Genomic DNA, 70,359 nt, shown 5'->3' with positions numbered 1-70,359 from the left:
GTCATTGGTCTTACAAAATTCTGTCTTTTGATCTCCAGCATTGTTTCTATCACCAAGGCCATATTTTCCAACTACAGATCCTTCTTCTCTGTTTCCAACTTTCACATTCCAGTCACCAGTAATTATCAATGCATCTTGATTGCATGTTTAATCAATTTCAAACTGCATAAGTTGGTAAAAATCTTCAATTTCTTCATCTTTGACCTTAGTGGTTGTTGCGTAAACTTGCATAGTAGTTGTATTAACTGGTCTTCCTTGTAGGTGTATGGATATTACACCATCACTAACAGCGTTGTACTTCAGGATAGATAGTGAAAATGTTCTTTTTGACGATGAATGAAATATCATTCCTCTTCAATTTGTCATCCTGGCATAGTAGACCATATGATTGTCTGAGTCAAAATGGCCAATACCAGTCCATTTCAGCTCACTAATGCCTAAGACATTGATGTTTACACATTCTATTTCATTGTGGACAGTTTCCAATTTTCCTAGATTCATACTTCGTACATCCCATAATCTGATTATTAATGGGTGCTTGCAGCTCTTTCTTCTCATTTTGAGTCGTGCCACATCAGCAAATGGAGGTTCTAAAAGTTTTACTCCATCCACGTCATTAAGGTCGACTCTACTTTGAGGAGGCAGCTCTTCCCCAGTCATCTTTTGAGTGTCTTCCAACCTGGTGGGCTCACCTTCCAGCACTGTATCAGACAATGTTCCGCTGCTATTCATAAGGTTTTCACTGGCCAAGTTTTTTTAGAAGCAGATCTCCAGGTGCTTCTTCCTAGTTTGCCTTAGTCTAGAAGTTCAGCTGAAACCTGTCCACCGTGGGTGAATGTTATGGGTTGAATTGTGTACCCCTCAAAATGTGTGTCAGTTTGGCTAGGACATGATTCCCAGTGTTGTGTGATTGTCCATCATTTTGTTATCTGATGTGATTTTCCTCTGTAAGTCCTACCTCTATAATGATAATGAGGCAAGATTAGAGGCAGTTATGTTAATGAGGCAGGACTGAATCTACAAGATTAGTTTGTATCTTGAGTTGATCTCTTTTAAGATATAAAAGAGAGAAGTAAGCAGAGAGGAGAGGGACCTCATTGCCACCAAGAAAGAAGAGCCAGGAGCAGACTGCATCCTTTGGCCCCAGGGTCCCTGTGCTGAGAAGCTCCTAGACCAGGTGTCTTAGTCATCTAGTGCTGCTATAACAGAAATACCACAAGTGGATGGCTTTAACAAAGAGTTTATTTTCTCACAGTAAAGTAGGCTAAAAGTCAAAATTCAGGGCGTCAGCTCCAGGGGAAGGCTTTCTGCCTCTATCAGCCTTCTCATCAATGTTCCCCCAGACTAGGAACTTCTTTGAGCAGGGACCCCAGGTCTAAAGGATGAGCTCTGCTCCTGGCACTGATTTCTTGGTGCTATGAAGTCCCCCTGTCTCTCTGCTTGCTCCTGTCCTTTATATCTCAAGAGATTGCCTCCAGACACAATCCAATCCTATAGGTTGAGTCCCGCGTCACTAACACAACTGTGGCCCATCCTTCCTCATTAACATCATAGAGGCAGGATTTACAACATACAGGAAATCATTACACAACACCGGGAATCATGGCCTAGCCCAACCGATACACACATTTTTGGGGACATAATTCAATCCATGACATTCCACCCTTTGGCCCCCCCCAAATCACATCTTTGTAACATGCAAAACATATTCACCCCATCATATCATAACAAAAGTCTTAACTCCAAGTCCAAAATCCAAAAATTCCTCTTCATCTGTGAAATCTAGAATACAAGTTCATGTGCTTCCAAAGTACAATGGCAGAGCAGGCACAAAGTAGACATTTCCACTACAAATGGGAGAAATTGGAGGGAAAGAAGGCATAACAGGCACCAAGCAAGTCAGCAGAACACATTACACAAGCCCTCAAGGCTTTGAAAACAACCCTCTGTTTTCTGAGACAATTTACACAATGGCCTTGCCCTCCAGACTTTAGGTATTGGCCACACTCTCCAGATTCTGAGCGGGGGGCCCCTCGGCCCTGGGCTTCACCACTGCCTTCCAGGCCCACTGGGACAGCAACTCTGCTCCCTTGGCTATAGATGCCCCATTCTCCGCCTCCATCTGAGTGGCAACTCCACCCTTAGAAACACCAGAGGCCATGGCTCTACCCTTTGAAGCCCCAGAGGTCACGGCCATACCATTTTAGACTGAGGCAGCTCGACTTCTCGAATGTCTTAGGCTCGTTTCTCTAGAGAAGCAAAATCAGTAAAGCGTATAAATATATACAGAGAAATTTATATCAAGGAAACAGCTCACGCGATTGTAGGGGTTGGAACGTCCCATGTCCTTGGATCAAGGTAGAGGCCTTTCGCAATTCATGGAGCTGCAGAAGCTGGTGAACCCAAGATGAGCAGATCAGAGAGCAGGGCTCCTGCACACAGGCTATGACAGTTGAGGAATCCCTCAGGCTGGCAGGCAGGACTGCAAGGTTTCTCCTGGGTCATGTAGCTGCAGAGGCTGGCAGGCCCAAGATAGGTAGGTTGGGGAGCAGGACTCTTGCTCGCAGGCCATGAAAATCAGCGGATCCCAAGATGGACAGGTAAGTTGCTAGCTCAAGTCCCAAGAACCAGAGGTCAGACAGGAGACAGCTGTTGGATCCAGAACAAGACAACCTTTGCAGGGCAAGCAGAAAAGGAAGTAGGCAATGGAAGGTGAAGAGATGAAGGCTGAGGGAGTGGCGAGCTGCCGTGGGCCCCACCCCTGCTGGCACAACTCAGCAGATTCCATCATGGGGGTGATCACGTATCAGATTTCGACAGGGAAGTGATCACAACGTTTTACAACTGCCAAAACACTGAGAATCATGGTCCAGCCAAGTTGACACACAATCTTAACCATCGTACCAGGGGAAGATTGATGATAAGGTCTTCCTCTAGAGCGAACAGGGAGAGAAAGCCTTCCCTTGAGCTCGCATCCTGAATTGAGACTTCTTCCCTCTCAAACTGTGAGAGAATAAATTTATCTTTGTTAAAGCCATCCACTTGTGGTATTTCTGTTATAGCAGCAGGAGATAACTAAGACAATGATCCTGCTGGTATTTGAAGTCCTGGCGGCATAGCTTCCAGCATCACAGTAATATGCAGGCCACCGCAGTAAGACAAGTATCTAGACAGTGAGAATATCTGAGAATTTCTACACACTAATTCTAGATAATTCTAGAAAAAAAATATAAGGTTAAATGTACTTATATATCTTCTAAATCTGTAGGTAATAAAGAGAGAACTGAAAATAGAATGTAAATATTTTAAGGCCAGTGAGGAAAAAAATTGAATAAAATAAGTGTTTTCTCTGAAATAAGCTGGGAAAGGTGAAAAACAAATCAGTAAAATAGAAAACAAGATTTTTCAGAAACCATAGTAAGTGTCAATGGGTTAAACACATGTGTTAGAAGACGGAGACTCTCAGGTTGAATAGAAACAGATGACAAATTCTAGCTACAATGCTGTTTACAAAAGACGTGTTTAAAACAAAATGACTCAGGAAATTGAAAATTAATGGCATGAAAAAAACTATCAAAAATATCACAAAAAGCAAGCAGTCCTAGCAGTATTTACATCATAAAAATAAAATCCAACACAAAATATTAAAAAGGTACAAAGGAGGGTGTTTCATATTGATAGTGAAACAACTCAGATAGATTATGAACATAGATTCGAGTAGCACAATTAAAGCTTGATCTAATAAAACTAGTGAAAATGCTCAACGAATAGAATATATTTTTAGCACAGCAAGAGAGTTGAAAAAAACTGTGTACTGGGTGACAAAGGAAATTTCAAAAAATTAAAAATTAGTATTCTACATGCCAAATCCAGTAATCACAATACAAAACAATTAGAAATCAAAAGCAAAAATTAAAAAAAAAAAAGTACGTAGCTGGAAATGTGCTGCTAGTTATTTTAGCAGGTGTTAAAGAGAAAGTAAAATTGCAAGTGTTATCAAGAGGAAAATGTATAGGCTTAATTAATTTATTAAAATTGAAAATTAATGAATTAAGATTTTAAATGGAAGAAGCTAGAAAAAGAACAACAATATAAGCTCAAAGAAGTACAGTGAAACCAGCGAGAGCTGGAACTTGACGTGACTACCTTGTTTTTCCGGGTCTTGAAAGTTTTCCACCTTTGACAGAGTGCAGTCAGACCACTTTTCTATCACTCGTTTTAGTGGAAAATATTTCAGTTTTGCTCCTCTGACAAGTTTCCACCTTATACAGGGCCTGGCTTTCGAAGATTTTGCTGTAAGGTATTAATCATAAGTAGATGGACTTCCACGGAGTCACAGAAAAAGGAGGGACTCAGAAGTCGTGCCCTTCCCAGCACTATCCAGGGAGAAGGAGCCTGTCTTTTTGGACCTCGAGTGCTTCTAGTCGCCCTCCAAGTGGAAGCTGTTGGGAGATGCAGGCATCAGCTCCTCTTCGCCTGATGTCATTAGCACTCAGAGCATCTCTCTCCCTCAAGATGCCTTCCATGATGTCTTCCCACGTAGGACTGCTGACAGGAGCAAATGCACATTGTGCATAGCTTCCTGGAGTCCTAGTCCTTCTGACAGTCACCTCCACGATAAATCAGTACACTGAAACCCTGGCTTATTTATCAGCCACCTGAGCCTGGTTAGATTGTGGCTGCTGGGTTTGCTCTTGGTGGAGCCGTAAATGCATATTTCTGAGCTGCAATGCTAAAGACCATGCCCCAAACTGGCATGTTCGAGACAATGAATATCACTCTGTGAGACTGCACCAGAGGCAGTCTGCTGGTCTTCTGCAAAATGTGGCTCCAAGTTCTTGTTAATCATTCTTCGCCCCCTACCTCTCCACCCAGAGATCCACCCACCCACCTACTCACACGTTCATCAACCATTCACCCCTATTGCTCCATCAGTACATTTATTCATTCATCGCCCTTCCAACCTGCCAGCCACCCTCGCATCCACCTGCCCATTTATCCATCTACCCATTCATATATCTAATCATCAATCTATCTAATTCCATCCATCCATCCATCCACCCATCCACCCACCCAACCACCCACCCATCCATCACCCATCCGCCCACCCATCCGCCCACCCATCCACCCACCCATCCGCCCGTCCACCCGTCCACCCATCCACCCAGCCATCCATCCATCCACCCGTCCATCCACCTGTCTGTCTCTCTCATTCATTAAACCATCTTCCTCTACCGATGCATTAATTCATTTATTCATCCACTTATCTGTCACTTACCCAACCACGCTCCCACCGTCTACCCAGCCAGCCTCCATCCATCAACGCTCTCACCAATCCCATTTGGCAAGCTCTTCTGGAGTGACACAGTCATTTCTCTCCCTACATATGGAGAGGAATCTGTCATGCAGGACTCAGGTAGAATACGGTGAGTGAGATGATAGATGAACAGTGTATTCCTCAGCAATATCTTGGAAGGAAAGCAATCATGACCCTTTCTTGTGCCCACCCTTGATAGGAGAAAATGGCACAAAGCATAAAGATATTTGATCTTCTGGGTTTGTATTCAGTCTCCACTCTTACCTCTAAGCAGTGACCTCCTCTGCTTTGCCTCTTCCTCCAGCTGTGAGTCCCTGCTCCCTATCAGGCCCAAGGTCACACAGGCGCCATTCACAAGGCCTTCAGGATCTCACATCCTAAGCCAGCATGCTCCTCCACCTCGCCCCCAGCAGCTCTGATGGTCCCTCTACATGCCGTGGTAGTGGTGGTGGTGATGATGTTGGTGGTGGTGATGATAATGGTGGTGATGGTGGTGATGGTGGTGATGGTGGTGGTGATGGTGGTGGTGATGGTGGTGGTGGTGGTGATGGTGGTGATTGTGGTGGTGATAGTGATGGTGGTGATGGTGGTGGTGATAGTGGTGATTGTGGTGGTGATGGTGGTGGTGGTGGTGATGGTGGTGGTGATGGTGGTGATTGTGGTGGTGATGGTGGTGGTGGTGGTAGTGATGGTGGTGATGGTGTGGTGATGGTGGTGGTGATGGTGGTGATGGTGGTGATTGTGGTGGTGATGGTGGTGGTGGTGGTAGTGATGGTGGTGATGGTGGTGGTGATGGTGGTGGTGATGGTGGTGATTGTGGTGGTGATAGTGATGGTGGTGGTGGTGGTGGTGGTGATGGTGGTGATGGTGGTGATGGTGGTGGTGATGGTGGTGATTGTGGTGGTGATGGTGGTGGTGGTGGTAGTGATGGTGGTGATGGTGGTGGTGATGGTGGTGGTGATAGTGGTGATTGTGGTGGTGATAGTGATGGTGGTGGTGATGGTGGTGGTGGTGGTGGTGGTGATGGTGGTGGTGATGGTGGTGGTGATGGTGGTGATGGTGGTGATGGTGGTGGTGATGGTGGTGGTGATGGTGGTGGTGATGGTGGTGGTGGTGGTGATGGTGGTGGTGGTGGTGGTGGTGGTGGTGGTGGTGGTGGTGACGGTGGTGGTGGTGGTGGTGGTGGTGGCGATGGTGGTGGCGGTGGTGATGGCGGTGGTGGTGGTGGTGGTGGTGATGGCGGCGGTGATGGTGGCGGTGGTGGTGGTGGTGGTGGTGGTGGTGGTGGTGATGGTGGTGGTGGTGGTGGTGGTGGTGGTGGTGGTGATGGTGGTGATGGTGATGGCGGTGGCGGTGGCGGTGGCGGTGGCGGTGGCGGTGGTGGTGGTGATGGCGGTGGTGATGGCGGTGGTGGTGGTGATGGTGGTGGTGGTGGTGGTGGTGATGGTGGTGGTGGTGATGGTGGTGGTGATGGTGGTGATAGTGATGGTGGTGGTGATGGTGGTGATTGTGGTGGTGATAGTGATGGCGGTGGTGGTGGTGGTGGTGATGGTGGTGGTGGTGGTGGTGGTGGTGATGGTGGTGGTGACGGTGGTGGTGGTGATAGTGGTGGTGGTGATGGTGGTGGTGATGGTGGTGGTGATAGTGGTGATTGTGGTGGTGATAGTGATGGCGGTGGTGGTGGTGGTGGTGATGGTGGTGGTGGTGGTGGTGGTGGTGATGGTGGTGGTGACGGTGGTGGTGGTGATAGTGGTGGTGGTGATGGTGGTGGTGATGGTGGTGGTGATAGTGGTGATTGTGGTGGTGATAGTGATGGTGGTGGTGGTGGTGGTGGTGATGGTGGTGGTGATGGTGGTGATGGTGGTGGTGATGGTGGTGGTGGTGATGGTGGTGGTGACGGTGGTGGTGGTGATGGTGGTGGTGGTGGTGATAGTGGTGATTGTGGTGGTGATAGTGATGGTGGTGGTGGTGGTGGTGGTGATGGTGGTGGTGATGGTGGTGATTGTGGTGGTGGTGGTGGTGATGGTGGTGGTGATGGTGGTGATTGTGGTGGTGGTGATGGTCGTGGTGATGGTGGTGGTGATGGTGGTGATGGTGGTGATGATAATGGTGGTGGCAATTATGGTGGGAGGGGGAGGGGTGCCTCAGGACAAGGCTCTTTTCAGAGTCTTCTCCTTATAACTCTCCTGTTTTAGAAATGCTTTCAGGTGCCCCATGACCCTTTACTAGGTCTTTGTTGAGCTTCCCCAATGCCCTGCCCCATCCAGCTATCCTGGATCCTTCTAGACCCCAGTCAAATCAACTGCTTCCTCCTTCCTACCACACCTAATCACACAGCTCTCTTGCACCTGCAATACCTGTGACTTTGATGTAGTAAGGTGTCTGTCTCCCATCCCTAGGGCTTGGGGCTCCTGGAGTAGGACCAGTGCTCAGCTCAGAGGCTGGGATGGAGCAGGTGCCCACACATGGTCCATCAAGGAAAGGAGAGAGGGGAAAAAGCCTACACCACGGTACAAACAGCCCTTCTGCTTGAGCCATACAAAATGGTAGACCTTGTGCCTATGGAGTTGGAGATATTTATGGTGAGGAAGGACCCCTGGTGGTACAGTGTTTAAGAGCTCATCTGCTAACCAAAAGGTCAGCAGTTTGAATCCACCAGCTGCTCCTTGGAAACCCTATGGGGCAGTTCTTCTTTGTTCTATAGGGTTACTATGAGTTGGGATTAATTCGATGGCAATGGTTTGGTTTGTTTTATGGTGGGGAAAGATGCTATGTGGAGTTTATGGCAAGCTCCAATAGGATATTCACAATGTAAACCTGTATGGTTCATGGACTAGGCACAATCAAGGTCAAAGTCACAGGAAGGCTATGTGAGCAGAATTCTCTTGGTCTCTACGTGGGAAAACTCACAGGAGAAAGGTTTGTGGGACAAATTATAGCCCCACCTCTGCTTAAGGACCTTAAGGACAAAGGTGAGAGGAAAACTTCCCAATGAGCAGAGCTTTGGAGGAGCTGTTCTCAAACAAGTTGGACTTACTAAATAAAGCATCTAGATCTGAGCAGCTCAAGGGGCGGGCTGTAGTGTCTGCTGTCAGGTCACAGCTGTGACACCCTCGGGATCGCCCAAGGTAATGCATCCTCCCCAAGTTGCATCCAAAGACTGGACAATGTGAGGGTATAAGGTCACTATGAGTCGGAATCAATGGCAGTGGGTTTGGGATTTTTTGGAACAAGCATCAGAAGAGAAGCTCCACTTCCTAATGATAAGAGGAAGCCAAATTCACATATCAGTGCAATCATTTTCATGTGTAGGATTGATAAAAATTTAAAAACAACAGAAAGTATTCAGTTTTGGAGAGAGGGTGCCTACGCACGCTCCTTTGCAAACGTAGATGCAAGGGCAAATTTGCACATTTAAAAAAAATTTTTTTTTTTTTTAGAGACCGTGAAATTGTCAGTTTCTGTTGCACTTTTGAACGTGCTTGCCCCATGACCCAGTGATTCCTCGTCCAAGGGTCCTCCTGCAAGGAGACCCTGTGCAAGTGCACAAACACGTGCGCACAAGGGTGGTCGCTCCACAGTGCTCGAAATAGCAGCATTGGAGTACACTAAGCACCCACCAGGAGAGGAACAGTTACATAAATCGCGGATCTTCATTGTGATGGAGTGCTGTGCAGTTATTAAGAAGAATACAATAGACCTGGGCAGGGAACAAGGTCCACAATACATCGTTGAACCAAGAGTCAGCCTGCAGAGTGTGACGCATCTTGGTAAGTGCCGTGTGTGCGTTTATGTGCTTAGCCACGGTCTGGAGAATAGACAGTAGACTGTTGGAAGTGGCTGCCCCTCGCTGGGTTGTGTTAATGGGGCGATTTGGAAAAGGGTCGCGGGAATGGGTGCCCAGCTTGAAGAGTGGAATCAATGTCACTGAACTGTACGTGTAGACATTGTTGAGATGGCGTGTATTCTATTATATTTTCACCACAATAAAATAAGAAAAATAAAAATAAAGTGGTTGCCCTGGTAGTGTGGTGGGGTGGAGTATGAGGAGGAAATATATTTCTTTGTCAATAAAACAACTAAAACTTTTTTTTTTTTTGGTGTTTGCAACAAAATGTGGATGTCGTTTTAAACCCTCTGCTGTCTCTTCTAGGGGAGACACGAGGACTTAGTCACACTGGGAGCTGGGCTCCTCCCGATTCAGTCTTAAAGGATACTAGGAAAGGCATTAATTCTATTAATTAACGCATCAGTAGAGTTCGTCTCAGCAAAGGATGCCTTAATGAGATGCCCAGGGCATTCATTATTTATCTTCTAAATATCAACTTGAGGGCCCTGCTTGTGTCAGGTGACAGAACACGCGTCCCTGATGAGGGCCCAGTGCTGGAGAAGCACATACGGCCCACAGTCTCTCTCCCTCCCCCACACCCAGGTCCTCCCCATCCCTTCCTGTCCCTCCACGGATAACCTCTGCCCTTCTCCCACAGATCCCAGCCCCCCCCTCTGTCCTCTTTCCCCACCCTTTGCACTCCAGGACCCCAGCAAGTGAACTTTTCCAGCCTGGAATGTAAACCTTGGTTCCACCCCCCTGCTGTGGCGATCTCGGACAGGTTCCTCCTGGACCTCTGTCTCCTAGACGCCTTCCTTAACTCTGATGGAGAGCTGGGGACACAGAACCAGCCTTATAAGGTTCAGACAGGTAACCATGTAAAGCATCTGGTACCGTTAATGGGAGAGGTGGGCCAGTGGCAGTATTCTCACCTTCCACGAGGGAGACCTGACTCAGTCCCAGCCAATGCGTTTCACACACACCCACCATCCACAGGTCAGTGGAGGCTTCCTGTTGCTATGACACTGAACCGGTTTCAGCAGAGCTTCCAGACTAAGACTAGGAAGAAAGGACTGGTGACCCCCTTCTGGAACTTAACTAATGAAAACCCTATGGCTCACAAAGGTCCGATCTCCAGTCCATCATGGGGATGGCACAGGACCGGGCAGCGTTTTCTCCACCTGTGCATGGGGTCGCCATGAGTCGGGCCCACTTCACCGAAGCTAACAGCAACAACCACGGGTAATCACAGAAAGCTGGTCTCCACAGGCGGATTCTGCATTCTGCCTGTCCCCTGCCGGGGCTGGCTTTCCGTTCTGCATCTCCGTAGGTGGGGTCCAACCCCACCCAGCCAACCTCTTCGCGTCTCTCGCGCCCCCCTTCCGCGGCAGCCGGGAGCTGTCCGTGGTGCTGCCCGCAGGCGCGACAGCCCTCGGGCCGGTGCGCACGCGTCCCCGGGCGGGGCGCGCGAGGACCAGGCGGCGCCCTGACTGCGCAGCCTCCGCGCGCCCCGGCCCGGCCTGCGCGGCGCCGAGACTCGGCGGTCCGGGCACCCAGGCCATAGCCTGCGCCCCGTGGCTGTGCCTCTAGCCCTGCCGTCCGGTCTCCCGGGCTCCGGCTCAGCCATGGCGCTCAACAACTTCCTCTTCGCGCAGTGCGTCTGCTACTTCTTGGCCTTCCTCTTCAGCTTCGTGGTGGTGGTGCCGCTGTCCGAGAACGGGCACGACTTCCGCGGCCGCTGCCTGCTCTTCACCGAGGGCATGTGGCTGAGCGCCAACCTGACGGTGCAGGAGCGCGAGCGCTTCACGGTGCAGGAGTGGGGCCCGCCGGCCGCCTGCCGCTTCAGCCTGCTCGCCAGCCTCCTCTCGCTGCTGCTCGCCGCCGCGCACGCCTGGCGCACGCTCTTCTTCCTCTGCAAGGGTCATGAGGAGTAAGTAGGTCGCCCTGCCGCCCGCCCCCCGGGCACGCGCCCCCTCCGTGCCAGCAGCGCCCCCAGGCCCAGTTCCCCAAGGATGAGTGTGAACCCCTCCACCTCGCCCTCGCCACCTCTTGGTAAACGGCCCTTTGTCTACACGCACAAACCAGGGGCCGTGAAAAGACCCAGTGCTTCTCCTCCCCGGGCGCACCGCATCGCCCGCTTCCGGGCACTTAGCCACCTCCAGGGGCAATGTTGCTCCGTCATCCCCAGGGGCCCTCCCTCCCTGGCTCCGCTGGCCCGCGCCGCCAGGACCTCTCAACCTAGTCTGGGGCCTGCGCTCGCTCGGGATGGGGGAGGGGACTAGGCCCTAGGCTGGGCCTGGTGACGGTAAGGCTTGCGTTGGAGAGGGGAGGAGAGGGTGGTGCCGGGGAAGAGGGATGGCAGAGAGAAGGCCGGAGGGAAGCCCCTCGCGACCCGCCTGGCTCTCAGAACTTGTCTGGGGGCTCGCAGGACAGGGAAGGTGCAAGAAGCGGGGCTGCAGGCGGAAGGGCTCTTCTCCTGTCTGGCCCGCCTCCCCTCTGCTCAGCCTCCATTGTCCGTTTCTTGCCCTGGCTCCACCGAGGGACAGTGGCATGTGATAACCCCGGGGTGGGGCAAGTCCTCAGCAGTAGACCCCACGAGCCCATGAACCCCTGCTCTGGGATTGTCTGGGAATCCGGCCACTCTTCTGGCTAAAACTACTGTACCCCAGAGCAGCCCCAGCGTCTGCAGAGGTCCTTGCAGGCCCAGTGCCCAGGGCTGCCTCACATCCATGCCCTGAAATCCTGGCCCCCAGTCCCCCACCCTAGCCCCTCAACATGTGTTGGCAGCCTTCGTGGCTTTTTACTCCTTGTGGGAGGGGGGAAATGGAGCAAGGGGCTCTGGGGGACCTAAGCTTGGCCTAATGGCCTAAGAGGCCCCGAGAGAGGAAGAGGGGTCTGCAGGGAGAAAGAAGGGGGACTGGGTCTGATAAGGGGTGAAGAGCCCCAGCCCCTCCAGTGCGTGAGTGTCCTGGGGCACCAGACAAGCACCACAGACTGGGGGGCTTAAAACAACAGAAATTCATTCTGTCACAGCTCTGGAGGCCGGAGTCCAAAATCAAGCTGTCGGCAGGCAGGGCCGACTCTGGAGGCCCTGGGGAGAATCCTTGCATGCCTCTCCCTGGCTTCTGGGGGCTCCCAGCAATCCTTCGCTCGTGGACACATCGCTCCCATCTCTGCCTCCGTTGTCACCCGGACTTCTCCTCTCTGAGTCTCTGTGTTTTCCAAAACCAGTCATTGGATTCAGGGTCTACTGTAAATCCAGTAGATCCCTGGGTGGTGTGAACAGTTAACCTGCCCGGCTGCTGACCAAAAGGTGGGAGGTTCAAGTCCACCCAGAGGTGCCCTGGAAGAAAGGCCTGGTGATTTCCTTCCGGAAAATCAGCCATTGAAAACCCTGTGGAGCACAGTTCTGCTCATGGGGGCCCCACAAGGCTGAGTCAACCCCACAGCACCTGGCGTGTGTTATATGGGTTTAAAGTGGCCCCAGTGAAGCGTATTATCCCAATGACGTTATGTGTGTATTTACTTATTTATTTATACCTCCAATGTTTACAAATATATATGGAGTCCCTGGATAGTACAAACAATTAATGCCGTCTGCTTTGAACCAAAACTTTGGAGGCTGGAGTCCAGCCGGAGGCACCTCGAAAGAAAGGCCTGGTGATCTCTACTGCTGAAAATTCAGCCGTTGAGAATCCCACGGAGCACAGCTCTGCCCTGACACACGTGGTGGTCATCCTGAGTTGGCCTCCACTCGATGGCACCTGTTTTTCTTTCGTTTTGGAGCACAGCTCTGCTCTGACACACGTGGGGGTCATCACGAGTCGGGGTCCACTCGATGGCACCTGTTTTTCTTTCGTTTTGGTTAAAGCCAGAATAATTTCATCCTGAGATCATTAACTTAATTACCTCTGCAAAGACCTTCTTTCCAAACAAGGTCACATTCACGGGAACTGGGGGCTACAACTTGGACATATCTGATAGGGACTTAATTCAACCCGCTGCACCAAGGTTCTGGATACGAGGTCTGCAGGAAGCCAGGGGTCAGCCTGGGGAGGCCTCTGGGTGCTGGGGGCTGTGATCCCAAACTCTGGGGCCCAGGCGAGCCCTGGCCATCCTGGGGTGCTGACTGCCTTTCTCCAGGCCCCTTCTCCTCCCTCCCTCAAACTACTCCGTGGCTGGTGTCCCAAGGGGACGTCATCTGCACCACGTTGCCAAGCTGAGTGGACCCCCATCAGTGCCCCTGTGCAGGTGGGGTCAGGAGGAGCATCCCTGAGGGTCTGAAGGAGGGGATGGGGGTGGGGGAGGACAGCCTACCAGGAGTGGAGGCCCCTCAGTCTGGGAAGCTGGGGGTGGAGGGGACAGGCCATGTAGGGGCTTTGGTTTGGCCATCTGTCTGTGCATATGGCTCCAGCCTCCTGGGGGCTCCTACAAGGGAAGTGGCCTTCAGGGGCTCGTGGTCTAGCTGGGGTGGACCTGAAGATAGCTCCTTACAGAGAAGCTAGCCTGCGTGGCTCAGAGTGGGAGAGATTCCAGAGGAGGACCGACCACCAGGTTCTGCAGGGGAGGATGAGGGGAGCTGAGAGCCCCCAGAGCTTGCAATAAAGGATTCCAGGACACGTGGGTGCTGCCCGTTTTGTACCAGTTGGCAGCAAACCTGGGGACTTGGCCAGTAGCTGATTCTTGGACAGAGCTGTTCCCTGGATCATCTCAGAAGCTGCCCGCCCACCCACTGAGATAGCCATTCTCAGTCCCAGTGTAAGATGGAGACCTGGGACGCAGGGGCCCTCCTCCTCCATTGTGCGGAGTGGACTGAAGTCCTGGCAGGCCCATCGCCCCTCACTGGCCCGTGGTGGGATTTGAGAGCCATTAGATGACTTGGCGTGTACGTGGTCTTGGTGGGGGGAACTTATTGTGTACCACCATGGCCTTGACCCTCCAGAAGCTGGACACGCAGTCCCTGCTCTCGTGGCTGTGGGCCTGGCTGGTGGGAGGTCTTTACCCTTTGCTTCCGGTGTAGATTTCCCCATCCTCCCTCCAATGACCTCTGTCCACTCTCTGGCCATCACAGTCAGTGCTGGGCCCAGGGACATCAGTGATATAATGTCCTTCTTGGCCATCTGGCGTTATTGGCTGACATCACGTGGTTGTGCATCCATTCTGTCTCCTCTCTGCCTGCCGCACGGTCCAGCTGGTGGTCAGTCAGCTGCAGTGATCACGTTGGAAGTGTCAGCCCTTGTCTTAGTTCTGGGCATCTTGTCCTGTTTGGAATGACGGAGGTCTGGCTGTAGGACTGGGTTGAGGTTTTCGGCATGTCCTAGGCCACAGGTGTCCATCGAGGGGACCCTAGACTGGAGGACCCCTGGGGCTGGATGGGTGAAAAAGATGCCTGGGTGCTGAGGACTAGGGAGTTGCCACGTCTGCCTCACTGTCTTGGCACCGATGTCCTATAGATTCACAATCTGGCCGGAGGTCAGCACACCAAACTGCCCAGGGAGGCAGTGTCTGCAGAGTCCAGCTCAGCTGCTGGTTAGGTGTGTGGACCAGGTGACAAGTGCCAGTGGGTGAAGAGGACCCACGTCAGCCAAGAGGCTGGGACAGGCATTTAGAGTGAGCTCCTGTGATGGCTAAGGGCTCTGGAGTCCATTGGTGGGCCCTGGACACAGCCCACCAAGGTCATTGCTGCCTGTCAGACTTTGGCATGGCCGGCAGAGCCTGTGGAGGGCGGCTGCTGTGGTTGTTGTCAGGTGCTGGCCAGTCGTCTCCAGCTCACGGTGACCCTGGGTGTGACAGAACAACACACTGCCCAGTCCTTCACCTTCTTCATGATTGTTGGCATGTTTGAGCCCATTGTTGCAGCCACTGTGTCGATCCGTCTCATGGAAGGTTTCCCTCGTCTTCACTCTCCCTCCACCAAAATGATGCTCTCCTCTAGCAACTGGCTTCTTTTGGTGATGTGTCCGAAGTAAGCGAGTTGAAGTCTTGGACAATATTCTGTGACCCACAGGGTCTCCATTGGCTGATTTTCAGAAGTTGGTCACCAGGTCCTACTTCCTAGTCTTTCTCAGTCTGGAAGCTCTGCTGAAACCTGTCCACCGTGGGTGACCCTGTTGGTATTTGAAATCCTGGTGACATAGCTCCCAGCATCATAGCAACACGCAAGCCACCACAGTACAACAAAGCGACAGACAGATGGTGGTTGGGGTTGGCACAAACTCTAATTCTCTTAAGCTGCACACTAGGCACCCTCCTCGGTACCAGGGCAGAGCCCTGCCCACTGGTCTGTTCCAGGGTGCTCTAGGCGGCGTCCCTGCTGCTGGGCCAGATGCAGTGTCTCAGGTGCCAGCCCCTCCACACAGGCCATGTCTTCTGAGGAACAGAGTCCCTGACAGCACGAGTCCAGGAGTGTAAAGGGTTAAAGGGTGAGGGGCAGGTTTTTGCAGAAGGGGTGTCACCTCGGCACCCCACTGTTAGTTGCTGAATGAATGAATGGCACGTGTGGCTTTCTATTGCTGTTTCAGGTGGGCCGTGGGCCAGGGGCTTGGGTCAGCCCCCCCACCCCAGATGTGGGCCGCAGGCTGGGCTGGGGAGCCGAGAGCAGGCCGGGTTAACACACCCCATCTGCGGCCCACGCATCCTCTCAGCCCTCTGAGGCTCCGCTTTGCAGGTCGGTCACCATGGAGACGGCAAGTCTGAGCAGTGCCCTGCCAGGCAGCCAGACAGGTTAACCCGATGTGTGCCGGTCTGAGCTGGCCGGCTCGAGGGGGCAGCTGACGCTCTGGACTCACCCATCCCCCGACATCTGCAGGACCCAGCCGGGTCCCGTGGGGACAACCAGACAGGACGGGAGGGGGAGATGGCACTGTGAAGTTGCTTCCAGTGGTTACTGCAGGTTGGCGTCCCTAACGTGGCTCAGGAAGAGGGCGGGAGCTCCAGAATTGTGTCCAGCTATTGGGGGTTTCCAGGTAATCAGATTTCCTGGCTGTAGGAGGTTGTGTTGTAAACCACCCTAGAGACAAGAGGGGGCAGGAAGTGGCAGGAAGTCGCAGGAGGAGGCAGGAGGGGGCAGGAAGGGGCAGGAGGGGGCAGGAAGGGGCAGGAGGGGGCAGGAAGGGACAGGAAGGGGCAGGAAGGGGGCAGGAAGGGGCAGGAGGGGACAGGAGGGGGCAGGAGGGGGCAGGAGGGGACAGGAGGGGGCAGGAGGGGGCAGGAGGGGGCGGCCCCAAGCACTGGGTGTCTCACGTGTTCTAGGCGCTGGGTGCTTCCCAGGTGCCGAGTGTTCTGGGGGCTGCTGGGGAGACCCTTGGCAATACCCTCGAAGGTGGAGTGGGCTGTGATAGGCTCTTATTATAACTATAACTTAAACTATAGGCCCGACCCCCTACTCAAGGCCTCCCAGAAAGATTTTGGGGTTCAGCATTGAGTCTACCAGGGTCCCAGCAGGGAACAGATGGTTCCCTCGAGGGGGGCACAGTTCAGGATGGCTGGCCGACAGATAAGTTCACAGAGGTGGGGACTGGGCTTGGGGACCTGGAAGGGGCAGATCATGTATAAGAGGCCAAACCGAGGAGCAGGGACCTTTGGTTTGGGGACACGCCAGTCCGAAGCAGCTCCCAGGAAGGGGCCTGGGAATAAACACCGGCCTTCATTCTCTTCCCCTCCCACGCCTTACTGGGGCCCCCCTTGATCAAACCTAGCCAGAAGCCAGGGGAACAGGAGCCATCACCAGGGTCCATGGGGTCACCTCCTGGCCAGCACACGGTGTGGATGGGGGAAGTGGCTCTGAAGGGCAGGTGGAGGATTCCGGTGCATGGGTGGTTTGGATTTGGGCGGGTGGCATGGAGCCTCCTGCAGGGACAGTCAGGGCTGTGGGTCGGGCAGGGAAGGTGTCACACTGAGTGGGGATGGACCCACACGGCTCACGTCTGTGCAGGTTCCGCTCTGGTGTTCTGCTGTCCATTTCGGTTTGGGAATTGTGGGTCAGGGTGTGGGCTGTGGATCGTGTTACTGACTCGTGGCCTTCATCCCTGGCAGTGATGATGGTTCAGAGGCATGGCCCCCCCAGTACAGAGCACGTGTGTGTGCATGTGTGTGTGTGAACACACACATGGTGGGCCCTGCTTTTCCCACCCTCCTGGAGTTTTTGCTGGCAGCTCATCCTTAAGCACCCTTGGGGTAACTCAGCCCCCCAGCCCTGGTGGATGGCTCCCCTATACCTGCTGTCTCGGCACTGCACCTTGGGGCAGTGTGGCTGGAGGGGGGCCTGTCTGTGGCTGCCCACCTGAGACCTGAGACACCAACTGGCCCTGACTACTTTGAGTTGGGGCCTGGGCCTTGGTTTATCCTGCTCACGGGCTGGGGGTGCCTCCTAGGGGCCAGGGTGGCACTATTTTAATCTCTCTGTTCTCAGTGTCTCACTCAGGGCCAGAGTGGATGCTGAAACAGTGCTGTTGACGCATGAGTGAATAAATGAGTGCAGAATGAATGAATGAGTGAGTGAGGGAGGGAATGGATGGATGGGTGGACAGTGAGGGAACTCTGTTTTTCCTCAATCGGTAGCTACCATCACCAGTGACAGTGGCTTTGAAGTTTTCTTGGCCAAGATTCCAGCTGAGCCCTTGTTGATTAAATGTTCACCCTGAAGCCGGTCTTGTTGGTCATTTTATTTGGATCCAATGTGGGAGAGCGTCGACGTTCGTATCAAATCACCTGGCTGTGGGTTAGGGCCGCCTGGTCTCAGGGATGGACATGGCCCTTCCTTGGCTGCCCAGCTCCTTGCTGCCTTCCCCTCTGGGGTTCTCCTGGTGGGACTGACCCCCCTGCCTTGACAGCCAGGCCCCAGCATGCATTCCAGGCTTAGCCAACTGAGCCCATGCTCAGGACTTGAGTCTCAGGGTGTGTTCACGAGTGGTGGGCGTTTGTGGCCGAGGCAGGGAACCTGGGTGGTCCTGACCGCACGCCCTGTGCTCCTTATGACTGGCCCCGGGGAGGCTTTCAGCATTCCCCGTCTGTCCTGGGTGGCCCCAGGGGACTCTCACTGTCCCCCCATCTGGTCCCAGGGGTTCCCAGTGGCTCTCAGTGAAGGTCCCTCTTTGTGTCCCTGCAGCTCTTTCTTCTATGCCTTCCTGAACCTGTTGGTCAGCGCCCTCGTGGTCTTCCTCGTCTTTATCGCCAGTACCATTGTGAGTGTGGGATTCACCATGTGGTGTGATGCCGTCACTGAGAAGGGCACTGTGCCGCACAGGTGCGCTGGGCCCCCCACCTGGAGACCGCCACTGTGTCCCCACCAGGATGCCTCTCTGCTCACGGTCCCAGCCCCAGCCTGCAGCTCTGCCTCCCATGCCTGGCCACCCCTCCCAGAGTCTCCTCCTCCAGGCTAGTGGTGGCCCTGGCCCTGTCCCAGCTCTGCACAGCAGTGAGACCATGAGCCCTGAGGGTGGGACACGGTGGGAAGGGGCCAACCAGCAGGTGTCGGAGATTTGGGGTTCCCGACATTGCAACCTGTGGATGGATGGCGGAGTTCCTGCCGGCGTCTGTGTGGCCCCAGGCATTGACCCCAGAGCCCCTGTCTGCCCCCTTGGTGACAGCCCCTCCCCGTTAGTGGGTGATGCTCCCACTGTCCTTGGGCTGCTCCTGGGCCAGCTGCTGTCCCCTCCCAGGGCTGGTGGTCACCGCCCACCTGCTGTCCCCGCCCACCTGGAGTCTTGCGTTTTAGCTGCGAAGAGCTGCAGGACGTCGACTTGGAGCTGAATGTGGACAACTCCGCCTTCTACGACCAGTTTGCCATTGCCCAGGTGGGCTGCAGACGGGGAGGGTGTGTGTACGCGTGTGTGTGCATGTGTGTGTGCGTGTGTGTGCTCGTGTGTCTGTGTGGACACATGTGTGGATGCGCGTGCACACATGTGCAGTCCTGGGGAAGGGCCAACAGTCCAGGGCACTTTCTGGAGGGAAGGGCCGGTGTTGGAGCTCCCTGGGGGCAGATAGAGCATGAAGCGGGACGCTGGCTGGTGAGAAGTTTGGGTGTGGGTCAGGGACTCCATGTGCTGGGATTTGTCAATGAGGGTCATAGGGCAGGACCTGGGGTCAGGCCTGGCCCCTGAAATCCCATTGTGCTCCAGGCCCAGAGGTCAGGAGTGAGGGGTGCCAGGCAGGGAGGCCATCCACTTCACACCCCCCAGTGGCCTCTGCACTGGCCAGTGGCCGTCCCAGACCTTTGCCACTGAGTAGCCCTCAGGCTGTGCCCGCCCCCAGGTTCCTTCTGAGCCAAAGACGCTTTCACACCAATCGGTGGGAGTCACCTCGACCCTAACTTGCTGCAATTAGATCAGGCATTGTGAGCCTGGGTACCAGCGTGCTCCAACAGGAATCTGTGTTTACCACTTCTCCAGCCTTGTTCTAATTAAAGCGTGCCTCCTTCAGATGTTTGAAAACAGCAGAGAAAGGTCAGTTGGAGGCGATGTTGTGATTCACTGCCTCTCTGGGCTGATCAAGCCCCCGGTGGGTTGAGAGTGGGCTGCCCCAGCCCCGCTCCTCCGTGGGGACCCCCGCCCCAGCCTGGGGGAGTGTGTCAGAGTCCCTGAGAGCAGGTGCGCACGGCTGGCAAGGACGGCTGTGTGGACACGGTTACACCAGTGTGGGCTCAGCCTGCTCCCTGAGGCAGCTGGGGTGGGGGGCTCCAAGCTGTCTGCCCGCCGCCCCAGTACTCACTTCCCCCTCAGTGTATCCTGGCCTTTCCACTGGCTGCCTGGACAGGTGTGCGTGCACCTGAGTGAGCCACACCTGGTGGGTGGACATGGGCCCCTCAAGTGGGGCGGCCCAGCTGGCCCTGACCTCTGTCTCTCTACCCCGTCTAGTTCGGCCTCTGGGCCTCGTGGCTGGCCTGGCTGGCCACCACCGTGCTGGCCTTCCTGAAGGTCTACCACAACTACCGCCAGGAGGACCTGCTGGACAGCCTGGTCCACGAGAAGGAGCTGCTGCTGGCCCGACCGGGCCCCCGCGCCACCTGCCAGGAGGACAAGAATGCTGTCATCTAGCCCCCACCCCACCCAGAGTCCTGCCCATCCTGGGAGCTGGGGCTCTGCCTACCCCCCAAGCCGTGCACAGCTTTGCATGCCCCCTCCCTCTTGGCCCTGTGTGGACTGCAGGTGGCCCCGCCCTTCAAGAGCCCAGTGTCTACCCGGGAAGAGGAAACCGTGACTGAGAGGGGCATGGGCCTGAAGATGGGGTGTTGGAGAAACCTGGGGTTGTGAGAAAGTCTGTCAGGTGCACCTTAGAAGAGACTCGTGTGGGCTGGGCCCTTCCAGGCGTCCTGCAGGGGCAGACACACCCATCCCAGCAGGACATACCTGTCTTGGCAGAACACACCTGTCCCAGCAGGACACACCTGTCCTGAAGGTCACACACTTGTCCTGCAGGTGTGGACACACCTGTCTGCCAGCACTGGCCTGGGTAAGCCTGGGGGGCTGAAGGGTGGGCTGTGGCCCCTTGGGTCCTCTGGGGTCCACATTCTGTGTGCCGATGTGCTGTGTGCCACTTACCCAGGTGTGAAGGTGCTTTGCATCTGGTCAGTTACCTGCACGATCCCGGGAAGCACCTGTCCCCAGAGTGGCTCCCCACCCCGCGATGGCCAGATGTCCTGGCATCGCTTGCTGCTGAATCTGGGAGCAGGGCCTCGAGTGCGGGAGAAGCTCCCAGTGCGTCCCCCGCCTCTGACCTGGGCGCCCCTCCTCCCTGCTGGGTGCTGAGTCTCCCTCAGCTCCTGCTCCAGGATCCCTCCCCTGGGAGCTGGAGCTGACCCAGGTTCAGGGATGGTGGTGTCACCTGGATCAGGTATCATGCTGGATCAGGTGGTGGCTGCCTGTACATCCTGGGGAATGGCCGTGCTGTGGGGACCTGGCTGGGGGAGACCACATGGTCTGGCTGGGGGAGGCCCCAGTGAGCTTGTTTCTCTGTGTGGGCTCTGCCTGTGCTTGGGGGTGATGAATGCGGGTGTTTGGGCGACAGGGCTCCCCCTTATCTAGTAGGGGAGTGAACATGCACACGTGGAATGAGGGGACCGGTGACACTGCAGCTGTAGGTCTGTGTGTGTGCATGCGAGTGCATGTGTGAGTGTGTGAACGTGTGTGTGCATGCGTGAGTACAAGTGTGCACATGAGTGTGAGTGTGCATGACTGTACGTGTGTGTGCAGTGTGTACCTGTGTGTGTGTGTATGTGTGAGTACAAGTGTGCATGAGTGTGCATAAGTGTACCTGTGTGTGCATAGTGTCTACCGGTATGTGTGTCCGTGTCAGTACAAATGTGCATATGAGTGTGAAAGTGTGTGCATAGTGTGTGTGTACCTGTATGTGTGTGTGCGTTTGTGAGTGTGTGTGTGTTTACCTGAGTGTTCTTGTGTGTGGGTACATGTGTGTGTGCCGGAAAGTTGTAGTGTGCGGGCTCTGTGTGGGGCAGAGGTCAGAGAGAGAATGGGGTACACTGAGCTCCTTCTCCGTGGCCCCTGTTCCCCTTGGGTGCCCACCGAGTACCTCTGCCTGAGAGGAGGGTGGTATCACCCCCACTTTGTAGAGTCTGCTGCACTGAGGCCCATGGAGAGGGGTGGCACCTCAGCTGGAGTAGCAGGCAGGCTGAGAGGCTGGGTGTGACCTGGGGACCAGGAGCTGGTTCCCCTGCCTCCGTGGGGAGCCACCAGAACTGTTGGGCTGTGCGGCCCCAAGCCGGGCACTGGCCCCCCTGACTCCCCCAGCTGTGGGCCCCCCCACCCCGGGAAGTGTGCCTGTGAGCTTGCCGTCCTTGCTCCCAAGGGTGGGGGGCCTCAGGGGTCAGAGTGCACATCTCCCCCATGGTGGAATGTACACACTTTCCTTCCCCTGTGCTACAAAGCTCTCTCTGTGCCACTGCCCCCCGGCTCACCATCTGGGGTGTTTCCCCTGTCTATCACCAATACCGGCTGGTCTATCTCCAAACAGGGAAAACCAGGAATCCCAGAGGCACCCGTGGCCCCAGGCCTGGTCTGGCTGCCAGGTGGGGTTGCTTTCTGGTAAGGAGTGAGGTTGCCTGTCAGGCCAATGCACAGGGTCCAGGGTCAGAGCCCGACGGTCAGGGCCCAGTGGGCATAGCACCTCAGAGCCCACTGGGCATGTCTAGGAGCACCTGAGTTCTAGGGGAAGGTATATGGCAGAATCCGAGGCCACAAAGCTGATCTGGGGTCCCAGGCTCCCTGCTGGCCCTACCCCAACCCACTCTATGTGCTCTAATCCCTTCTTGCGGGACCCTGTCCAGACGGAGAGCTTCTGGTCCCCCCAGGAGGCAGAGTGGCCCATCTGGCTGGTGGCCACCAGGACCACCCAGGAGGGCTGGGCAGGGCAGGAAGGCCGGGGCCAGGTCCTTCCTTGGCAGCTGCCCCTCCTGGGTCCAGGGACCTGGTCTGGGCAGCCCCGGCTTGGGGGTCAGCAGAGGCCTGCCTGTGTATTCTGCAGAGTGGGGATGTCCTGACGCACGAACCCATCTCCGCTGTGCCTGCACCCCTGCACCCAAACACCAGTGCTCTGGGTGCTTCTAGGAAGGGGACAGCCAGAGGTGTGCTGGGGCACCAGGGGGGCTGACTCGCAGCAGGCCTGGTGCTGGGGTGCAGAGAGGAGGTGGAGGACATGACTTGGGGCTCCTGAAATGAGCCCACAGCTTGGCCCTACGACCCTATGACCCTTTGCTTTCCTCCTTGCAGCGGTTTTGATAGCAGACATCCTTGTCCTCATCCCTCCTCTGGCCACGCGGGGTGTGACTATTCTTAGACCTTACTCGTATCTGTTTCTCAAAGTAAAAATAAAAACACCCGACTCTAGTGTGGGCGGCAAGGAGTCTCTCTGTTCTTTCTGTCCGTCCCTCTCATCAGCTCACCTTATCTCCGTTGTCTTAACTACTTAAGTTTTAAGATGAAAACGTTGCCCCTGTTGCTTGAGTCTCAGACATGGAAAGGAAGTGGACACTGGGCTCCCCGTGGGCATGATTTCATGTCCGTTTCTGGGTGGACTTGACTACCGAGCCCCACTGCGCCTGGCCCCTGTGGGCAAAGCTCAGCCCAGGAACACATTATTGAGCAGCATTTTTTCAGAAGCAGCAGGCCGTGTGTCTTGTGGGGCCATGCTAAGGACGGAATTGTGTCTCCTGGGGGACACCCACCTGGAAGGGGGCTGGCCTCCCAGAGGAAGCCTCCCACCCCACCTCCATGGGCTGCCATGAGGGCTGAGAGGGGCTCCCCTCCCCCCAGCTGAGTTAGGTATTGGAATCCTACCTCCTAGGCTGCTAACCAAAAGGTCAGTTCGAATCCACTAGCTGCTCCTTGGAAACCCTATGAGGCAGTTCTACTCTGTCTTTAGGGTTGCACGCTTTGAGCTGGAATCAACTCAACAGGACAGGTTTGGCTTTTTTTCTTAAATACCTGTGAACGTAATTCTGTTTGGAAATAGGGTTTTCATTGTCCTGTTAATGAGGTCACAACAGCGCAAGGTGTGTCTTACACCAATCACTTTTGAGATGTAAACAGGACAGATAAAGCACAAAGGGGAAGGTAGATGCCAGGGAACTGGGGAGCCAACTGGGGCTACAGGAGCTGAGACAAGGATCCTCCCCCAGAGCCAACATCCTGAATTCGGGCTTTTAGGCGCCTTCCTAAACAGTGAGAAAATAAATTTCTGTCCTTCAAGACCATCCACTTGTGGTATTTCTGTTACAGCAGCGCCAGGAGACAGAGACAGACCTTTCAGAGCTGGACGTCTTTCCATGGCCTTTGCCCATGAATAGCTCTCAGCCGAGAATACTCAGCAGGGGGGCGGGGAGCCCCCCTCAGCCCTCATGGCAGCTCATGGCGGGGGGGTGGGGGCTTTCTCGTGGAAGCTAGTCCTCTTCCAGGTGAGTGTCCCCCAGATGGAACCAGGGGCCCTTTGGGAGCCACGACCCAGGCTGAGCCAGGACTTAACCCCTAGGAGCCTCTCTTTCCCTAGCTGGACTATGGGTTCATAACACCTGCCTGTCGACTTCCTGGGGCTGTGGAAGCCAGGGTGTGGGAGGCGGTAACCATGGTGATGGCCATGATGCTGGGGCCCCCTCCCCAGTCCTGAGGGACATGCAGTCCAAGGAGTGGCCCCACCACAACCCCTCTGGGGCACTGATCTTGGAAGCGGCCCCTCTCCTCCGGGATCCCCCACTCGGGCTCCCCAAATTCTAAAACTGGAAGAGACCCTGGAGACCCCTGCCCAGGCCCCCTGAGGCCCAGATGGGGAAGGGGCTGTGGGGATGGTAGAACAGGTGGAAGCCCAGACAGTGTCCACTGCAGCATCCAGCAGGGGCTCGGCCAGTGTTGGGAGACTCATTCCAGACGCTTCCTGGAGACGGAGGTCATGAAGGAACTCCAAGGAGAGGACTCAGCTGAGGGGTGTAGGGAAGACCCAGGGGCACTCGGATGTCAGCTGCACCCCCGCAGCTGGGAGAGACCCACCCCACAGCCTGTCGTCCCATTTCTCCTTCTGCAGAAATTCCACGACTGGAAGAGGCCAATGTGTTTAATAGAAGTGGATTCTCCCCACAGAGGAGCTGCAGGGTACATGGTTAAAGGGTAGGTGCTAGGGGGCAGCACCTCAGCTGGGGAACTCCTGAGAGGGTCTGGAGGCCTTCCGAGGGCACCGTGGCTCACCCAGGCGGCTCCTCCTGGTGTATGCTGGGACTCCAGCTTTGGTCGGAGTCTAGACCTGCTCAGTGCCTGGCCCTGAATGCAGCCTCAGGTTTGTTACCATGTGGCCCCATCTCAGAGCCCTCAGCCCCTGCCTCCGAGCTGGGGTGCAGAGCTGGGTGCAGAACTGGGGTGCAGTGCTGGGGTGTGGAGCTGGGGTGCAGAGCTGGGGTGCAGAGCTGGGGTGCAGAGCTAGGGTACAAAGCTGGCTGGATCTGGGTCTGAAGGTGGTGGGGGTCCTGGCAGAGCGAGCTGCCTCTCACCCTCCCTGCCTCCAGGCCCCCACCACTGCTCCAAGGACTCCTTCCCAGGCTCTTGGGGCTGGGTGAGGGCTCAGACCAGGGGTCAGAGGTGGCATTTCAACGTTACACCACCCACAAGGCTAGGCTTGGGGGCCCCCTGCATGTGGCTTCGGGAGGGGCCCAGGAAGGAACTCGCATGGAGGTAGGATGCAGTGACACCCAGCTCCGGCCAATAGACCTCTCTTCTTCCCGGGGTCTCTGAGGTTTGGGCTGCGCAGTCCCTTCCCCAAGCCACCCACAGACACAAGCAAGGTGTTCCTCCAAAGTGGTGGCCAAACCCGGGGGACACGGAGCCTTTCCACTGGGGCGAGGGAGGGTCTAAAGGGCAAGGGTGGGGCCCGGAGCTCATGGGTGCTGACTTTTAGTTGTTGCTGTTAGTTGTTGTCAAGTTGGCTCTGACTCATGGCGACCCCACCTACAACAGAATGAAACACTGCCCGGTCTTACACCATCTCCGTGCCCGTTGTGTGTGTGAGTCCATTGTTGAGGCTATTTAGTATTTTGACTTTTAGTAATGAGGTCCTTTATCCAGTCTCCCAGTTGCCCTGACATGGGAGACAGGGGGTAGCGGTGGGCTGCCCCTGCCTCTGCAGCCCTGATCTCAAGGCATGGGGCGTCTTTCCCAGTTAGCTCCACTGGCCCCCTGAGTCGGGGGTTCACCAGGTCCCGTAGTAGGCCTCTCTCCTCCACGGCGGTCCCCGGCTGCCCACAGCCAGGGTTCAAGGGCTGTGTGCCATAGGCGCAAGGCGAGGACCAGGACCCTGGCCCAGAGGTCCTCAAGGGCCAGTGCGATGGGCTTGGTGCGGCCGCAGCACAGACCCAGGGCCACCACCAGCAGGATACACACGGAAAGCCGCAGGAACAGGGAGCCTCGGCCTCGACGTGAGGGCCAGCTGCGCACTGGGCAGGCAGACAGGGTCAGGGCTGAAAGGTAGGCCAGTCCCCTGCCACGCAAGGGCCCCCATCCACCTCAGCCCCATTCCCCTGAGGCTGGAGGGAAAGCGGGCTGCCTGGCTGACCCTGCCAGCTGGCCCAGGGCCACCACACACAGCTGCTTTGCCAGGCAGGGTCCACTCAGCCCAGAGGTGGGTGCTCAGGCGGGGTCCTGGGTGTGACTTGAGGGCCCGGGGACGCTGGGGAAGGTGGGGGGCAGGGGCTCAGAACTTACCCCTGATGGTGGTGGTGCTGTTCCTGCGGGCAATGTCTGTGGATAAGAGCAGAGGTTGGAATCTGGAGGGAGAGCTTTGGGGGCTGCTATCTGTCAGCCCCCACATCCTCAGGCCCTGCCCCATCCCACCGGAGGACCTGAGACAGGTGTGGCAGGCACAGCCCTACCCAGACCAGGGCTGCCCCCTATCCTGCCTGGCTGTCTGCCTGTGTCCTGTTCTAAGAGCGTGGGCCGTGAACATTTGCCAAGAGACCTGCCTGGCTGGCGGGGGGAAGGGACAGCACCACCCAGCCAGGGTCACATCGGGTCTGGGTGGGCTGGGTCCGGGAGGGTGGCTTGGTGGTCAGCTGGTCAGGAGGCAGAGGGGCCCAGGCCGCTGCTCGCTGAGGCATCAGGGACTGGCACTTCGAAGGAGGGAAGGGCAGGAACTCAGCTGCCCCAGCCCACCCCCTGGGCGACCCAAGACCCCTGTTTCTCCATCTGCACTGTCCCACCTCTGGGCTGCTGGGACCCCTGAGGAAGTGCTCTGTGGACAGCGAGGCCTGGACCCCCCAGACAGTGGCGGGTGGTGAGGAGCAGGGGGTCAGTTGTCTTGCAGGAAGCCCAGGAGGTGGGGTGGGGGCAGGCCTGGACCTGGTGGCTGTGCGGGGCTGAGCAGGGTTGGGGGGTCAGGTGTCTTCTAGCAAGGCAGGCAGGGGGTGGGCCTAGACCAGGGCTGCCTGGCCAAGAGGGACGATGATAATGTGTGCCTGTGGAGCCTTGGCCACCAGACTCACGGGGAGCTCGTTTTCTAGGTAGGAGCGGTGGGACCATGGAAGCCCCTTTATGTTGCCCCTTCCCCTGGAATGCAGGTGGGTCTGCGACTTGTTTCCAACCAGGAGAACAGAGCAAAGGGGAAAGCATTCTGCAATGTAATTCAGGACATTAAGCAGTCAACTTTGAGTGAATCAAAAGGGGATTGTCTTAGATGGGCCTGACCTCATCAAGCAGGCCCTTTAAAAGAGAGTCTAGAGGTCAGAGAGAGACGCTGTAGCTGGCCTTGAAAAAGCAAGCCGCCTTGAGTTCTACAGCTGCAAGGAACTCAATTCTGTCACCACTGCCTGAGCTTGGCAGAAGACCCCAGCCTTGGTGAGTCCCTGGTCCTGGCTATCGATGGCAAACGGGGACCACACACAGAGGGCCAGCTAAGCCAAACCCGATTCCTGCCCATGGAAACCATGAGACGATAAGTGGCTGGTGCTTGAAGTGGCTGAGTTTGGGGTATTTGTTACCCAGACTGCTTACTAATGCAGAGCTGTGCCCCAGGAGAAGGACCCAGAGTGGGAAGAAAACCAAAAACTAAACCCAGTGCCGTCGAGTCGATTCCTACTCATAGCGACCCTATAGGAAACCCTGGTGGCATAGTGGTTAAGTGCTACAGCTGGTAACCAAAGGGCCGGCAGTTCGAATCTGCCTGGTGCTCCTTGGAAACTCTACGGGGCAGTTCTATTCTGTCTTATAGGGTCGCTATGAGTATGACAGTGGGAGGAAGTGGGCGGAAAGGAGAAGGCAGGGTAGGGGAGGCACATGCAGAGCCCTGGGTCTGGTGGTGGGAGAATCTGGGAAGTGCGCGGTGAGTGGGATGAGGTTCTGCTGCCGTTCATAGGAACGTTGTCAGATACAGAGCCCGAAGATGAGCACCCAGGCGGGAAGGCACTCAAATACTACCGGGGAAGAGCTGCCATCTCAAAGTATAGTCGACCTTACTGACGTGGATGGAGTCAAGCTTCCAGGACCTTCATTTGGTGATGTGGCACAACTCAAAATGAGAAGAAACAGCTGCAAACATCCATTGATAATCTGAACCTGGAATGTATGAAGTATGAATCTAGGAAAATTGGAAATCATCAAAAATGAAATGGAACAGATAAAGATCGACGTCCTAGGCTTTTGTGAGCTGAAATGGATGGTATTGGTCATTTTGAATCGGACAATCATGTGGTCTACTATGCCCAGAATGACAACATGAAGAGGAATGGCATTGCATTCATCATCAAAAAGAACATTTCAAGGTCTCTCCTGAAGTAAATGCTCTCAGTGATAGGATAATATCCACACGCCTACGAGGAAGACCAGTTAATACCACTATTATTTAAATTTACGCACCAACCACTAAGGCCAAAGATGAAGAAATTGAAGATTTTTACCAACTTCTGCAGTCTGAAATTGATCGAACATGCAATCAGAATGCACTGATAATTACTGGTGATTGGAATACGAAATGATGCCGGAGGTCGCATGATTGAGTTTTGCAAGACCAACATCATGCTTGGCAAAGTACAGGGTCAGGAGAAAAGAGGAAGACCCTGAACACAGTGGCTGCAACAATGAGGACGGTGCAGGACTGGGCAGTGTTTCATTCTGTTGTGGATAGGGTCACTATGAGTCGGAACCGACTTGACGGCACCTAACAACAAGTTCAAGTCGAAACTAAAGGAAATTAGAACAAGTCCACGAGAGCCAAAGTTCAACCCTCAGTATATCCCACCTGAATTTAGAGACCATCTCAAGAATAGTTTTGACATGTTGAACACTAATGACTGAAGACCGGATGAGTTGTGGAATGACATCAAGGACATCATCCATGAAGAAAGCAAGAGGTCACTGAAAAGACAGAAAAGAATGAAAAGATCAAAATGGATGTCAGAAGAGACTCTGAAACTTGCTCTTAAACATCAAATAGCTAAAACGATGAAGTAAAAGACCTGGACAGAAGATTTCAAAAGGGCAGCTTGAGAATAAAAAGTAAAGTATTATGATGACAGGTGCAAAGAGCTGGAGATAAAAAACCAAAATGGAAGAACACATTTGGCATTTCTCAAGCTGAAAGAACTGAAGAAAAAATCCAAGCCTCGAGTTGCAATACTGAAGGATTCTACAGGGAGAATATTAAAAGAGGCAGGAAGCATAAAAAGAAGTTGGAAGGAATACAGAGTCGTTATACCAAAAAGAACTGGTTGAAGTTCAACCATTTCTGGAGGTAAGATATGATCAGGAACAGATGGAGCTGAAGGAAGAAGTCCAAGCTGCACTGAAGGCATTGGTGAAAAACAAGCCTCCAACCGATGGAATATCAATTGAGATGTTTCAACAAACGGATGCAGCGCTGGAAACGCTCACTTGTCTATGCCAAGAAATTTGAAAGACAGCTACCTGGCCAACTGACAGGAAGAGGTCCATATTTATGCCTGTTTCTAAGAAAGGTGATCCAAGAGAATACAGAAATTATTAAACAACATCATTAGTATCACATGCAAGTAGAATTTTGCTGAAGATCATTCAGAAGTGGCTGCAGCAGTATATTGACAGGGAACTGCCAGAAATTCAGACCAGATTCAGAAGAGGACGTGGAACCAGGGATAGCATTGCTGATGTCAGATGGACCTGGCTGGAAGCAGAGAATACAGAGAAATATTTACCTATGTTTTACTGGCTATGCAAAGGCTTTCAACTATGTGAATCATGACAAATTATGGGTAACATTTCGGAGAATGGAAATTCTAGAACACTTAATTGTGCTCATGAGGAACCTGTACATGAATCAAGAGGCAGTCGTTTGAACAGAACAAGAGAATACTGCATGGTTTAAAGTCAGGAAAGGTATGCGTCCACTATACCTATTCAATCTGTGGAAACCCTGATGGCATTGTGGTTAAGAGCTATGGCTGCTAACCAAAAGGTTGGCAGTTTGAATCCACCAGGTGCTCCGTGGAAACCGTATAGGACAGCTCTACTCTGTCCTATTGGGTAACTATGAGTTGGAATCGACTCGACGGCAACAGGTTTATTCAATCTGTATGCTGAGTAAATAATCCGAAAAGCTGGACTATATGAAGAAGAATGGGGCATCAAGTTTGGAGGAAGACTAACAACCTGCGTTATGCAGACAACACAACCTTGCTTGCTGAAAGTGAAGAGGACTTGAAGCACTTACTAATGAAGATCAAAGACCACAGCCTTCAGTATGGACTGCACCTCAACATAAAGAAAACAAAAATCCTCACAACTGGACCAATGAGCAACATCATGATAAATGGAGAAAAGATTGAAGTTGTCAAGGATTTCATTTTACTTGGATCCACAATCAACAGCCATGGAAGCAAAAAAAAAAAAAAAAAGTAAGAAATCAAAAGACTCATTGCTTTGGGCAAATCTGCTGCAAAGGACCTCTTTAAAGAGTTGAAAAGCAAAGATGTCACCTCGAAGACTAAAGTGTGCCTGACCCAAGCCATGGTATTTTCAATTGCATTATATGCATGTGAAAGCTGGACAATGAATAAGGAAGACTGAAGAAGGGCTGATACCCTTGAATTGTGTTGGCGAAGAATATTGAATATGCCATGGCCTGCCAGAAGGACGAACAAACGTGTCTTAGAAGAAGCACAACCGCTATGCTCCTTGGAAGCGAGGATGGCGAGGCTGCATCCTTCGTGCTTTGGACACGTTGTCAGGAGGGTCAGTCCTGAAGAAGGACATCATTTGCGTTCAGAATGCTCCCCACTCTGCCTTCTCGAGGGGACAAAGAAACCTGCCAGTAGCTGCAGTCACGGCATTTTATGCCACTTGTGGTTTCTTTGACTGTATTCTGTCTAGACTGACCCTGGGGCCTGGGTTTTGCCAGGGTTACGCCTGGGAAGGAGACTCTGGGTGGTGCAAACAGTTAAGATGCTTGGCTGTTAAGTGAAACGCCGGAGGGTTAGTCCACTCAGGCCCCTTGGGAGAAAGTCCCGGTGGTCTGCTTCCAGAGGGGCCGCCAGGGAAAACCATTCGGGGCGCAGCTCTCTCCTGACGCCCGTGGGCTCACTGCGGGCCAGGGTCGCTGCAAGTCAGGGTCGCCGCAAGTCAGGGTCGCCACGAGCTACGGTCGCCGCGAGTCAGGGTCGCCATGAGTCAGGGTCGCCATGAGTCAGGGTCGCCACGAGCCACGGTCGCCGCGAGTCAGGGTCGCCACGAGTCAGGGTCGCCATGAGTCAGGGTCACCACGCGTCAGGGTCGCCATGAGTCAGGGTCACCACGCGTCAGGGTCGTCATGAGTCAGGGTCGCCACGAGCCAGGGTTGCCGCGAGTCAGGGTCATCGCGAGCCAGGGTCGCCGCGAGTCAGGGTTGCCGCGAGTCAGGGTCGCCATGAGTCAGGGTCACCACGCGTCAGGGTCGTCACGAGTCAGGGTCGTCACGAGTCAGGGTCGCTGCGAGTCAGGGTTGACTCAACAGCATCTGGCTCTTTATTTCTGGGAAGACAGGAGGGTGGCCAAGGTCCCTCTGGTCGCCCCGGGGCCCAGCCAGAGCTGTGCATGCTCTGCCCGTGGTCTCACAGGAGGCCCTGTGACACGGCGCCCCACTCCTACTGCACCCTCGGACATGGCACCCCACCTGCCCTGGTCCACCCTATGCACCCTCGCCCCAACCCCACCGCACCCCTCGGACAGGCGCCCCGCCCGCCCTCGCCTGCCCCATGTGCCCACGCTCTCTCACAGTGGACCGCAGCCTCCAGGGGCTCCTGAAACCGCACACGCCGTCGGCTCCTCCGAGGCTCCTCTCCAGGGCTGCAGCCCTCGGGCTGGTTGCGTCTCAGGATTGAGGGCGGGCATGTCCTGTGGCCTTCCTGGGGTGGGGAGCAGACACAGATGTGAGCCCCTCTGCCCGCCCTGCCCCCAGCCAGGATCCCCAACATCTGTTAGGGCTGAATGGTGTCCCCAAAGGGATACTTTAAAGTCATAGCCCTGCACCTCGAATGTGACTGTGTTTGGAAACAGGGTTTTTCTTTGTTATCTGGAGGCCCTGGGTGGTGCAAACAATTAAGGTACTAGGCTACTAACTGAAAGTTTGGTGGTTTGAACCCACCCAGGGGTGCCATGGAAGAAAGGACTGGCGACCTGTTTCTGAAAGGTCACAGCCATGAAAACCCCTGGAGCTCAGTTCTACTCTGAAACATATGGGGTTGTCATGAGTCAGAATCGACTGGACAAAACTGGTTGGTCTTGTTATCAGATGGGTCAGATGAGGTCACACTGTAGTAGGGTGGGTCCCAATCCTTTCTGAGTGGTGTCCTGTAAAAGGGGAGATGTGGGGGCAGACAGAAGCCACTCGACAAACATATCTACAAACAATAAAGGAATACCAAGGACCACTGCAGTCACCAGGACCTGGGACGGAGGCCTGGAGCAGCTGCTCTCTCAAGGCCCCAGAAAGAATTGACATGGCCGACACCCTTATCTAGGACGCTCAGCCTCCAGAGCCTCGAGACAATGCATTGCTGTCCTCTAGGGTCACCGCTTGTGGTCCTGTACTCTGATGTGGCAGCCCAGGAGACCAAGACACCTGCCCTGGGCTCTCTGTTCAGGGATGCCATGGGGACCGGAGCAGGGTATGGGCCCCTCCTGTAGGGCTTCCCTAGCCCTGCCCCATCCTGTGGGCTGGTCACCCCTGCTGCCCAGCATCAGTGAGGATGGCACAAAGCCAGGAGTAGTCAGGAGTGGATGTGGCTCTATGGTGCTGTGGACGGGGCTGTGACGGGGCAGGACGGTGTCTCTGCAGGGCTGTGTCCCTACGGGGTCCTCCATGACTTTTACATGCCAGTCAGCAGCAGCGATAACACCCACGAGGCCCTCTACATGAGGGCCGTCTTCCCAAGGGTGTACCTACTGAATCTCCTGGAATTCTTGGGGTGGGGGGCTTAGACAGGTGGCTCAGCCAGGAGGGACAGTGGCCAGGGAGGTGGCCTTGGGGACCCGGATGTGTCTGAGTGCACAGCCCTGCCCAGCAGCACCAACCATGGAGCCTGGGCTGTGTATGGTCTTGTTAACCCAGCCTGCTTTTGAAGGACAGGGCTGGTGATGGCTAGCGAAATGGTAACGGAGGGGGCTGTGTTTGAGATTCCTCCTGGTGGGGTCCGCCACAGCCAGAGCCTGCTGATAGCTTCTGGGGAGATCGCCCAGCTCCTGGGGTCTGCACTGTCTCCGCCCTTGGCTGGGACATGGTGCCTGTGGTCTGCTTGGCCTGGCAATGAGCTCAGAGTCTGAGCCAGGCTTCAGGGAGTCCAGGAAGCCTGGTCCTGCTACCCGGAATCCCTGAGGGTCCCTTGGAAAAGTTGAGGCAAGGACCAGTTAGTTCTGTGCACAACCTCTCCTGGTCTCCTGCCCCCTACCCTGCGCCCGCAGCCTTTGTTCTGAATGCACCAGGGCAGCCTCCAGACTGTTCCTCTCTCTCCACCCTGCCCCACTCCAACACTCTCCTCCCAGCCGCCAGAGTGTGAGGCCCTGCTCCACAGCCCTCTGTGGTTCCCGTTTCCTTCGCGCATGAAGGGGCCCTCCCCCAGCCCTCCTGCTTCCTCCTCTGGCCCATCCTCCCTCCCAGGCTACAGGCTGCACACCCCTGGGCCTGTCCTGGCAGAGACACCCCCAGGGCCCCACCGGCTCCTCCCCTGCGCCTCTGGCCACACTGGGCCCTGTCCTGGGAGCCTCCAACTTGATACCATTCAAGTCCTTCAAAGGACTGCTCGCTTCCTCCTCCCCCCTCAGGATTACCCCTCCCCAATCCTGTGGCCAGACAATTGTGTCAGAGCTCTCCTCAGCAAGGGCTGCCCTGCTTCTTGCTTCTCCCACCCTCCCCACCCCCAGGGGAAGTCTAGCTCCAGGGGCTGGGGGACAAGGGCCCTGACATCAAGGGATCAAGGTCTGGGGCACTCAGCTTCTAGAAGTTAGACCTCTTCTCTCTGGTTCCCCCTTTTGGAAGGGGGTGCCTGCGTTGTTGTGTGGAAGCAGATCACCTGCAGCCCAGGTGTGACAGGTCCACAGATGGAGAGGAGTCCCACCCCAGGATGGAGCACCCAGAGTCTCCCCTGTACCTGGTTTAGACGATTCAGAAGATGGGACTCTGAACAGATGCTGGAATGGGTTAGACTTTTGGGAACGATGTGATAGGTGGGAAGACATAAATTTTGGGGGACCAAAGGGTGGAGTGTTAAGGATTAAATCCAAAATGAGGAAGTCCTAGCCTCTGTACCTATAAATATGACCCTGTTTGGAAATACAGATTTCGTTTTTTATGTTAACGAGGTCGTACCAAAGTAGGCTGGGTCCTAAACCTAATCCCTACTGAAAGATGGGTTATAAAAAGAACAGAACACAAAGACACACACACACACACACACACCCAGGGAGACAGACCCCACATGAGGACCCATCTACAAGCCATAAAGAGAGTGCACACACACACACACACACACGCACGCACATGCACACACACACACACACACACACAGGGGGAGACAGACACCATGTGAGGACCCATCTACAAGCAAGTGAACACCAAGGATCGCCGGCAGATGCTAGAAACTAGGAGAGGCCACAGAAGGAACTGACACAGCTGAGACCCTGATTTGGACTTTCAGCCTCCGGAATGGTGAGACGATACACTTCTGTCCTTTAAAGCCTCCACTGTGAATTTCTGTTACCGCAGCCTGGTCTGGCAGCCTTACCTGCTCAGCTCTGGACCTTGGCGAGTCTGCGGTGGCCTCCTCATCCTTGCTGGCCCGACGGAGCGTCTCTGGCCGGGAGTTGGGGCTCAAGGTGAGTGCCGTGGTCCTCATTTATTTCAACATGGTCCTGAGATAAGCAGGAAGATTATTTATCATGAAGCCAATGCTCGTGGGAATAAACACAAAAGCAGGGTAAACGTCCCCTTGGACACTATTTTTCCTTTGCAGAGATCCCGGTGCAGATAAACCCTGCACCCCGTCTGCCCCACACCATCCTATCATGAGCAATTTCCTCCGCTGCACAGTCTTCACAGTTATCTCTGGTAACGGCTGAGTAATATTCCACCGGGAGAAGTTCTGTGATGTACACGGCACCCTCTATCATCGGGTGTTCAGGATGTTTGTGTTTTATTGTTGTCATTTGCAATTTGTTGAAGTCAGGGATAAGGCTGCAATAAACATCTCTGCTTTTGCTTCCTATTAGTGGAGAAGCTCCTAGTGTGGAATGATGTGGTCAGGGGCTGTGTGTTGTCAGAGCTTGGGATGGGTGCTGGGAAAGGCTGCCCCAAAGGGTGGCACCCACCTTCTGGGGATGGTGAATGGGGAGGAGCTGAGCCCCTCCAGGCCTACCCCTCAGTACCTACGACTCTATCTTCATTTCCCTTCTTCTTTCTCTCTCCCCATTCCCTCTGTCTCTCTTTCTCTCCATTCCCTTACCCCCATCTCTATCCCACTCTCTCCTTGTCTCCCCGTTCTAAATTGCTTACTTAACAGGACAAAGTGGTGGTAGCTGGTAGCTCTCATCTGCATGTCTTAGGGTGTGGAGGTTGCACACCCCCGTCTGTGGCTCCCTAATTGCAGCCCCTCCTGTGCATTATCTTTACAGCCTGAGGGTTCTCCTCTGGAGGCCTCCCCAGCCCTGCTCGGGGGCAAGCCCTGCAGCACCCAGAGACCATGAGCACCCAGAGCCCAACAGTACCCAGAGCCCAGAGTACCCAGAGCCCAGGGTACCCAAAGCCCTTGGGCACCCAGAGCCTATGGGCACCCGGAGCCCAGGGCATCCACAGCCCAGGGCACCCAGAGTCCATGAGTACCTAGAACCCATGGGCACCCAGAGCCCATGAGTACCCAGAGCCCAGGGCACCCAGAGCCCAGGGCACCCAGAGCCCAGGGCACCCAGAGCCCAGGGCACCCATGCAAGTGAAGCTGAGATTTGAGATTCTGTCTTTGAGGGCCCTGAGGGGTGATGGGTGCAAACCCTCATTTGCATATGGGGAAAGCCAGAGAGACAGGCCAGTTATGGTGAGGGGGTGTCACTGGCCTGCTCCCCATACCTCATAACGAGAGAACTGGAGGGGGGTGGGGTGGTGCCAGGAGCCATCCACCCTGGGTTCTGTCCTGCCCCCTTTTACCCCCACCCCCAGGCTCTTGCAGGGGTCCCTGTTCTCGGGTCCTAGGTGGGTATCCTGCTCTCTGTGTGGGAGCCAGTGTTTGCCTGGGGAGCTTCCCTTGGCTTCCATCCGAATCTCAAATGTTAGGGATTGAATTGTGTCCCTGCCAAAATACGTACTGAAGCCTGTGCCTGTGCACGTGAACCTGCTTAGAAATATGTTTTCTTTTGTTATGTTAATGAGGTCATATCCGAGTAGGGTGGGTCCTAAGCCTAATTCTTCCTGGTTATGGAAAGAGCAGATTAGATACAGAGACACACAGGGGGAGACAGACGTCAAGGACACCCGGAAACAGGAGGGTGGCTCCCAGAATGAACAGTCCCCACCAGACTGGGACCCAGCCTCCAGAGCCACGAGACAACAATTTCTGCTCTTGAGAGCTGCCTGCATGTGGGGTTTCTGTTACAGCACCACACAGTGACCAAGACATCCTAGGCCTTGGCCCCCGAGGACTCCGGGTGCCCTGGGGGTGAGGGGCTTGTGTGAGGTCTCTGAGCCTGCAGTAGGGGAGCAATGGCAACTCCTTCAGTGACCCCAGCAGCCACCGTGTATTTCCCACTGGGAGATGACGGGGTGGCCCAGCCCCTGGCTCCCTCCGCAGGAATAAATATAGCAGACAGGCAGCACCCCGTTAATGATGTCTGTGCAGACACTGTCTGGGCGGCTCAATTATTTCAAAAGGTGTAATTTTCTCCTATCTCAGCAGCAGATTTTTTATTGCAAACAGGGTCGCAGAAGGAGCCAGCTGCTGGAGGGGGCCAGGAGTAGGGGAGAGAGGGAGGCTGCTTTACCACAGGGGTGGGGAGGGGAGGCTATGGGGTAAGGGCTGTGGGCAGCTCCTGGTGGCCCAGCACTCAGAGCCTCGTGGGCCCTTGGGCTGGGGCCGCAGTTGTCCAGGAAATGGGGGCTGCGTGCAGATGGGACCTGCAGGGCCCAGCGAGCTGTCCCTGGATGATGCAGACGTTAATGGCTCAAGTGCTAACCAAAGGTTGGCAGTTCAAGTCCACCCAGAGGCACTCGGAAGACAGGCCTGGCGATCTGCGTCCAAAAAATCAGTCATTGAAAACCCTGTGGAGCACAGTTCTACTCTGACACACACAGGGGCGCCAGGAGCCAAGGTCGACTCCAAGCAAGTGGTACCGATGGGGCCCACTGAGGACTGCAGGGGCCTGTGCAGGCCCGCAGGACCTGTCCTGACCCCCGACGCTGTCCGGCAAGGTGACGGCAGCCCTGTCTGTCCCAGGGATACGACTCAGTTCCCACCCTGAGGGGACAGCAGTGTGTGGGGAGGAGCCTTTTTGCCGCTCGGGCCAGCCTGCCTGGCCTACATCCCGGCCCACGTATGCTGTGTGAGCTTGGGCAAGTCTCTCATCCTCTTTGTGCCTCAGTTTGTCAGCTGTAAAGTGGGAGTGATAAGGACTGCCTCCCTGGGCACTGGGGAGGGCTGAGCAGGTGAGGGTGTGTCCTGGGCTCTGAGGCGTGCCTGGGCCACCTGCTCTGTTACTATTCAGCAAAGTGTGTGACTTCGCCATCACAGACCTTGGATGGTCTGGCCCTGTGTGGCCCTGTGTGGCCCTCCTATGGGGTGGGTACACCCTGCTGTGCCCCGACTCTAGGCACCAGGGTTTGTCCATCCCGGCGGCTGTGCCAGGCCTTTCCTGCCCCCAGGTGGCCTCCTCCTGGCCTTATCCACGCCCAGGCAGGGTCCTGACCAAATGGACTCCAGGCTTCCCTGTAAGGGTCATCTCCTTTGAGAGGAAGTGGCCTTTGGTGTCCCTAAGCTTGAGCCTGAGCCCCTGGGAGCTCAGTTGAGTGGAGGGCCTCAGTTTTACGAGAAAGTGGCTCTGCACAGTCAGCAGCCTTTTGTGTGTGGGGCAGCAGCCGCGAGGCCCTGGCAGAGACAGGACATTGTAACACAAGGACACTGGCTCTCAGGCAGCTTGTGACAGGGGTGATAACGGGTGGAAAATAGCTCTGGGCGGAACGGGCCTGTGGAGTGTCAGCACCCGCCCGCCTGAGGGGACAAGGCCCCTCTGCCCAGGAAGGACCTTAGGTGCTGGCTGGCTGGGTGGCTCTTCCACACGGCTCCTATAGCCTCACGTGAGCCAGCGGAGGGTCTGTGGCTCCCATGTTACAAATGGGGAAACTGAGGCTCTGGGAAGGAGGGTGCCCACTGGGTCTGTGCTTTGAGCCCTGCCCTGGCTGTGGGCCAGAGGTGTGCCTGGAGGCTGCGTGCCCCGGACTCCAAAGGGGCAGGTGTCAGCCGACTGTGGCTCCCCAAGCCCCGGCAGCCCCAGTGGGAAGGGGCTCTCATCTACCTAACCCATTCTCAGTGAGGTGCTGTGATGGGGAAGGGGCACCTCCTTCAGTCTGAAGGAGACCCCTCTCACCAGGCTCCTCCCTGCTGTAGCCAGAGCCCCCCAGCGGCAGGTGAAGCTAAGTCTCTCTGCTGTGGCCTCCACCAACGAGAGAAGATGGTCTGTCTCCACGGACCTCAGAGAGCTGACACATGTACACACACAGCCATACGTCCACACACACACCCACACACTAACAGATACTCAGATACACACGCTTACACACATGCACAGATACATACACACATGTACATGCATGTACACACATGTACACACACTCCTGACCCACCTGAGCTCCTGCTGGTGCCGTACTCTGGGTGTGAAATCCCCATCTGAAGGTCTGAGGCCCCTCAGCTGCAGGGTGATCAGAGCCAGGCCCCGCCTGCAGGCCAGGAACCGGAGCCGCTGGGCTCACAAATGGTGGAGAGTTTCCATTACAATGGCACAGGGTGCGGCCTCCGGCCTCCGCTGCCCCTGGAGCTCAGTCCTGGGAGCAGCTGTGTCTCACGGGTGTCACCTCAAGCTTGGGGGTCCTGGGGCAGCTTGCCCTCCTCCCAGGTTCCTGGGCAGCTCGCTGTGGGCTTAAATAAAGTGGCTCGATTGCTGGTGCTGCCAGGTGGGCCTTCTTGATCTGGACACCCCTGCCCGCCTGCCCTTTGTGGGGCAGGGCATGGGGGAGGGCTCCCAGGAAGGGCTGCTGCTCCAGCCCAGTGCTGGCAGGACACTCAGGCAGCTGGGAGATAACAGTGATTCCGAATTAGGCCCAGTGAGAGCTTCCAGGGAGGCCCTTGCTGGCATGGGGGTGGCCCTGGTCACACTGGGCTCCTCGGGAGCTGCTGGCCCTGGCAGAACAGGTGGGGGCAGGAGCTGGTCGCAGGCCCCCAAAGGCTCCTTCCCATGCTGGGATGTGGGTGCGTTTAGGACGTGGATGGTGGTCAATGTCTGCTGGGAGAGGAAGCTCTGCCTGGAATGGAGGCCCCCAGCTCAGCAGGGCAGCCTGGCCTAGTGGACTGGGCAATGGGCTCCCAGCCCAGGCCTGGCTGTAGTGGGACCTGGTGTGGATCGAGTTCCTTTCCCCAACATGTGGATGGGGTGTCTGCTGACCACTGAGGGCGCTATAGGGGTCAGAACTGCATTCAAGGCCTCCACAGTGCCCCCATAGAGTAGGTGCCCAATATAAGTGCTTCCTAAACAGAAGGGGTAAGTAGGTGCATAGCAGAGCAGGAGAGTGCTTTCTGGATGGCTCAGCAAAGAGCTAGCTCTCTGGGGACTCCCAAACACGGTGGCTTAGGCTCAGTTACCTGAACAAGGAGTTCACCCCACTTGGCTGTGCCTGTGTTGACCTGGCCTCAACTTGTTGGGGTGGCCAACCCAAATGGCTGCCCTGTGAGGGCCTTCGGGGACAGCTTGCAGTCTCTGATCCTAGGTTTCCTTTCTGTGAGAGGCCCCCCAACCTCTGGCCCTGGTTCTGCTCACCTGCTGCCCGCTGTGCCCCTGTAAAATGGGTGCAGGGCTGAGGATCCTGGCTCCGCTCTGTCCCAGTGCTGAGCCCAGGGTTTCTGAAAGGGCTGTGCATCACCTGCCATTGGGAGAACTTGGAGGGATCTGCTGTCCTCCTGCTTCTCCCAGAGATGGTACTGCCTCGGTGGGAGGGTGGCCTCAGGCTGGCTGCAGCACCCCACTCTACAGAGGGACACGCATAGAACTAGAGGGCTGGGGTCTTCTGGGGCTACCTGCTGCCCTGGTCTGCTTGTGACTGTCCCCGTTTACTATGGATTGAAAAAGCTACACACAGCCCTGCCCCCCAAGTATGCGCCGGAATCCCAACCCCTACACCTGTGGGTGTGATATGATGTGATATGATGTAGTCACATCCCATAATGTAATCTAATGGAAGGCGACCAGTCAGCTGAGGTCATACCGGTGTATGTATGGTGGATCCAGAGCCTAACCACTGCTGAGTTCTACACGGAACAACACAGATCGGAAGAGGTCCCTGGTGGCATAAGCAGTGTTCCACTACTAACTGAAACAGCTGTTCGGACCCAGCCACCAGTGTTCCTGGCCACTTCCTTTTGAGGCTGTACCTGGACTGCTGTCTTCACTCTCCGGCTGTGAGCAGCGAGCTTCTCTAGTAAAGGGCCAGAGAGCTTTGTGGTCTGTGCTCTGCTCTGCTGCTGTAGCTGAAAGCAGCCGTGGACAGTGGGAAGGCCAATAGGTGTGGCTGTGTGCCCGTAAAGCCGTACTGACAAAAACAAGGGGTGGGCCGGACTGGCCGACTCTGCTCTAGGGACACCACCACGGAGGGACGCAGTGGGCGGGGGTGAAGGGGTGCCCTATCCATAGCCTGACTCCCAGCTCTGTGCTCCTGGTTGGCGACACCCAGCTTCCCTGTCAACCAGGGCACTGATGCCCACCCCACCTGGCGGGGTAGAGGATGACTGAGGAGGTCAGATGGCATGCCCGAGGCACCATGCTCCGGGGCAGCTCCTCTCCGCCTTCTCTTGGCCCTGGGCACAGCCCGCCTTCTGCCCTCCTGCTCCCCACCCCGCCTTAGCAGTGTTTGATGGTAATTTACTTGCATTTTGAAGGATTTAGGAGCACTAGATCAGTGTTGGACCCTCAGGTTCCAGCTGGGTAATACTTCCTGCCTCATCTGATAAAGCACACCTCTGCTGCTCCATCGATCGCTGCTCACAACGCCTGGGCTCTGCAGAGCCAGATAAGGCGGCTGGGAGTGCAGCTACTGGGGTTCCTCAGGGGATCCTCAGAGGGTCCTCAGGGGTCCTCACAGTGTCCTCAGGGGTCCTCAGGGGGTCTTCAGGTGATCTCAGGGGTCCTCAGAGGCCCTCAAGGGTCTTTGAGGGTCCTCAGGGGATCCTCAGGGGTCTTTGGGGGTTCTCGAAGGTCCTCAGAGGGTCCTCAGGGGGCTCTCAGGGGGTCCTCAGGGTTCCTCAGGGGTCCTTAGAGGGTCCTCAGGGAATTCTCAGGGGGTCCTCAGGGGATCCTTGGGGGTCTTTGGGGGTCCTCGGGGGGGGTCTTTGGGGGTCCTCGGGGGCTCCTCGGGGTCCTCAGGGGGTCCCCAGGGGGTCCCCCGCGTTTCTCAGGGGGTCCCAGGGGTCTTTGTGGGTCCTCAGGGGTTTTTGGGGATCCTTGGGGATCCTCAGCAGTCTTTGGGGACCCTCAGGGGGTCCTAGTGGGCAGAGGGAGGGGAATAGCCTGACCTGTGCTCTCAGACCTGCGGGCAGCTAGTGGGTTTCACACAGCCAAAGGGTGGGGCGTGGGGGTACACCATTGTATGGGGGGGAAGCCCAGGCAGCACCCAGTCTCCCCTCTCCCCCGCTTCTGTCCACTCCCCCTGGGCCCTGGGGGCGCAGTGATGACACATGGCCCCTGCCATCATGCAGCCCCATTTGGTAGGAGGCAGAGGCCACCTAACGGCTGCGTGGTCCTAAGTGCTGGACACGAAGGAGGGAAAGGCCTAGACGGATGGCCGAGGACAGATCTCAAAGCAGAGCTGGAGGGGGCTCAGTAAGGAGGCTGGCGGAAGTCATGGTGACCTCCACCTTGTCAAACCCTTGAGGCACTCAGTAGCCCCAGCCTGGTTACCCAGCTGCCCTACTGGACACGGTCTCGCTTGGCTCAGGAAGCCCTGAGGACCCTTGTGGGGGTGGGAGGAGCTCAAGGCCCCAGCACAGCCAGGTACACTTTCCCAGGTCTCTAGAGCCAGGACCTGGGTAACGAGTCTGGGAGACGGGAGGGTGTGGGGACTGGCAGGGCCCCAGTGAGGCCAAGCAACAGAAAGACCTCTCACACTGCGTGGATCCAGGGAGTGGGTGGGAGGCCTGGCCCAGCCCCCTCCCCTGCCTAGGACACACCCCAGGAGCTGTTCTGGGAAGTCAAGCATGTGCAGGCTGGAGGGTTCAGGGCTTGAGATGGGAACTGATTCAAAGGAAAAACAAGGAAGGGGAGTTCCTGCCTGGCTCATTCGCAAATGTGAACGCGTTGGTCCACAGGGCCCACCCCCCATAGTCCAGGGCCCATCCCAAATCCCAACCCCTCTGGCTGTAGTGTCTTCTGGTGGTTATTTCCACAGTGGCCACCGGCTGCTTCAGTCCTTCCAGCAGGCACCAGAGAGGGTTTGGTCCAGGACCTGGGAAAGGGAGGACACCTTGGGTGTCCAGCAGCAGGAGGTGAAGGTGGGAGGGGCCAGGCCAGGCAGGCCCTACAAGCCACTGCATTAGAAGGGACATGAGCCGACTGGGTTTAATAGGATCCCTGAGATGCTGCCAAGAGAAGAGACTGAGGGAGCAGGGGAGAAGGAGCAGAGAGGGGAGATAAGGGGCTGTTGTGATAATGAGGTGGGAGAGGAGGGCTGGAGGGGTGGGCTCCTCCTGAAGGCCGAGCTGGTAAGACCTGCTGAGAGATTGGGTATGGGAGTTTGAGGGTTAAGGACAGCTCAAGGTTGAACCAAGGATGGCTCAAGGTTAGTTCAAGGTTAAACCGAGGTTGGCTCAAAGTTGACCCAAGGTTGAACCAAGGATGGCTCAAGGTTGGCTCAAGGAACCCCCCAATCCCTATTACATAAAGCCTATCAGCTTTCTACCAGCTTTCCTGCTTCCTTCCTTCTTTCTCAGTGGAGCCGCCCGCCAGCTTCTCTCCCTCCCTCTGTCCCACCAGGATGCTCTGGCTGAGCTTATTGGTGGCATCCATGTGGCCAAGTCCAGTGGGGGCCTCATGCCACTCGATCCAGCCTTCTGCCTTCTGAGAGCTCTCCCTTCTCCCCAGCCCTGGCCCAGCACTCCGAGACCTCCTCCTACCTTCCTGGTCACACCTACTCCCTGCCCTGGCTAGTGTCTCCTTTTCAACAGCCATACCCCTTCACATGGAGGCCCAGACCCTTCCTTGGACCCCCTCTTGTTTCTGCCTTTGGTCACCTGGGGTCGCTCCTCCTACCCATGACTTTAGATGTCATCTCTAAGCTGGTGACTCCCAAATTCAGATCTCCCCCGTCCCCCCAGAATTACCTCCTTGAACTCCAGGTACATACATTCATTCCCTGTTCCCTTGGACATCTACCAGGCACCTCAATTAACCAGCCCCTAACCTCCGATAATGCCCCCCAAAATCGGTTTCTCCTGCTGTCCATGGAAGGCAGAACAGTGTCCTCCCCAAAATGCTCACATCCTAATCCCCAGAACCCGTGGACATGCAATGTTACACACAAAGGCGGATTACGGTTGCAGATGGAATTAAGATTCTTAATCAGTGGACCTTAAAATAGGCAGATGATCCTGTCCGAGGAGGAGCAGCTGGCCACAAAGCAGTGAGTTCTCTGGCACAGGAGGCGAGCAAAGGGTGATTCCTGCTCCAGGGACTCTCGAGGGCCCTGTACAACTCCGGATTCTGTGTGCGGTGGGGAGGAGGTGCAGGGGGTATGGAGGGGAGCGTGTGTTGCTGAGCGTCTTTGTGGCCCTCGCTCTGTCCTACCTCCTCACCTGCAGCTTGTTCAAGGCGCTTCTCTCCTAGTTTGAGATACAGGTCAAGATCCTGACCTGGTTATGGGCTCACAGCTCATCCTTCTCAGGTGGGTGCTTCTAGGGTGAGCACCACGTCTGGCCCTCCTGTCGCCAACCAGAGCCCCTTGGTTCAGAGGCCGAGGACGCCCAGGCAGTGCCTCACAGCGTGCAGCTGGCTTCTGCATTCCAAGCCACAGGCCTTCTGGCCCCCTACTCGTTCCAATGCTGAGATAATGGGAGCCTCTGGGCCCCATTGTGCTCCAACAACTTGGCCCTTTTCCCTTCTCCTAAATTATTCATGACCTTCAGGAGGCCGTAAAAGTCCTTTGCTGTCTCCAGGAGCCATCATTACAATGATAAATTTCGTTTATAAAGTTAGTCCCCCCACTGCCCAGCTGCCTGGGGGGCTGTACATAAGCCATAACCAAGACAGGCCGTGGGAACTGCTGCAACAGCTGCTTTCCTGGTGAGGCCTGGGGGCTGGCTGGAGGGGGCAGGGGCTCTGCTCGTGGTTGGGAGAGAAGGTCGTTTGGGGCCACGGTGGGTCTTTAGTGGGGCAATCACAAGCGTGGCTCCTGCATTGGACCTTGGGGTGCCATTCGCTCCCTGTCCTGGGGCTTTGGGCCCTGAGGCCCACCACGGGGACGGACAGGTCCCAACCCAGGACCCCTGCCCCTACATTCACACAACCATAATTGTGCTTGTGTGGGCAGTAACTTGTAGGGCACACTGCCATCCCCCAAAGTGATCCATGATCGCTGAGTGTTCATGCTGGGCCCAGGCTTGCCAAACACATGCAAGGGTTAGCTCCTACATGTCCCCTCAGCACCCAGCGGCTGGCCCGGTGCTGGCCCCATTGGCCAATGGGGAAACGGGGCACAGAGAAGTGCCTCATACAGGCTGAAGGCAGAGTCAGGATTTGAACCCAAGGCTGCTGGAGCTGTCCCTATCCTTGACCCTTACGTCATGCCTGAGGGGCATGAGAGGCAGCAGAAAGAGCTTGTCACCAGAGCCAGAGGCTACCCCAGGCCCATTTCCTGGCTGCCTGGCTCTGGGCCAGCCACTGCCCGTCTCATGGCCCCAGCCCTCAGCTGCAGAAATCCTTGCCTCAAGGGGTTGATGCAGGCTTTGGAGGAGACAGGTGTGCTGCACTTTCAAAACAGTGAGGGGGGCTGGCAGGGTGGGCATGTGGGGCTGGTCCGCAGGAGGCACCAGGCATGACAGTGGCTGAGTAGCCCAGGACACAGATACCCAAGGTGCCTGGCCCAGGTGTGCACGACCCAGGCGTACATGGCCCAGGAGTTCATGCCTCAGGTGTGCATGCTCCAGGTGTGCCTGGCCCATGTGTGCATGCCCTAGGTGTGCATGCCACAGGTGTCCCCCAGGTGTGCCTGGCCCAGGTGCACATGACCCAGGTGTCCCTGGCCCAGGTATGTAGGGCTCAGGTGTGCTTGTTCCTGGTGCTGCCTTCCATGGGTACAGTCTGAAGCCCTGAGGCCCAGAGAGAGGGTGCAGGCTCTCATGACCCTTCTACCACGTGCAGGGGGGGTGTCCCCTGGGCTGGACATGCTCATCTGCTGGCCAGGCTGAAAGGACAAGAGGGATCAATCTCCAGGGCTCTAGAGGACCCCAACATCGGGCAAGAGAAATGCCCAGACCTCCTGTGAGCTGTTGGATAAAGGGTCTGTGCTCGTATTCATGCCAGGGGGCCCGGAGCACCATCAAGGCCCCCAGTTGTAGTGAGGGCTATGGAGGCCCGGTGAGGGAGGAATCCTGGCTTAGGGCCCGCCACAGAGGTCCATGGATCTAAAAGCCCACCCTAAGCTTGTTGCCTTGGCCCTAGTGCAGAACTGAACTGTATGTACTCAGTAGCTGGTAGGACCCTCACATCAGTTCCCTGAACTGCAGAGCAAGAGCCATTATGGTAGAAAAAAAATCAACCCAACAGGTGGAAGATCTGGAAAGCACCCTCCCTGATCAAGACAGTAATTCCACCCGTCATGGTGGAATTGCAGAAATTAGAGCTGTCCTCAAAGACTTGGAGAATACAGAGCTGGTAGCCCTCTCACACCACCATCCAGTTCCTCTTCACGTCCCTGCAAAAGCCAAAGGGATAGTGCCAATGATGGTGGATTACCCTGAACCTAACCAAGCACCAGTTCAAACTGGAACTGTACTGACATGTCATACTTGTGCTAGCATAGAGCAACACCTCCACTGGCTTGGTGTGTGGCCGTTGATTTAGGTGATGCTTGTTTTCCACTTCCCATCCATAAAGGGGAGCAGAAACAGCTGGCATTTCTCTGGGAAGAACAGCAGTGTGCACTCAAGGGCCTCCTTCAGTGCTGTGCTAGCTCTCCTGCTATTCCATGACAGTCTAGTTTACTGGGATGCTGCTAGCCTTAACATTCTGCAGAAAATTGTGCCGATTCACTATATTCATGGCACCAGGATATTATTATTAACCAGACCTGGTGAATAAGAAGTATCAAGCATTCGGGGTGGAAAGATAAAGCGGACAGAGATTTAAGGGCCTAACCCATCATGTGTTCATCTGTTTGTCATACTGTGGTGGCTTGCATGTTGCAGTGATGCTGGAAGCTTTGCCACCAGCATTTCAAATACCAGCAGCTTCACCCTTGGTGGACAGGTTTCAGTGGAGCTTCCAGATAGACTAGGAAGAAGGACCCAGCAGTCTACTTCTGAAAAAACTGAGCAGCGAAAACCTTATGAATAGCAGTGGAATTAAAGATTTGTAACAGCTTCTGCAGTCAGAAATTCATCAGACATGCAATCAACATGCATTGATAATTATTGGCCATTGGAATTCGGAAGTTGGAAACAAAGAAGGATTGGTAGTTGGAAAATATAGCCTTCGTGGTAGAAACAATGCTGGAGATCGCATGATAGCATTTTGCAAGACCAATGACTTCTTCATTGAAAATACCTTTCTCAACAACGTAAATGACAACTATACACCTGGCACTTGCAAGACGGAATACACAGGAATCAAATCAACTACGTCTATGGAAACAGACGGTGGAAAAGCTCAATATCATCTGTCAGAGCAAGGCCAGGGGCTGACTGTGAATCAGACCATCGGTTGCTCATATGCAAGTTCAATTTGAAGCAGAAGAAAACTAGAACAAGTCCATGAGTGCCAAAATATGATCTTGAGTATATCCCACCTGAATTTAGAGACCATCTCAAGAAGAGATTCGAAGCACTGAACACTAATGACCGAAGACCAGATGAGTTGTGGGATGACATCAAGGACGTCATACATGAAAAAAGCAAGAGGTCATTAAAAAGACAGGAAAGAGGAGTCAGAGCCAAGATGGCGGAGTAGTCAGACACTTCCTGTGGTCCCTCTTACAATAAAAACCAGAAAAAAACAAGTGAATTGATTATATATGACAATGTATGAGTTCTGAACATCAAAGACAAAGTTGAAGAGTCGGGCAGAGTGGTAGGGAGAGGGAGAGATGGTTCAGAAGCAGCAAGGATTTGCCAGACCTGATCTGGCTGGCACACTGCAGGCTGGATCAGCCAGAGCGTGTGCGCTGAGGCAAGCAGTAGTGTTTGGGACGTGTTTCCCACAACGAGTGACTGATGAACTGGACACCTGAGCTGAATCTACACAAGAAAATTAAATGGACTCCTGGACTCACATACTTAATAACAGCTATAACCACCTGGTGACAGGATGTGAGCACTTCAAAGACTCCAGTAATCAAAGTAGCTCACACGACCAGCCTATTTGAGCGTATCAAAACAAAACAAAAACAAGAAGCTAGGGCACAGTAAGCAAACATAAAATAAATATAACTTATTGATGGCTTGGAGACAACAGTCAATATCAAATCACATAAGGGGGCAGACCATGATGGTTTCAGCAAGTGACCAAAACAAAAAACTAAAAAACCTCCTGGAGGAAGATAAGGTCTTGGAATTACTAGAGGTAGAATTTAAAAGATTAATATACAGAGCTCTTCAAGAGATCGGGAAGATTAGGCAAAATGCAGACCAAGACAAGGAACACACAGACAAAGCATCAGAGGAGCTTAAGAATGTTATACAAGAGCATAACGACAAATTTAACAGGTCACAAGAGTCCACAACGAGACAGCAAATAGAAATCCAAAAGATTAACAATAAAATTTTAGAATTAGACAACTCAATAGAAAGTCATAGGAGCAGAATCGAGGCAATGGAAGCTACAGTTAGTGAGACTGAAGATAAAGCACTAGACACCAATTTATTTGAGGAAAAATCAGATAAAAGAATTAAAAAAAAAGAAGAAACCCTAAGAATTATGTGGGACTCTATGAAGAGGGATAACCTACGAGTGATGTACCAGAATGGGGGGGGGGGGCGGGGGGGAAGCAACAGAAAACACAGAGAGAATTTTTGAAGATTTGTTGGCAGAAAACTTCCCTGATTATGGTGAAAGATGAGAAGATATCTATCCAAGAAGCTCATTGAATCCTGCACAGGGTAGATCCCAAAAGAAAGCCACCAAGACATATTATAATCAAACTTGCCAAAACCAAAGATGAAAAGAGAATTTTAAGAGTGGCTAGGGATAAATGAAAGGTCATCTACGAAGAAGAGTCAATAAGGCTAAGTTCTGACTACTCAGCAGAAATCATGTAGGCAAGCAGGCAATGGGATGACATATGTAAAGTCTTGAAGGAAAAAAGACTTATATATCTAGCAAAACTGTCTCTCAAATATAATGGTAAAAATTAGGGCATTTCCAGATAAACAGAAGTTAAGGGAATTTGTAAAAACCCAAACAAAATCACAAGAAATACTAAAGGGAGTCCTCCAGGTAGAAAATCAATAACATCAGATAACAACCCAAGACTGGAACACAGGACGGAACAACCAGATATCAACCCAGACAGAGAAGTCACAAAAATAAATCAATGCTAAAACACCAAAAATAAGGAAACAGAGAAGTCAATATGTAAAAGATGACAACATTAAAACAAACGAACAAAAAAAGGAATAAATAATGTAGTCATAGAACTTTCGTATGGACAAGAAGTCAAGGCAGTATCAATAAATAAAAGATTGGTTTAAACTTAGAAAAATAAAGGTAAATATTAAGGTAACCACAAAGGAAACTAAGAATCCTACACATCAAAATAAAAAAGAAGAAAAATGCCAAGACTCAGCAAATACAAAATCAACAACAATGAAAAAGAAGAAAAGAAAATACGTAAAGAAAACGATTCAGTGCAGAAAATTAAGTGGAATAAAGAAACTGTCAATAACACACAAAAAATACATCAAAATGATAGCGCTAAACTCATACGTATCAATAATTATGCTGAATGTAAACGGACTAAATGCACCAATAAAGAGACAGAGAGTGGTAGATGAAAAAAAAAAAAAAACCATGATCTGTCTATATACTGTCTATCTGTCTATATGATGCCTATAAGAGACACACCTTAGACTTAAAGATGCAAACAAACTAAAACTCAAAGGATGGAAAAAACAAATGACAACCAAAAAACAGCAGAAGTGGCAATATTAATCTTTGACAAAATCCACCACAAAGGACAAGGAAGGACTCTATATAGTGATTAAAGGGTCAATACACCAGAAAGACATAATCGTAAATATTTATACACCCAACAACAGGGCTGTAATATACATAAAATAAAATCTAACAGAATTGAAAAGAGAAATAGCTCCACAATAATAGTAGGAGGCTTCAACACATCACTTTCAGTGAAGGACAGAACATCCAGAAAGAAGATCAATAAAGATGTGGAAGATCTAAATGCCACAATCAACAAACTTGATCTCATAGACATATACAGGACACTCCACCCAATAACAGCCAAGTATATTTTCTTCTCCAGCACACATGGAACATTCTCCAGAATAGACTACATATTAGGCCATAAAGTAAGCCTTAACAGAATCCAAAACATCGAAATATTACAAAGCATCTTTTCTGACCATAAAGCCACAAAAGTAGAAATCAATAACAGAACAAAGAAAAAAAATCAAATACATGGTAACTGAGCAACACCTTGCTCAAAAACTACTGGGTTATAGAAGAAATCAAGGCTGGAATAAAAAGATTCACAGAATCAAATGAGAATGAAAATACATCCTACCAGAACCTTCGGGACACAGCAAATGCAGTGCTCAGAGGTCAATTAATAGCAATAAATGCACACATCCAAAATAAGAAAGGGCCAAAATCAAAACATTAACCCTACAACTAGAACAAATAGAAAGAGAGCAGCAAAAGAAGCTCACGGGCACCAGAAGAAAGAAAATAATAAAAATTAGAGCAGAAATAAATGAAATAGAGAATGGAAAAACAACAGAAAGAGTTAACAAGACCAAAAGCTGGTTCTTTGACAGATCAACAAAATCAATAAACCTTTGGCTAAACTGACAAAAGAAAAACAGGAGAGGAAGCAAATAACCCAAATAACAAATGAGGTGGGTGATATCACAACAGACCAAACTGAAATTAGAAGAATCATAACAGATACTATGAAAAATTGTAGAGGTAGAACAACTAAATAAGCCTATAATAAAAGAAGATATTGAAGAGATAATAACCCCCCCCCCCGCCAAAAAAAAGCCCTTCCCCTCATGGTTTTGGAGAATTCTACCAAACTTTCAGAGAAGAGTTAGCATCAGTACTGCTAAAGGTATTTCAGAGCATAGAAAAGGATGGAATACTCCCAAACTCATTCTATGAAGCCAGCATAACCCTGATACGAAAACCAGATAAATGCCACAAAAGAGAGAAAACTACAAACCAATATCCCTCATGAACATGAATGTAAATTTCCCCAACAAAATTCTAGCCTATAGAATTCAACAACATATCAAAAAAATAATTCAGCATGGCCAAGTGGGATTCATGCCAGGTATGCAGGGATGGTTCAACATTAGAAACATTAGTGTAATCCACTACATAAATAAAATGAAAGATAAGAACCATATGATCTTATCAATTGATGCAGAAAAGTCCAATACCCTTTCATGATAAAAACTCTCAGCAAAATAGGAATAGAAGGGAAATTCCTTGACATTATTAAGGGCATTATAAAAAGTCAACAGCCAACATCATCCTAAATGGAGAGAGTCTGAAAGCATTCCCTGTGAGAAAGGGAACTAAACAAGAATGCCATTTGTCACCACACTTATTCAACATTGTGCTGGAGGTCCTAGCCAGAGCAATAAGGCAAGAAAAAGGAATAAATGGCATTCAAATTGGTAAGGAAGAGGTAAAAATATCCCTGTTTGCAGATGATATGCTCTTACACAGAGAAAACCCCCCAAAATCCACAAGAAAACTACTGGAACTGATAGAAGATTTCAGCAAAGTATCAGGATAAAAGACAAACATACCAAAAATAGTTGGATTCCTCTACACTAACAAAGAGAACTTCAAAGAGGAAATCACCAAATCAATACGATTTACAGTAGCCCCAAGAAGATAAAATACTTAGGAATAAAGCTAACCAGAGATATAAAAGACCTATACAAAGAAAACTACAAGACAATACTGCAAGAAACCAAAAGAGACCTACTAAGTGGAAAAACATACATTGCTCATGGATAGGAAGATTTGGCATTGTGAAGACATTCAGGTGGCTTACAGATATAGGAGGAAATGCTCACTATCATTAGCCATTAGAGAAATGCAAATCAAAACTACAGTGAGATTCCATCTCACTCCAGCAAGGCTGGCGTTAGTTCAAAAAACACATAATAATAAACGTTGGAGAGGTTGTGGAGAGACTGGAACACTTATACACTGCTGTTGGGAATGTAAAATGGTACAACCACTTTGGAAATCTATTTGGCGCTTCCTTAAAAAACTAGAAATAGAATTACCATACGATCCAACAATCTCACTCCTTGGAATATATCCTAGAGAAATAAGAGCTGTCTTACAAATAGATATATTCACACCCATGTTCATTGCAACACTGTTCACAATGGCAAAAAGATGGAAACAACCTAGGTGCCCATCAACAGAAAGGGAAGAACATGCTCAGCATTTCTCAAGCTGAAAAAACTGAAGAAAAAATTCAAGCCTTGATTTACAATATTGAAACATTCTGTGGGCAAAATATTGATTGACATAGGAAACATCAAAAGAAGACGGAAAGAATACACAGGGTCACTGTACCGAAAAGAATTGGTTGACGTTCAGCCATTTCAGGAGGTAGCATATAATCAAGAACCGATGGTACTGAAGGAAGAAGTCCAAGCTGCACTGAAGGCATTGGTTAAAAACAAGGCTCCAGGAATTGACAGAATACCAATTGAGATGTTTCAACAAACAGATGCAGACTGGATGAGCTCACTTGTCTGTGACAGGAAATTTGGAAGACAGCTACCTGGCCAACCATATTTGTACAAATTCCAAAGAAAGGTGATCCAACAGAATGTGGAAATTGTTGAAGAATATCATTAAAATCAAACACAAGTAAAATTTTGCTGAGGACCATTCAAAAGCCGTTGCAGCAGTACATTGATAGGGAACTGCCAGAAATTCAAGCTGAATTTGGAGGAGGACATGGAACCAGGGATATCATTGCTGATGTCAGATGGATCCTGGCTGAAAGCAGAAAATACCAGAAAGATGTTTACCTGTGTTTTATTGACTATGCAAAGGCATTCGACTGTGTGGGTCATAACAAATTATGGATAACATTGCGAAGAATGGGAATTCCATAACACTTAGTTGTGCTCAGGAGAAACCTGTACTTAGAACAAAAGGCAGTCTTGCATACAGAACAAGGGAATACTGAGTGGTTTAAAGTTGAGAAAGCTGTGCATCAGGGTTGTATCCTTTTGCCATACTTATTTAATCTGTATGATTAGCAAATGATCTGAGGAGCTGGACTCTATGAAGAAGAACGGGGCATCAGGATTGGAGGAAGACTCATTAACAACCTGTGATATGCGGATGATACAACCTTGCTTGTTGAAAGTGCAGAGGACTTGAACCACTTACTAATGAAGATCAAAGACCACAGCCTTCAGTATGGATTACACCTCAACATAAAGAAAACAAAAATCTTCACAACTAGTCCAATAAGCAACATCATGTTAGATGGAGAAAATATTGAAGTTGTCAAGGATTTCATTTTACTTGGATCCACAATCAACACCTATAGAAGCAGCAGTCAAGAAATCAAATGACACATTGCATTGGGTGAATCTGCTGCAAAAGATCTCTTTGAAGTGTTAAAAAGCAAAGAAGTCACATTGAAGACTAAGGTGCACCTGACCCAAGTCATGGTGTTCTCAATCGCCTTACATGCATGAGAAAGCTGGACAATGAATAAGGAAGACCGAAGAATAACTGACTCCCTTGAATTATGGTGTTGGTGAAGAGTGTTGAATATACACCATGAACTGAGAAAAGAATGAACAAATCTCTCTTGGAAGGAGTGCAGCCAGAATGCTCCTTAGAAGCGAGGATGGTGAGACTTCATCTCACATACTTTGGACATGTTATCAGGAGGGACCAATTGCTGGAGAAGGACATCATGCTTGGTAAAGTAGAGGGTCAGTGAAAAAGAAGAAGACCCTCAACAGGATGGATTGACACAATGACTGCAACAACGGGCTCAAGCATAATGATTGTGCGAATGGGGCAGAACTGGGCAGTGGCATTTTGTTTTGTTATACACAGGGTCGCTAAGGATGGCACCTAAAAACAACAACGACCCACCAGGGGCTGAGCCATAGTAATACATCTATTTTCTTTAAGATAAGAAACAGGGCGCAGTGGTGGTTCAGTGGGAGAGTTCTTGCCTTTCATGCAGGAGACCTGGGTTTAATTTTGGGCCGGTGCCGCTCACGTGCGGCCACCATTTGTCTGTCAGTGGAGGTTTGGGTGTTGATGTGATGCTGAACAGGTTTCAGTGGAGCTTCCAGACGAAGGTGAGGCAGGAAGAAAGGTGTGGTGACCTGTTTCTGAAAATCAGCCTATGTGGGGGCCGAGGGGAACAACAACAAAAGAAACAAGTTAATGCATTTTTCCATCCTACCACTAAGAAAGAGGCACAATGCTTGGCAATGCCCTTGGATTCTGGAAGCAGCCTTTGATGCTCTTGGGACGGCTGCTGTAAAAAATGGCATGGAGGAAGTGTCTCACCTCCTCTAAGTTCACAAGGGCAAGGAGAATCAAGATCACCAGGCCAAGGTTGATTCCTGTGAGGTGGAGGTCACATAGATCTCCACCTTCCAACCTTTCACCAATTCTGACACGAGCCATCCCTCCCACGGCACTCTCTACTTCTCTGCTGGGTTTGATAATTCATTTCAATGGCCACACAGAACTCACAAACCATACTCATGGTTATGGGATTTATCACTGAAATAACAGGTTACAATTCAGGATAAGCGGTGACAGGATACAGTTATTTGATCAGGACAGCTGCTTCTCAGCCATCCCTGCAGGCAGATCTCTCTCTGGCCCTCAGCCACCCAGCCCCTTGGCCTCTCGGCCTCACCTCTGCCCTGCTCAGGTAAGTGTTACAAAGCTCCTAGCTCTGTGGGCTGGCAAGTCCCACCACAGCCATTTTGCACGGGTCTCCTGGTTCCGGCCATCTTGTGCCACTAACACTCTTGTTTCTGCAGCACCGCCATCTCTTGCTGTCTTCTGTGTTACAGCTCCTCTCTCTCTCTTTGTGTCTCCCTTTAAGACTAGCAGGATGGCAAAACCGAACAATCCCCTCATTAGGGATTCATACACCCCATTTTCATGGCCCCACCCCCTACAAGGGTGCCATGCACTTTATTTGCATTATTAACAAGCTGGTTAATCCCTTTAGTGGGCCACAAGCACCTTATTTGTATAGTCCCACCAATCATTGTGCGGGAGTCCCAAAGACTATAGTAATTCATTGCACCACAGGTCACCCCCTGACTTGTCTAGCCATTGGCCTTTTCATACTGAAGGATTAACTTCCCTCTCCCAATCATTTTACCGGTCCAAAACAGTTTTTAACAATTAGTCCTTCAGTAGGGCAGAGTCCTCAGGGCGAGGTTACTCAGGTACCAGCCATTCAGGTCTGCTGCAGCTGTCCTCTGATCTGGTCAGGTTCTCCAACAGTCATCTCAGCTTCACTCGTTCCGGCCTCTGATAAAATTTAACCGAGAGAATATTATTCCCTTGCTCTGAAGCTCAAGAGGTATCAGCATAGCAAAACCTGTAAGGGACTTCAGGTTTGCTTACTGTAGTCCAGCAATTCCTCCTCCCTAGTCCACTCCTTTGCATTTACAACTTCTACTATTGCAGTTTTTACAATCACAGTTAATTCTGTTAACTTCAGTCCAGCAGTTCCTCTCCGGCTCCGTCCACTCTTTCACGGTTACTGCTTCTACAATTACAATTTTTACAGTCACAATTAACCCTGTTAAAAATCAACACTCACAACTGAATCACATATTTCATTACCATCTTTCCCCACCCTCTCTTTTCCAGACCTATAAGGAAAAGGGAAACACTGGTAGCATAGTGGTTAAGTGCTATGGCTGCTAACCAAAAGGTTGGCAGTTTAAATCCACCAGATGCTCCTCGGAAACTCTATGGGGCAGTTAGTTCTACTCTGTCCTATAGGGTCGCTACGAGTCAGAATTGACTTGATGGCAGTGGGTTTTTTTTTTTTATGAGGAAAAGAGGAATATATTCAGTGGGGATCTTCTCTTGTCCCTCTCATTTTGAGTGTAAGCATACCCATGAAAGCATGTAAGCCAGTCACTTCATGCCTTTATTTCCCCCCTCCTCCATTTTCCATTTTAGATAGTCAATTTCTAAATTGCCTGTTCCTTTCAGAATAGTCTCCCACGTGTCTGTCAGTTTGTCGTACTGGGGAGGGGGGGCTTGTGTGTTGCTGTGATGCTGGAAGCTATGCCACCGGTATTCAGATACCAGCAGGGTCACCCATGGAGGACAGGTTTCAGCTGAGCTTCCAAACTAAGACAGACCAGGAAGAGGGACCCGACAGTTTACTTCTGAAAAGCATTAGCCAGTGAAAACCTTATGAATAGCAGTGGAACATTGTCTGATACAGTGCTGGAAGATGAGCCCCCCAGGGTGGAAGGCACTCAAAAGATGACTGGGAAAGAGCTGCCTTCTCAAAGTAGAGTCAACCTTAATGACGTGGATGGAGTCAAGCTTTTGGGACCTTCATTTGCTGATGTGGCACGACTCAAAATGAGAAGAAACAGCTGCAAACATCCATTAATAACCGGAACCTGGAATGTATGAAGTATGAATGTAGGAAAATTTGAAATTGTCAAAAATGAAATGGAATGCATAAACATCAATATCCTGGGCATTAGTGAGCTGAAATGGACTGGTATTGGCCATTTTGAATCAGACAATCATATAGTCTACTATGCTGGGAAAGACAACTTGTAGAGGAATGGTGTTTGTTGCATTCATCATCAAAAAGGACGTTTCAAGATCTATCCTGAAGTACAACGCTGTCAGTGATAGGATAATATCCATATGCCTATAAGGAAGACCAGTTAATACGACCATTATTCAAATTTACGCACCAACCACTAGGGCCAAAGATGAAGAAATAGATTTTTATCAGCTGCTGCAGTCTGAAATTGATCGAACATGCAATCAAGATGCATTGATAATTACTGGCGATTGGAATGTGAAAGTTGGAAACAAAGAAGAAGGATCAGTAGTTGGAAAATATGGTCTTGGTGATAGAAACAATGCTGGAGATTGAATGATAGAATTTTGCAAGACCAAGGACTTCTTCATCGCAAATACCTTCTCTCACCAACATAAACGGCGACTATACACATGATTTTTGTACACATGGACCTTGCCAGATGGAACACACAGAAATCAAATTGACTACATCTGCGGAAACAGATGATAGAAAAGCTCAATATCATCAGTCAGAACAAGGCCAGGGGCCAGCTGTGGAACAGACCATCAATTGCTCATATGCAAGTTCAAGCTGAAACTGCAGAAAATCAGAGCAAGTCCACGAGAGCCAAAATGTGACCTTGAGTATATCCCACCTGAATTTAGAGACCATCTCCAAAGAATAGATTTGATGCACTGAACACTAGTGACCTAAGACCAGATGAGTTGTGGAATGACATCAAGGACATCATCCATGAAGAAAGCAAGAGGTCACTGAAAAGACAGGAAAGAAAGAAAAGACCATGATGGATGTCAGAGGAGACTCTGAAGCTTGCTCTTGAGCATCGAGCAGCTAAAGCAAAAGGAAGAATTGATGAAGTAAAAGAACTGAACAGAAGATTTCAAAGGGTGTCTCGAGAAGACTAAGTAAAGTATTATAATGACATGTGCAAAGAGCTGGAGGTGGAAAACCAAAAGGGAAGAACACGCTTGACATTTCTCAAGCTGAAAGAACTGAAGAAAAAATTCAAGCCTCGAGTTGCAATAGTGAAGGATTCCATGGGGGAAAATATTAAATGACGCAGGAAGCATCAAAAGAAGATGGAAGGAGTACACAGAGTCATTATACCAAAAAGAATTAGTCGATATTCAACCATTTCAAGAAGTGGCATATGATCAGGAGCAGATGGTACTGAAGGAAGAAGTCCAAGCTGCTCTGAAGGCACTGGCGAAAAACAAGGCTCCAGGAATTGATGGAATATCAATTGAGATGTTTCAACAAACAGATGCAGCGCTGGAGGTGCTCACTCATCTATGCCAAGAAATATGGAAGACAGCTTCCTGGCCAACCGACTGGAAGGGATCCATATTTATGCCCATTCCCAAGAAAGGTGATCTAACTGAATGTGGAAATTATAGAACAATATCATTAATATCACATGCAAGCAAAATTTTGCTGAAGATAATTCAAAAATGGCTGCAGCAATATATCGACAGGGAACTGCCAGAAATTCAGGCTGGTTTCAGAAGAGGTCGTGGAACCAGGGATATCATTGCTGATGTCAGATGGATCCTGGCTGAAAGCAGAGAATACCAGAAAGATGTTTACCTGGGTTTTACTGACTATGCAAAGGCATTCGACTGTGTGGATCATAAGAAACTATGGATAACACTGCAAAGAATGGGAATGCCAGAAAACTTAGTTGTGCTCATAAGGAACCTTTACATAGATCAAGAGGCAGTTGTTTGGTCAGAACAAAGGGATACTGATTGGTTTAAAGTCAGGAAAGGTGTGTGTCAGGGTTGTATTCTTTCACCATACCTATTTAATGTGTATGCTGAACAAATAATCTGAGAAGCTGGACTATATGAAGAAGAATGGGGCATCAGGATTGGACGAAGACTCGTTAACAACCTGTGATATGCAGATGACCCAACTTTGCTTGCTGCAAGTGAAGAGGACTTGAAGCACTTACTAAAGAAGAACAAAGACCACAGCCTTCAGTATGGATTGCACCTCAACATAAAGAAAACAAAAATCCTCACAACTGGACCAATGAGCAACATCATGATAAATGGAGAAAAGATTGAAGTTGTCAAGGATTTTATTTTACTTGGATCCACAATCAACAGCCACGGAAGCAGCAGTCAAGAAATCAAAAGATGCATTGCATTGGGCAAATCTGCTGCAAAGGACCTCTTCAAAGTGTTGAAGAGCAAAGATGTCACCCTGAAGACTAAGGTGCGCTTGACCCAAGCCATGGTATTTTCAATCGCATCATATGCATGTGAAAGCTGGACAATGAATAAGGAAGACTGAAGAAGAGTTGATGCCTTTGAATTGTGGTGTTGGTGAAGAATATTGAATATAGCATGGACTGCCAAAAGAACGAACAAATCTGTCTTGGAAGAAGTGCGGCCAGAATGCTCCTTAGAGGCAAGGATGGCGAGACTGAGTCTTACACACTTTGGACATGTTGTCTGGAGGGATCAGTCCCTGGAGGACATCATGCTTGGCAGAGTACAGGGTCAGCAGAAAAGAGGAAGACCCTCAACAAGGAGGATTGACACAGTGGCTGCAACAGGGAGCTCAAGCATAACAATGATTGTGAGGATGGTGCAGAACCAGGCAGTGTTTCGTTCTGTTGTGCATAGGGTCGCTATGAGTCGGAACCAACTCAACAGCACCTAACGACAACAACACATCAAACTAGTACTCTGAAGAGACAAGCATGTACCTTCATCTGAAGAATCTTCTGTTCCAGTTGGAACTTTGAGCACCTGCATCTGTGAGCAAAGCCCAGTCCAGAGCAAGCCATCAAATTGCAGCAACCTGCACCAGCTCACGGTGTCATACATCTCTCTATTCATTCAGTTGAGCTCTGGTCAGCTCATCCCGAGCTCCTGTGGGCTGTCAACAGGTATCAGCTGTAGGCTCGGGGGTCTACACACCTCCCTGCACTTCAAACCAGCCAGCCCCTTCTTTCTGTCTCTCATCCCTAGTCCCCATGGACTAGGTCAAGGCAGAAATGGGGGACCTCAGTACTGCCAAGAAGAAGAGACAGGAGCAGAGCATGTCCTTTGGACCCAGGATCCCTGCACTGAGAATTTCCCAGACCCAGCAGACAGGGAGAGAGAGCTGTAACAACGGAGATGGTGAGAAACGGTGAGAAGCAGTGGCAGAGAAGCAGCAGCAGCAGGGGCAGCAGAACCAAGAGATGGGCAGGAGATGGCATGGTGGGTTTCCTGGCCCATGGCACAAGAAAGCTGAGTGCCTTTGTGCAGGAGGCTCGCTTCCAGAGTGGGGGTGCCTCCCAGCACGTGTTGGTGGAGCTGGATTTGCTGATGCACAGAACAAAAGGCTGAGCACCATTGGGCTGAGGCTCGTTAGTGGAGTGGGGTGCCCCCATGCACTTATTGGTAGAGCCAAAGAGCTTCGTAACGCTTGCTGGAGGAGGGCAGAGGCCAAGCTGAGAGGCCAAGGGGCCAAGAGGCTGAAGGCTAGAGTCCTTCCTGTGGGCACGGCTGAGAAGAGGCTGTCCTGATAGCAGAGCTCTATCCTGGGTCGTTTCTGATTCTGAATTGTGTTACTTCCCTAATAAACCCCATAACTGTGAGTATTTTCTGTGAGTTCTGTGTGGCCACTGCAACGAATTATCAAACCCAACAGAGAAGTAGAGAATGCTGTGGGAGGGACGGCTGGTGTCAGAATTGGTAAAAGGTTGGAAGTTAGAGGCAGGTCTCACCCCCTTCTCATAGGAATCAGTCTTGGGCTGTTGATATTGCTTATCCTCCCTCATGAAGTTAGAGGTCAGATGCCTCACCACGCCATTTTTACATATTCAATGGCATAGTACATTCAAATAAACACAAAACCCTTTTTAAAAGACTCTAATTACATCTTCCCTTCTCCACACCTCGACCATCTTGCCATTCATACACATATGGCCTTGGGCCTCTGGCTGGGAGGAGCCAGAAGACCCTGGCCCCCTATCAATCACCTTGTTTCACCGGCCTGGCTTTCACCCCAGGCCACTCCAGGTGTGTCTTTTCTCCCCTCAGCTGCAGCATAACGTCTCTTACTTTCCACTCAGCCATTACAGACAACGATCACCCAAGTAACCATCTAAGAATCAAAAGTTTCACTTCCCACATCCCTTTGTTCTTTCTCTTCCTAAGCTCTATGCTTCCATGAATCTGGAGCCATTTCAACGTTTTCACGGAGCCATTTCAACATTCTCGCGGATACCAACTGTAAAAAAGTGGTGTGGTGGCAGGTCGGACCTCCATTCTGTGACTTCACGAGGTGGAAGGAGAATCAGGATCGACAGCCCATGGCTGATTCCTATGAGGTAGAGGTGAGACACGCCTCCAACCTTTTCACCAATTCCGACACCAGCCATCTCTCTCGTGGCACTCTCTGCTTCTCTGCTGGGTTTGATAATTGTTGTCATGGACACACAGAACTCAGACAATAGTCACGATTATGAGGCTTATTAGGGAAGGAACAAGTTACATGCAGTTCAGGATCAGAAATGACTCAGGATACAGTTTTGCGATAAGGACAGCTTCTTCTCAGCTGTGCCTGCAGTCAGGCCTCTCTCTGGCCTTGGCCTGTTGGCCCCTCAGCCGCTTGCCTCTTGGCCTCATCTCTGCCCCGCTCAGGCAAGTGTTATGAAGCTCCTATCTCCGTGGGTCAGCAAGCCCCACTGCAGCCGTCTATCACTGGTCTCCTGGTTCTAGCCGTCTCAGGCCGTTGTTGCTCTTATTACTGCTGCGCCGCTGTCTCCTGTGTTACAGCTCCCCCCCCACTTCATGTCTCCTTTTAAGCCTAGCAGGATGGCAAAACTGACCAATTCTCTTGTTAGGGTTCTATACACCTCATTTGCATGGTCCCACCCCACAAGAGTGCCACACACCTTGTTTGCATTATTAGCAAGCTGTCTAATTCCCTGGGTGGGCTACAAGCACCTTATTTGCACAGTCCCACCCAATCATTGTGTGAGAGTCACAAAGACTATGGCTACAAGGGCCATATTAAGTAATTCACTGCAATGAAACTGCTTAGACCTGGCTGTCGATGACCTTGGAGTCTCCCAGGGGCCTGTAGTAGGCTGTGGTGGAAGCCGTCTGGTTACCTGAAACATGACTTGGCTGAACCAGTGGTGCAGGGCCATCCATGGCAGATGAAGTTGCTGGGTGGTGTCTCTGGCCCCAGTAGGGGATTCTCAGCACAGACCCTTTATGTTCTGCAGTGACGGCACATTGTCTCCACCGCTTGAAAAGCAGCTGCCAGTGTGCTCCAGGAGAGACAGAGCACCTGAGGCCAAGTCAGCGTGTTACTAGACTGGCCTTTCCTGAGCTAAGAATCATCAGGATTGGGCCTGATAGACCAGGGGCATAATTAAGTTACCTGAGCAGGTGCCCCAGACCTCCATGCTCCTCGTCACCTCCATGCACACTTATGGCCTCATTGGGAAACAGGGGCAGGTTCTCTATGATTAGCTCTCAATGAGGAGAAGAATGCAGCCCTGGCCTCCTTCGAGATGGCTCAGTTTGTGAGTGCAATTCAACATGAGTGACCCTGAAGGACAGTGATGAGGTAGAATCTTCCAGTGTCCAGAGCTGTGAGCACTAAACTTGGTTGTCTACTGTATATGGAGGGAGAAGTGTCCCGAGACAAATGTGTACACAGACTATTGCCTGGGACAAACAACTTGGATGGTTGCCAGGGGCCTGGGGATAGCAAGATTGGAACCTTGAAGACAAGGAGGTGTGGGAATGAGGTATGTGGATGGACCTATGTGAACAGAGGCATGTAGATGGACTAGGAAGAAAGGGGCACAGAGTGTGTGTGATGGCTAAGGTTGTGTGACAACTTCGCTGGGCCATGGTTTTTAGTGGTTTAGCAGTTATGTAACGATGTAATCACCTCCCTGACGAGATCCGCTATGAGCAGCCAATCAGCTGAAAGGGAGTTTCTTTGGGGACGTGGCCTGCATTCAATATATATGAACGCTTTGGCAAAGCCCCCTGGCTTTTGCTGGCTCAGGGTCCTGCATCCAGCTTGCCATCATCTGACCTCCAATTCTTGGGACTTGAGCCAGCGGACTACCCTCCAACCTGCTGGTCTTGGATTTGTTGGCCTCTGCAGCCTGTGAGCCAGCGGCCTGCCCTCCAACCTGCTGGTCTTGGATTTGTGGGCCTCTGCAGCCTGTGAGCCAGCGGCCTGCCCTCTAACCTGCTGGTCTTGGATTTGTTGGCATCTGCGGCCTGTGAGCCAGAGGCTTGCCCTCTAACCTGCTGGTCTTGGATTTGTGGGCCTCTGTGGCCTGTGAGCCAGCGGCCTGTAGTCTGACCTGCCAATCTTGGGTTCATCAGCCCTTGCAGCTACGTGAGTCAGGAGAAGCCTCCAGCCTGATGTCTGACCCACAGACTTGGGACTGTTCAGGCTCTACAACCACGTGAACTAGCTCCTTGATATAAATCTCTCTGTCTATACACGTACACATATACAAGGAGTCCTGGTGGCACAATTAAAGTGATTGACTGCTAACTGAAAGGTCAGTGGTTCAAAACCGCCAGTGGCTCTGTGGGAGAAAGATGTGGCTATCTGCTTCCCTAGAGACTTGTAGCCTTGGGAGCCCTGTGGGGCCTCTGTGAGTCAGAATCATCTCCAGGACAGTGGGTACATATGCTTCACTGGTTTTGCTTCTCTAGAGAACCAGCCCAAGGTGGTGTGGGGCTCTGCGTCTGATGCTCATGCCAACCAGAGCGCAGGGGCCGTCAGAAGGGGCAACTAACAGCAGGTGGATGAGGTGACTCACCTGGCGGAAGTCAGATAGCCCGTCCTTGGTCACCCCAGGCCTTGTTTAACGGGCCTCTGAGTGGAGTGTCTGTAGTGCAAAAGGAGGCCCTACAGCAAGGCTGCCTCTCACAGGCCTCTCTCTCACTGCTGAGCCCTTGATATGATGCCATCTTTCTTAGGAGTAGCTGGGTGGTGCAAAAAGTTAACATGTTCAGCTGCTAAGTGAAAGTTTGGAGGTTTGAGTCTACTCAGAGGCACCTTGGAAGAAGGGTCTGGTGATCTACTTCTGAAAAATCAGCCACTGAAAACCCCGTGGAGCGCAGTTATGCTCTGACACACGTGGGGCCGCAGTGAGTCAAAACGGACTAATGGCAGCTCGTCTGGTTTTGTCTCTTGTGATCTTAGTCTCCTAGGGCTGCCGTGACAAAAAACACCACAAGTGGGTGGCTTTGTAGAACAGAAATTTATTTTCTTATTGTTCTGGAGGCTAAAGTCCAAATCAGAGTCTAAGTGAATAATTTATTTTATAAGAATCAGCACAAAGCCCAGTCCCATGAGGTGGAGGTTAAAGATATCCCAAATGTCTGACTTACCCAATCTGCCGTCCACCCGTCTTCTCTAACAGCAATTACTCTCCTCCCCTCAGCGCTTCCCTTCCAGTCTTTGGGTTCAGTAATTCGCTGCAACGTCTCACAGAACTCAAGAACTGTACTTACAATTACGGGGTTTATTAAGGAAGTAACGGTACAATTCAGGGTCAGGATCACCTCGGAAGTAACAGGAACAACCCAGAATATAGTTCCTTCATCAGGACAGCTTCTTCTCAGCTGCTGCCCGGTCGTCTGGTTCCTGCTGTCTCGTGCAGCGATCGCTCTTGCTGCTGCCACGCTGTATCTCACTGTCTCCAGTGTTTCAGCTCCTTCTCTCTCCGTGTCTTCCTCTAAAACCTCTGTCAGGGAAGCCGGTTACATAGCGAGCCCCTATCATGAACTAACCAATCCTCTACAAGAGTTCCATGCATCTTATTTGCATAGCCTCATCCCCCACAAGGGTTCCATGCACCTTATTTGCATAGTCTACCCAATCATTTTGTGGGAGTTACAAGACCATGTCTAGAAAGGCCATATAAAAGCAGTTCACTACACTGCAGCATCTTGGCCACGTGGACTCCTTCTGTGGCCTCTCCTAGTTTCAGGTGTCTGCTGGCGATCCTTGGCATTGCTTTGCTTGTAGATGGGTCTGCCCACGGTGTCTGTCTCCCCGCTGTGAGTGTGTCTGGGTTTGTTCTCCTCTTTTTGTAAGACACCTCTCAGAAGGGACTAGGCTTAGGACCCACCCTACTCTCGTATGACCTCATTCACATAATGAAAGAAACTCCCTGATTTCCAAACAGGGTCATAGTCATAGGTACGGTGATTAGGTATTTCTCACGTATCTTTTTGGGGGACCCAATTCAATCCATGACACCATCCATTACTGAAACAGCCAGTCTCTTATCACACTGGACTCATTCTTATCAGAACTGACACTGACTTCATCGACTGCCTGCAATTCTTCTGCCGCTACCACCATCTGAAGTCCTCAGAGTGTGGGATTTATCCAGTGTGTCTTGTAACCTCACCTCCAGCAAGGACCCATTTATAGTGAAGGAGAGACATGAGCACATGACCATGGACCCACTGGCTCTACCTCACACTACCTGCCTGGAAGCAGCCACAGAATGGAGTGCTGGAATGGCCCCACTGAATGCTTGGCTCACGTGGGGTTGGGGGTGGCACCACGCTGAGTTGGGACCCTGTCCCTCAGAATTCCTAATGAGCTCCCAGTCAAGAGCTGATATGTGACGTGGTGTCTCCTAAAGTTGGAAAGCCCCTCTTGCAATCACCTAGACACTCAATGACAGGATTTGTGCCCACCCCCCCTCAGCTCCAAGTGATCAGAGGTTCTGGCTCCACCAGGGCCTAAAAGGGGTTCACCATGCTAATGAACGATTCTGGAGTCAAGTTATAAAAGTTTTAACAAGGATTTTATTTGGGGGTAAACTGAATTGCTGCCGCAGGGAAGCCTGACTTGGGAGGAGATGCCAAGGGCTTTGATTTAATAAAGACAGCAGCCTCCTTATATAAGAAGCTCGGAGGGGTTTAGTTGGGAAAAAAAGGAATGTGTTCTGGAAAGCTGTCGTTTCAGCAAAGGCGAGTCCTTTCAAAGTGGGGGCAAAATTGTGCTTGGGCCGCGTGTCCTTTCTTCTGTCTGTGACAGGTGCAGGGTTCTTGGCTTTACTGTGACGAACTCTTAAGAGAAGGTGTGTTTGGAAAATACCAGTTAAGGAAGGTTTACAGGTGGAAGCACCTGGGTTTGGTCTAGGCTGGTCATGGCCATTGACTAGCAGATCCGGAGCTCCAGCTGCTGCATGTTATTCTGGGATCCTCATTCTGGTGGGCTTGTGGACAAACCTAGAAGTCACTATACTGGTGCGGTGATTGGCCTTGATTACCACATGTAGCTAGGGTTGCTGCCACAAAATGGTGGCAGGGGAAGATGGCGAGGAGCTTGGAGGATTCCCTGGGATGCCTCATGGTGCTTCCAGGCCTGGGAATAATGGCAAACGGCAGTTCGGGCAACCATGGTCTGACCAGTGCCAGACCCCTCAGGTGTGGAGGTCTAGGCAGCCCCCCAGACAAGCCATCTCAGCCAGCGGAAGTGCTGGCCGTGGGCGAGAATATCTATACCAGATGGCAGAGACATGAGATGAGAAATACTGAGTATGAGCGGCAACCACTTGGAGCTGTAGGGCCCAGAGCTTGTTCCACTCACTCTCCTGCACTTTTATAGAGATTGTGGTGGGTATCTTGAAGACCTGGCCATAAAGTACATTTAATGTGGGACACAAGGAAGTCTGAGTGGTCTGGGGGGTGGACTGTAATGGACCCCTCTGAGGCCCCATCCCCTGTCCCCTCGGCCCTACTGTGGTTTCAGTCACCATCGAGGTGGACTGTCCAGGCAAGCTCAGACTCATCTCATACTGACAGTTTCCACATCAAGCGCAAGTTGACTGCTGTGCCTTGGATTAAATTATGTCCCCCAAAAATGTGTGTACTAACTTGGTTAGGCCATGTGTCGTTATTCTCCATTTTGTGATTTTCCTATGTGTCATAAATCATAATCTCTGTCAGTGGTTAAAAAGGATTAGGGTGGGATGTAACACCCTTGCTCAGGCCACATCCCTGATCCAATGTAAAAGGAGTTTCCCTGGGGTGTGGCCCGCACCACCTTTTATCTCTCAAGAGATAAAAGGAAAGTGAAGCAAGTAGAAAGTTGGAGACCTCATACCACCAAGAAAGCAGCACCAGGAGGAGAGCATATCCTTTGGACCCGGGGTCCCTGGACCTGAGAAGCTCCTTGACCATGGGAAGACTGGGGACAAGGACCTTCCTCCAGAGCTGACAGAGAGAGAAAGTGTTGCCCTGGAGCCAAAGTCCTGAATTGGGACTTTTAGCCTGCTTTACTGTGAGGAAATAAATTTCTCTTTGTTAAAGCCATCCACATGTGGTATTTCTGTTATAGCAGCACTAGATGAATACGACAGATGGTGTCTCCCCCAAGAGATACGTCCACATCCTAACCCCCAGTACTTACAAATGTGACTGTGTTTTGACAGGGGTCTTTGCAGATATAATTACATGAAGAATCTCAAGATGAGATCATCAGGGATCATAGGAAGGGCCTTAAATCCAACAACAAGGGTCCTTGTAAGAGACAGGAGAGGAGAAACCCAGGGAGGAGAGGAGGCCCTGTGAAGACAGAGGCAGAGACTGGAGTGAAGCTGTCACAGGACAAGGAATGCCTGGAGCCACCAGAAGCTGGGGGAGACAAGGAAGGACCATTCCCCAGAGCCTTTGGCGGCAGTAAGACCCTGCTGACACCTGGATTTCCGACTTCTAGCCTCTGGAACTGCCGGAGAATCGCTCTCTGTTGTTTTATGTCATCAGATTTGTGGTGCTTTGTTACAGCAGCCCCACCAAGTCTTTCTGTTTTTGGTTCAGGGTCTTCCAAGTGCCGGGAGTGAACGTTCCAGGGGCGCCCCTCAACCAGTGGGGGTGGGAGGGCATATGCCCTCCAGCGGACAGCTCTGTGGCACTCTGTGCCCAGCTCCGGAGGTGCTGCGGACTTAGACCCCATTTCCCACAGCTGCACCCTCCTGTCTCACTCCCCCACTTTCCCGCCCCTGTGTCCCGGGATCACGTCCTAAGAACCCTGTGCCCCGAGTTCTTGTCAAGCTCTGGCTTTGAGGAAACTGAGGCATGCCAGGTGGGGCTGACACAGGGCTCCTTGTGTGGCGAGCAAAGGCCTGGTCCAGGGGCTCAGGGGAGAAGGGGGTAGGGTCCCTCTGCAGGCTGGGGCTGCCTCCTCCCTTGGTCCCCCACCAAGGCTCACCTGTGGACTGCTCAGGTGGAGGAGGCTGGTCAGGACGAGGGGCTCAGCAGAGCTCAGGAGCTGCCCTCCTTCTCTGCTGCTTTGGGGGCTTGCCCTGTGCTCCTGGCCCAGACCTCAGGAGCTGGCAGGAGGCCACCTGGGGGGACAGACATTGGCTGAGCACTCAGTGGAGGGGTCCGGAGGTGACCCACTCTCCCTGGGCAGCCAAGGAGGACCTGTTGACCCTGCCCTTCCCAGGGCCCCATAAGGGGTCGGTATGGGCAGGAAGAGCCCGCTGGCGGGAGCTGCATTCCTAGTCAAGTCCTATTTCCACTTCCTGTTAACACCACAGTTGACTGGAGCTGCTGGAGGCCCCACCATTTGCATTTTCTTTGTGACTTTCCAGGTTTTCTGCAATTCCATGATTAAAGTGGCCACACAAAGTTCCAGGAAGAAGTAATTTAAAAAAGTGGACTGTGAACAATCCCGTGTCAGGAGTTGGGCCCTGGTGGGTGTCTGGGGTGGTGGGGACAGGCTCACGGTGGGGCGGGGGGGTGGGGGGGCAGAAGTTCCACCCAGCACTGGGCCTGTGAGGGGAGGGGGCGGCGGGGCGCTGCTGGGGGTGGGGGTAGGGGCTGCTGCAGCTGGGGGGGGCAGGCGGCATGAGGACATTCACGGAGGAGCTTGGAGAGTCATTTCAGGAATAGAAATGAATGTTAAAGAAAGATTGGGGGGTGGGGTGGTGGCGAGTAATTCAGGATCAGATCCCTGATCGGTAACGCGAAGAAGGTGCCAGCTTGTGTCCAAGTGTCTAAGCCTTTGGGTAAAAGTGTGACATCTTTATCAAGGTTAGAGCCAGCAGGGTTATAATTGTGGCTGTCTTCACACAAAGCCAGTTCTTTTGTGTGGAACAAAGCTGCCTGAATAGATGACTCTCCTGGCTCGTGCTCTCTCTCTCCTCCCCTGCCTTGTGCCCCGCTTCTGTCTCTCTCACCCCTCTGCCTTTTCCTCTTTCTGTCTCTGTCCATCTCTCTCTGTCCCTGTTATACACACACACACACACACGCACACACAGGATGTCTCTGGAGCCTTGCCACCCCACCTGAAGACCCCCATACAGACACCCCTACCTCCATTGACCGCGGACGATCGCGGGGTCCATGCAGGACATCACCCATGGCTGGTGGCTGGACATGCAGTGGACACCCGGCTCCACAGTGGACGTGGGGGAGGCCCCATGCTGAGGCCCACTCTCTGGGTTCACCCACCGCCCACTCTGCACAACGACATGAAGTCACTTGTGAACGAGGACCACGCAGCAGCCCCTCCAGGGTTAGGGGGCACACCAGGTGCCTGTGGGCTGCTGGTGCCGAGGCAGAGGCTTTGCTAATGTTATTGGTACTGCTACCAAGCACCACCAGCACCTGCCTGCATGTCCAGGGACGTGACAGCGCGGGACATCCCTTCAGAAGGTCCAAATCCTCCTGTGACCTCAGCAAGCTGCTGCCCACTGGGTTCACACTCCTCTCCTGTCAGGCAGGGATGGCAGGGTGCCTCAGACGGTGGTTCAGGGTGAGAACTGCTAAGGGGTGCCGCCCCTCCACAGCCCACACAGTGCGCTCACGGTCTCCACACACACACATGTACATGCTCCCCAAACACATGTACACGCTCGCCCACACATACATGCTTCCCACATAATGCTCCCCACACACATGTACATGCTCCCCCCCACATACATGCTCCCCACACACATAATGCTCCCCACACACATACACACTCCCCCATACATACATGCTCCCCACACGCATGCACATGCTCCGCACACACACGTACATGCTCCCATCCGAGGTTCCCCCCAGCCTGAGGTGTCCCCTGAGGTTGTTTCTCCCCGTCTGCCCATTTGTAGGCCTGACCCTGACCATCCCCACCCTGACCCATCTCAGGACCATCTTGCCGGGGAAGTTGCTCTGTGTGTGTGTGTGTGTGTGTGTGTGTGTATGTGTGAGTACACGTATGCACCCAGTGTCTGGCAGGAATATGCATGGGTGTGAGCACAGGTGCAGGTGTGTGCACAGCCAGGTGAGTTGAAGGGTATGTTCGTGCAACGGGGCACATGAACTCTGTCTCCCAGACAATGGAGCATTTATTTCAGAAAGAGCACCGAGTCCTGACACGGGCTACAACAAGGATGAACTGTGAGAACACTGATCAGTGAAATGAGTCAGTCATGAAAAGCTGTAAGACAACAGGTCAGACAAATGTTGTATGAGCCCACTTACATGGAATATCTGGAATAGGCAAATGCATAAAGACAAAAATTGCTTAGTGGCTCCGCGGGGCTGGGAGGAGGGGCATTTCTGCTCACTGGGCCCAGTTTCTCTTGGGTGAAAAAACGTTTCGGAAAAAGCAGTGATGTTGCACCACGTTGTGCGTGTGGTTAAAGCCACTGAACAGCACATTTAAAAAATGGTTTAATTTGCTAATTTTATGTTATTTGTATTTTACCACACATACCAAAAAAGAACAAAAGACAGGCTCTGTCTCCAATTTA

General features: G+C 52.3%; 2 protein-coding genes across 2 annotated transcripts; one reads left to right on the top strand and one right to left on the bottom strand.

Annotated features, from left to right (window-relative positions):
- The first annotated feature begins 10,715 nt into the window (after positions 1-10,715).
- On the top strand, positions 10,716-23,234 carry TMEM179 (transmembrane protein 179). The gene is made up of 4 exons (XM_010588875.3): positions 10,716-11,076; positions 18,253-18,390; positions 18,862-18,940; positions 20,000-23,234. The coding sequence occupies exons 1-4, from the start codon at positions 10,772-10,774 to the stop codon at positions 20,177-20,179; spliced, it is 702 nt and encodes a 233-aa protein (XP_010587177.1). The 5' UTR covers positions 10,716-10,771; the 3' UTR covers positions 20,180-23,234.
- Positions 23,235-25,756: 2,522 nt separating this feature from the next.
- C10H14orf180 (chromosome 10 C14orf180 homolog) lies at positions 25,757-39,262 on the bottom strand. The gene is made up of 5 exons (XM_064293069.1): positions 38,952-39,262; positions 34,855-34,981; positions 31,851-31,980; positions 26,339-26,374; positions 25,757-26,070 (listed from the first exon to the last, which is right to left on the bottom strand). Exons 2-5 carry the CDS (start codon positions 34,963-34,965, stop codon positions 25,772-25,774), a joined length of 576 nt encoding a protein of 191 aa, XP_064149139.1. The 5' UTR covers positions 34,966-34,981; positions 38,952-39,262; the 3' UTR covers positions 25,757-25,771.
- Between the last annotated feature and the right edge of the window lie 31,097 nt (positions 39,263-70,359).

The sequence above is a fragment of the Loxodonta africana genome, chromosome 10 (assembly GCF_030014295.1).
Source record: "Loxodonta africana isolate mLoxAfr1 chromosome 10, mLoxAfr1.hap2, whole genome shotgun sequence".
NCBI classification, from domain to species: domain Eukaryota; kingdom Metazoa; phylum Chordata; class Mammalia; order Proboscidea; family Elephantidae; genus Loxodonta; species Loxodonta africana.
The sequence above is the reverse complement of the archived record's forward strand: the minus strand, read 5'-3'. Positions and strand labels throughout refer to the sequence as shown.

Bases quoted from the DNA above. Each gene is read 5' to 3' on its own strand.
- C10H14orf180 (XM_064293069.1), bottom strand. From the start codon at position 34,965: ATGAGGACCACGGCACTCACCTTGAGCCCCAACTCCCGGCCAGAGACG. The intron at 26,375-31,850 runs GTGAGAGAGCGT...TCTTATCCACAG, and splicing joins CCTGGAGGCTGCGGTCCACT to ACATTGCCCGCAGGAACAGC. The intron at 26,071-26,338 runs GTAAGTTCTGAG...CTGCCTGCCCAG, and splicing joins CAGCACCACCACCATCAGGG to TGCGCAGCTGGCCCTCACGT.
- TMEM179 (XM_010588875.3), top strand. From the start codon at position 10,772: ATGGCGCTCAACAACTTCCTCTTCGCGCAGTGCGTCTGCTACTTCTTG. The intron at 11,077-18,252 runs GTAAGTAGGTCG...GTGTCCCTGCAG, and splicing joins CTCTGCAAGGGTCATGAGGA to CTCTTTCTTCTATGCCTTCC. The intron at 18,941-19,999 runs GTGGGCTGCAGA...TACCCCGTCTAG, and splicing joins ACCAGTTTGCCATTGCCCAG to TTCGGCCTCTGGGCCTCGTG.